This window comes from Triticum dicoccoides, chromosome 7B (assembly GCF_002162155.2).
Source record: "Triticum dicoccoides isolate Atlit2015 ecotype Zavitan chromosome 7B, WEW_v2.0, whole genome shotgun sequence".
In the NCBI taxonomy this organism is placed as follows: Eukaryota; Viridiplantae; Streptophyta; class Magnoliopsida; order Poales; family Poaceae; genus Triticum; species Triticum dicoccoides.
In genome coordinates this window covers 119,930,471-120,002,559 of record NC_041393.1, presented here as the reverse complement: position 1 = coordinate 120,002,559, position 72,089 = coordinate 119,930,471, and the positions used below count along the sequence as shown (strand labels likewise).

At 45.6% G+C, this 72,089-nt stretch overlaps 1 protein-coding gene across 2 annotated transcripts; it reads left to right on the top strand.

Annotated features, from left to right (window-relative positions):
- The first annotated feature begins 26,373 nt into the window (after positions 1 to 26,373).
- On the top strand, positions 26,374 to 42,606 carry LOC119337564 (probable glutathione S-transferase DHAR2, chloroplastic). Of its 2 annotated transcripts, none has more exons than XM_037609727.1 (7): positions 26,374 to 26,723; positions 27,915 to 28,005; positions 28,111 to 28,254; positions 29,343 to 29,460; positions 30,587 to 30,727; positions 31,417 to 31,537; positions 42,128 to 42,606. In XM_037609727.1, the coding sequence occupies exons 1-6, from the start codon at positions 26,513 to 26,515 to the stop codon at positions 31,501 to 31,503; spliced, it is 792 nt and encodes a 263-aa protein (XP_037465624.1). In that variant the 5' UTR covers positions 26,374 to 26,512; the 3' UTR covers positions 31,504 to 31,537; positions 42,128 to 42,606. The 2 variants fall into 2 exon arrangements, with proteins under 2 accessions (XP_037465624.1, XP_037465623.1); XM_037609726.1 differs by having other exon boundaries at positions 26,375 to 26,723; positions 31,417 to 31,517.
- Positions 42,607 to 72,089: the final 29,483 nt, after the last annotated feature.

Genomic DNA, 72,089 nt, shown 5'->3' with positions numbered 1-72,089 from the left:
CTCAATGAACTGGTATTAAAGGTCTCCTCCCGCCTAGTCATTTGAACCGGCACTAATGGACGCATTAGTGCCGGCTCATATGCAAACCGGTACTAATGTTTCTCATATTTGACCCTTTTTCTACTAGTGAAGTATCATCATTTAAACCATTTTAGTTAATTAATGAGTGATGAGATCAACAATAATATCCACTTCTAGATATTCAAGATGTCCATAACTGGGGACACAACTAACCATGATTAGTTTATACACTCTGTAGAGGTTGCATACTTTTCCCCACAAGACTCGACCGCATCCATGATCGAAAGATCGAGACATAGTGTTTCTAAAGCATTAACTCTCTACTCTGGGTAGACCGGTACACCTACTTTCCCCTGCATCTACTTGTCCACCTCTTCAAGAGCTCACGCAACTTACTCAACTATGCCAGAGCCCATAATGACTTGTGGCTGCACACGGAAGTTTCTAGGCATGAAATATCATATGATCCCTTTAAGCCTGGGTGGCGAACTAAGGAAAAATCACACGGATACTCCGAGATTTCCCAAATGAGCTAGCACTGGATTCTCTAGGTGCCCCAACCAATCCATCTAGATGTGTATTAAAGTTGCCACCTTAATGTTATCCAAGATTAATATCTTTTACAACTTCCATGTGTATCACGATCTAATCCCCGTCTACGAGCATGGCTAAGCAATAATTGAGCATAACATATATTCTCTAGGAGATCAAATGTATTAAGTTCCTACCTCAAGTACTACAACCAAACCACATGTTCTCAATCATACTCATGCAAATATTTGAGGGCAAAACTAATGCATAGTAAAAACTAGGTATAAAAGAGTAGGATCAAAGTGTAACTTGCCTTGTTGACGATCAGAAAACTCTAGAGATTCATAGTAACAAGCTTCGCACTCTAGAAAATCTAGCATAGACAAATAATAACATATATAAGCAATCAATCAAAATGAAACAAAGACAAAACGAGAAAAGATCTAAATAAAACTCGAAACAAGCAATAGCTAAACTAAACAAAAAAACAAAACCTAAAAGCATTGTTTTTATGTGAATTAGGTCTTAACAATAGGTATATGTGATTAGCTGCGATTTGCAAAATGAATCAACTCAAACGGAGCTACGAAACTCAAGATATAAACAAAACAAGATCGAATATTAATCTGAACTAAATTCAAATTTTAATTTGTCAAAAACATGTTCAAGTGGGTCAACTGGATAGAGGGGGTCGTTATGAAGAATTAGGCGTTGGTTTCATCTAATTTGGATAAACGAGCTAAAAGTTACACTAGTTTGAAAATCAGGGGCTAAATCGCGATAAAGGTATTTACGGATAGGTCCCTAGACGAAAATAAACAGAAAAAGAAAAATATATATGACGAACGTCCGCTAACAAAGATTAACGAACGAATTCATTCGTTAACAGATTCTAACGGGTGAACATTCATTAAATAAAAACTAAAATAAAAAACCGATCTAACCTAACTAACCAAAACTAAAAACCGAAAAGAAACCGGAGAAAAACCTGTCGGTTTTATCGGGCTTCGACGGCGGCGGATCGGGTCAACGGCGAGGTGGGGCGGCGGCTCCAGCGAGGCGGCCTGGCGACGGTGGGGTGGCAGCGGCGGCCGGGGGTGCTAGAGCGGGCGGCGGCGGCGCAGGTTGCGGCGGGGTTCGGCACGGCTTGGAACGAGGTGTGGAGAGCGGCGACGGCTTATGAAGGCGCTCGGGAAAAGGTCCGACTTGGAGAAGAGGTCGCGACGGCGGGGTGAGCATGGACTCGGAGAGGAGTCCGGCGGCGGCACGGGACAAGCGGAGGCGGCGGCGCGAGCTGGGCCTGGCCTGGCTTCGGCTGGGTCGGCCCAGTTGACTCCCTTTAAAAAAATAGTGCCGCGATGAAAATTCGTAATAAAATTAAAATAAAGGTCCTAAAATTCCAGAAACAATTTTCACCATCCCTACCTAATATTTGGGACAAAGTGAACATTTTTTGGACTAAATGCAATTTTTAAAAATGCATGTTTTTCTTTAATTCAACCGAATAAAACTAACAAATAAAATAATTTGACTTCCAAATTTCTTTTCCAATATTTCTTCTCTGTTTTGAAAAAGTCATTTATCTTCTCTCATTTATTTTTATTGTTTTGAAAATATTGAAAAGAAATTGTTGAAAATCAAATTGATCCATTTTTTTCAAATTTGAATAAATTAAAAAATGAAAATTTAAATGAAACCTCTAACTCTCTCCTTGGGTCCTTGAGTTGCTTAAGATTTCTTAGATCACAACCAAATGCAATAAAATATGAAATGTATAAGAATGATCTATGTATAACATTCAAATTGAAAATTGGGATGTTACATAAGCACGACAAACAAATAAAGATACAGGAAAGGACCAAGAAAATCATGAACAACATGCCACACCGGAATCCTACTTGGCGCATAACATGGTGTGTGGAGACCAAACATGCACTCTCGTGCACATTATTGGGCCGACATAGTACAAGGTTCTTTCCTTTTTGCAACCCCGGTTTTAGGGTGGTTCTAGAAGGTTCTAGACATGATTTTCCTTTTTACTTGTGTTTCCACTGCTGGTTTTACGAGTTTTCTTTCATTTCTTATGTTTATCTTTTCTTGTTCATTTTTTCTTATAATTTTCTTATTCTTGTGTGTTGTTGCTTTTCCTTTTTAAAATTATGTAGCCCCATCAACTGATTTACGCGCGGAACAAGTGCTCCACATGCCGAAGGGATTATAAGCATCAAATTGGACAGGAAACCTATTTAGTGATTCTTGCACCACTTATAGGCAAAATTGTAAATGATGCACACACCCAGCGTACGCAGGTTTCCTAAGTGGGCCAACTCATAGGGTACAATACGGTTTCTTTCTATGTTTTTTTCTGTGGGTTTTCCATTGGTTTTTGCTCTTTTTTGTTTTTGCGTATTTTTCATGTTTCCTATATTATTTTTTATTTACAATATATATTTTGACATTATCAGACTAATGATTTGTGAACTTCATCAAATCCGTGAACTTTTGTCAAATTTGTGATTATGTTTTTTAAATTTGTGAACTTTTTTCTAGATTTATTTTAAAAAAATCAAATTATGACTTTTTCCAAATTTTTGAATGTTTTCTAAATTCCTGGACATATATCTAAATGCATTAACTTTTTTCAAATTCTTGAACTTTTTTGAATTTGCAAACTTGTATCAAATCTTCGAACTTTTCTCCAATTCACTTTTTCAAATACATGAACTTTTTCAAATTTGGGAACCTTCCTCAAATTCATGAGCTTTTCCAAATTCAGAAACATGTTCCAATTTCCTGATTTTTTTTCAACTTTATGAACTTTTTCAAATCCGCGAACACTTTTTTCTATTTCGTGAACTTTTTTAAAAATCTGGATTTTTTTGAAAGTCTACAGTCAGCCGGTCAACCATTGACTAAGCGAACGAAGCAACAGGCGACGACCAAGCGATCATGCACGTTAGGCGTGTTAATGAGTCGTCGCATGCAGCGAGCGCGTGAGCACCAATTCGGTCCAAAGGTGCTTAAAGCCCTAAGTAGGAGGTCCCCGAATTGAAGAGGTGCCGCACAAGTGTTAAAACGTTGGCCTAGTGTCTGCTTTGTTCGTTGTCAGAGAGTAGTACTTCATTCATGATTTTTCTGTTTCATTTCGCATTCTTGGTTTATTCTGCCTTTCAGTTTCTTTAAATGCATATTTTAGTTTTCAAATCTTGTTACCACAAAGTTGTGAACATTTTATACATTGCATAAACAAATTTAATTTTTTGGAGCATTTTTAACAAACTATGGACTTTTTGAAAATAAAAGTAAAACAAAAAATCTACAAGGAAAAACAAATATTAAAAAGATTAAAATCCGCAGACAAAAAAACTGAACATATATTAAGAAAATTAAACTGAAACCTTCTAGAAGCTTCTCAAAACCGGAATCATTAGAATTAGAACCTTCCCAAACCGAAATCCTATTTACCTGAGACACTAATTCCCACTAAATTATTTATCGCACTAGGCAAGCATGCAACCTCATAATGCAACCCCACCTTAACATGCCACCATGCATGGGAAAATATTTTCCATCCAAATATTTTACTCATATTCAATAAATGTTTTACAACTATACATAATAAGATATAATAAGTCATATGTATGTTTAATTTTGGTCCCCATATTATCAAAACCAAAATGGTCATCAACCAATTACACCAGCAACGCGCGCGGTATCCTATAACCATGCAGGCAATGGTAACCCAACAGCTTGCCAGGGTAGCTAAATTGTGGGAAAGAACGGGGCGCTCTAGCCAAGACCATGAGCGCCTTGGGCTTACCAAAAATTGTGGGAAACAACAGCTTGCTCGCTAGCTAGGCTTGGGCTTACCAAAAAAAATCTAGATCTGGGCTGGACCTCTCCCTCCTCTCATTCGACCGCTTTCCCCGCTCGCTTAGTCTCCTGTACTCGTTCAAGCTAAACATAGAATGTTAACAGTAAAAAATTGTTTGCCAGATTTTACAAATGTTCATGAATTGGAAATATGTTCACTAATTATAAACAAAATCATGAATTTAAATAGTGTTTGTAAATTTTAAAGAATTTCACTAATTGTTAGAAAAAGTTCTCGAATATGAAAAACGATCACAAATTAAAATAGATAAGTTTCATAATAAAATAAAAAAGTTCCATACATTTATAACTTTTTCATGATTTTCCTTCAAAAACTAACAATGCAAACAATAGTAGTAAAAGATCTCATGAAAAGCACACCAGTAAAAAACCAAGAAAATCGACCCAATAAAACGAAGGAGAAGTTTCTCGAAACAAAAAGCACTCCCCTACACGGGCCAATCCATTGCTTATCAGGTGGGTGTGTGTGGACTGAATGAGATATTAGAACACAGAAAGAGAAAAATTAATAATGGTTCAGAAGTTTCCAGAAAGCTCATGGAACCGGGTGCGATTATACCTTGCTTCTAGCGAGGCAACCTACCAACTCGCTGAAGCACATTGCCGTCGCGCGATCATATGGCCCGGCCAGTGCACAGGAGGCCACAACCTTTTTTTTTGACGTTTCTCTGTTTTTTTTCTTACTTTTTTTTTACTTCTAAATATTATAAATAAATATATTAAACCAAACACTTTACATAAAAACATTTGCAAAAAAAATTGTTAACCAATCACTATAAAATGTGAAATGTACATAGAGAAAATATTTTGCGTATACAAAAAATATATAATGTATGTGAAAAAAATCGATCATGTATTTAGAAAATGTTAACCGAATCATTTTAAAAAGATCTAACCAAGCATTTAAAAAAAATGTTAAATGTGTATAAAAAGTGTTGAGCATGTATTAAAAAAGTTAAACTTGTTTGTGAAAAAAATGTTAATCTAGCATTTGGAAAATGTTAAACTGTAAATAAAAAGAGGTGACCACGTATTAAAAATGTTAAATTTGCTTTTAAATTATTTAATGAAGCATTTGAAAGAAATTAAAATGTTTATTGAATAAATGTTTACCATGTATTCAAAAAATGTTAATCTTATATTTGAAAAAGATTAATCAATTTTTTAAAAATATGTTAAATATGTGCAATGTTGACCATATATTGAATTAAACTTGTATTGGAATTTTTAAAACTAGGTTTTGGAAAAAGCTTAAATGGGTATACAAAAAATGTTGGACATGTATTAAAAAATAATACTCTAATATTTGAAAAATGTTAAATTTATATAGAAAAGTTGTTGACCATGTATTAATAAATGTTAATGTTGTATTTGAAAAATGGTAAACGTGTATTAGAAAAATGTATTAGTTTTGTACGTGTTTTCAAAAACTGTTCTTGTTTTGATTTTTTGGGGGCTTTTCAAATTATGAAGATTTTTAAAATACCGTTTGCGTTTATCAAGAAGTGTTCTCAGATTTAAGAAATGTACACTATAGTGAACTGGCTAGTTACAGTGCCCCGGTTCGCTGTAGCTGCCCCGGTACAGGGGAGCTGCTATGTGCTGCAGTAAGCGGTAGATTGTTGGGGAAGTGAACCGGCGGCCACCTGACTGGGCCGGCCCATTGGCGCACGAGTGAAGAGCTTGCATATGCAACGATCTCATTGGAGGGAATCGGCCTATGTTACTGCAGCAGATATTTCTAAAAAGAAAATTTGAGAACAAATTGTGAAATTTAAAATATTTTGTAAAGTGAAAAGATTTTTGAGAAAACGTGACTTTTTTAAACTCCAAACATTTTTTAAAACTGGACCTTTTAATGGAAAACAAAAAATATTTTTTACAAATAGAAACATTTCTATGAAACTTGAGCATGATTTCTATATGATGAACATTTTTAAACACATATTTTCTTTCAAAATTTTCAAATTGTGAATATTTTTTAAAAAAGACAAACATTTTTCAAAATAATATATTTCTTTTGGATTTTAATAATATTTAAATTCCATATTATTATTTTCAACAAGTTGTGCTTCATGGAAAAGCACAACTGTGCTTTGGTGTGAATCACATGCTTTTCGTTTTCGAAAAGCGAAAAACACAATTGTGCTTTGTCGAGAAGTACAATTGTCCTTTTCAAATGTGAAAATGGCAGTTGTGCTTCCACGAAAAAAAAAGCTTTGTTTATTGAAAAATGAAAGGGGAGCACAATTGTGCTTAAAGAAAAGGTGAAAAGCACAATTGTGCCTTTTCTTTTTTTTACGGTTCCTTTTTGTTTTTCCGGGTTTTCGGTTTGTTTTCTTCTGATTTGTTGTTGGTTTGGTTTCCCCTTTTTTCTTCTTCTGATTTTCGGCTTTTCGAAAGAAAAGAATTCATTCGAACTATTAACATGAGATCTAGATTCAAATAGCTCGACGCGATAAACGCAACGGCGAAAGCAACTCGTGATTTGGACACATGACAAGAGAAAACCGAATGAACGAACAAAACACAAAACTCCTAAATTACGGCAAGTATCACACATGCAATGAGTTAATTTTTTTAGGCAACCTCGCGAAACTTTTATTATACCATCATGATGTTTACAAGGACGAAAGAAAGATCTCCCGGATGGCCTAACTAGACATGGCGGCCCACAACGAGAGAAAGGGAATGTTTCGCTAGGTTGTGAGCTTCATAGTTTGAGCTCATAAATTCATAACCTGTATTACATGAAAGAAAAATTGACGAACGGTCTGAAATCTCTCTAAGAACCACGCCATAAGCAACTAAGTTACCCTGATGCAAATCATCAACAACTACCTTGCAATCTGAAGCAATGTGGATGCGTCGAGCATATAGATCATCAGCTAGGGAAAAAACTTCCCTTATAGCTAGAGCTTCTAGCGTTGGAGGGTTTGTTGTGTGTTTGAAAACCATCGCTGACGCCCTAAGAAAAGCGCCATTTTGGTCTCGACACACTGCTCCCACTGCACCATGCTCCCCCCTATTGGACACTGCCCCATCCACGTTGATCTTAACACTTCCTGGGGCTGGCGGCACCCAATATTGCCTACGTGGTGCCTTATGTGTTGCTTGCTTCTGACCTCTCTTGTTAACTATCTCCAGCTCTGACATGTACTTCTTAATAATGACATCAGTGGCATGTGAGACTGAAAAATGTCCTCGTGAATTGCCTTCCTCCTTGCTTCCCATATTGCCCATGCAGTTACCATAACTCGAATGAAATCTGGAGCATCTAGCATTTCATGCAACGCAAAGAGCCAGTCCTTTGTGTTGGGGAACGTTGCATAAAATAAAAAAATTCCTACGTTCACCAAGATCCATCTATGAGTTCATCTAGCAACGAGAGAGAGAGATGCATCTACATACCCTTGTAGATCGCGTGCGGAAGCGTTCAAGAGAACGGGGTTGAGGTAGTCGTTCTCGTCGTTATCCTATCACCGGAGATCCTAGCGCCGAACGGACGGCACCTCCGCGTTCAACACACGTACGGTCAGCGTGACGTCTCCTCCGTATTGATCCAGCAAGGGGGAAGGAGAGGTTGATGAAGATCCAGCAGCACGACGGCGTGGTGGTGGATGCAGCAGGGCTCCGGCAGGGCTTCGCCAAGCAACTACGAGAGGAGGATGAGGTGTAGCAGGGGGAGGGAGGCGCCAAGACTTAGGTGCGGCTGCCCTCCCTCCCCCTCCTTTATATAGGCCCCCTGGGGGGCGCCGGCCCTGGAGATCGAAATCTCCCAAGGGGGCGGCGGCCAGGGGGTGGAGTGCCCCCCAAGGCAAGTGGGGTGCGCCCCCCACCCTAGGGTTTTCAACCCTAGGCGCAGGGGGGGCCAGGGGGGGGGCGCACTAGCCCACTAGGGGCTGGTTCCCCTCCCACTTCAGCCCACGGGCCCCTTCGGGATAGGTGGCCCCACCCGATGGACCCCCGGGACCCTTCCGGTGGTCCCGGTACAATACCGGATGACCCCGAAACTTTCCTGATGGCCGAAACCACACTTCCTATATATAATTCTTTACCTCCGGACCATTCCGAAACTCCTCGTGACGTCCGGGATCTCATCCGGGACTCCAAACAACTTTCGGTTTGCTGCATACTCATATTCATACAACCCTAGCATCACCGAACCTTAAGTGTGTAGACCCTACGGGTTCGGGAGACATGCAGACATGACCGAGATGGCTCTCTGGTCAATAACCAACAGCGGGATCTGGATACCCATGTTGGCTCCCACATACTCCTCGATTATCTCATCGGATGAACCACGATGTCGAGGATTCAAGCAACCCCGTATACTATTCCCTTTGTCAGACGGTATGTTACTTGCCCGAGATTCGATCGTCGGTATCCTAATACCTCGTTCAATCTCGTTGCCGGCAAGTCACTTTACTCGTACCGTAATGCATGATCCCGTGACCAGACATTTGATCACCTTGAGCTCATTATGATGATGCACTACTGAGTGGGCCCAGTGATACCTCTCCGTTATATGGAGTGACAAATCCCAGTCTCGATCCGTGTCAACCCAACAGACACTTTCGGAGATACCTGTAGTGCACCTTTATAGTCACCTAGTTACGTTGTGACATTTGGTACACCCAAAGCACTCCTACGGTATCCGGGATTACACGATCTCATGGTGTAAGGAAGAGATCCTTGACATAGGAAAAGCTCTAGCAAAACGAACTACACGATCTTGTGCTATGCTTAGGATTGGGTCTTGTCCATCACATCATTCTCCTAATGATGTGATCCCATTATCAATGACATCCAATGTCCATAGTCAAGAAACCATGACTATCTGTTGATCAACGAGCTAGTCAACTAGAGGCTCACTAGGGACATGTTATGGTCTAAGTATTCACACGTGTATTACGATTTCCGGATAATACAATTATAGCATGAATAAAAGACAATTATCATGAACAAGGAAATATAATAATAATCCTTTTATTATTGCCTCTAGGGCATATTTCCAACAGTCTCCCACTTGCACTAGAGTCAATAATCTAGTTACATTGTGATGAATCGAACACCCATAGAGTTCTGGTGTTGATCATGTTTTGCTCGCGGAAGAGGTTTAGTCAACGGATCTGCGACATTCAGATCCGTATGTACTTTGCAAATTTCTATGTCTCCATCTTGAACATTTTCACGGATGGAGTTGAAACGACGCTTGATGTGCCTGGTCTTTTTGTGAAACCTGGGCTCCTTGGCAAGGGCAATAGCTCCAATGTTGTCACAGAAGAGAGTGATTGGCCCCGACACATTGGGTATGACTCCTAGGTCGGTGATGAACTCCTTCATCCATATTGCTTCATGTGCTGCCTCCAAGGCTGCCATGTACTCCGCTTCACATGTAGATCCCGCCACGACGCTCTACTTGCAACTGCACCAGCTTACTGCTCCACGATGCAACATGTACACGTATCCGGTTTGTGACTTAGAGTCATCCATATCTGTGTCGAAGCTAGCGTCGACGTAACCCTTTACGACGAGCTCTTCGTCACCTCCATAAATGAGAAACGTGTCCTTTGTCCTTTTTAGGTACTTCAGGATATTCTTGACCGCTGTCCAGTGTTCCTTGCCGGGATTACTTTGGTACCTTCCTACCAAACTTACGGCAAGGTTTACATCAGGTCTGGTACACAGCATGGCATACATAATAGATCCTATGGCCGAGGCATAGGGGATGACACTCATCTCTTCTTTATCTTTTGTCGTGGTCGGGCATTGAGCCGAGCTCAATCTCACACCTTGCAATACAGGCAAGAACCCTTTCTTGGACTGATCCATTTTGAACTTCTTCAAAATCTTATTAAGGTATGTGCTTTGTGAAAGACCTATGAGGCGTCTCGATCTATCCCTATAGATCTTGATGCCTAATATGTAAGCAGCTTCTCCAAGGTCGTTCATTGAAAAACACTTATTCAAGTAGGCCTTAATGCTGTCCAAAAATTCTATATCATTTCCCATCAAAAGTATGTCATCTACATATAATATGAGAAATGCTACAGAGCTCCCACTCACTTTCTTGTAAACGCAGGCTTCTCCATAAGTCTGCATAGACCCAAACACTTTGATCATCTCATTAAAGCGAATGTTCCAACTCCGAGATGCTTGCACCAGCCCATAAATGGATCGCTGGAGCTTGCACACCTTGTTAGCATTCTTAGGATCGACAAAACCTTCTGGCTGCATCATATACAGCTCTTCCTTAAGATAGTCGTTAAGGAATGCCGTTTTGACGTCCATCTGCCATATCTCATAATCATAGTATGCGGCAATTGCTAACATGATTCGGACGGACTTCAGCTTCGCTATGGGAGAGAAAGTCTCATCGTAGTCAATCCCTTGAACTTGCCGATAACCCTTAGCGACAAGTCGAGCTTTATAGATGGTGACATTACCATCCACGTCTGTCTTCTTCTTAAAGATCCATTTGTTTTCTATCGCTCGCCGATCATCGGGCAAGTCAGTCAAAGTCCATACTTTGTTTTCATACATGGATTCTATCTCGGACTGCATGGCTTCTAGCCATTTGTTGGAATCTGGACCCGCCATCGCTTCTTCATAGTTCGAAGGTTCACCGTTGTCTAACAACATGATTTACAGGACAGGGTTGCCATACCAATCTGGTGTGGAACGTGTCCTTGTGGACCTACGAAGTTCAGTAGCAACTTGATCCGAAGTACCTTGATCATCATCATTAATTTCCTCTCCAGTCGGTGTAGGCACCACAGGAACATTTTCCTGAGTTGCACTACTTTCTGGTTCAAGAGGTAGTACTTCATCGAGTTCTACTTTCCTCCCACTTACTCCTTTCGAGAGAAACTCTTTTTCCAGAAAGGATCCATTCTTGGCAACAAAGATCTTGCCTTCGGATCTAAGGTAGAAGGTATACCCAATGGTTTCCTTAGGGTATCCTATGAAGACGCATTTTTCCGACTTGGGTTCGAGCTTTTCAGGTTGAAGTTTCTTGACATAAGCATCACATCCCCAAACTTTCAGAAACGACAACTTAGGTTTCTTCCCAAACCATAATTCATACGGTGTCGTCTCAACGGATTTAGACGGAGCCCTATTTAAAGTGAATGTAGCTGTCTCCAGAGCATATCCCCAAAATGATAGCGGTAAATCGGTAAGAGACATCATAGATCGCACCATATCCAATAGAGTGCAATTACGATGTTCGGACACACCGTTACGCTGAGGTGTTCCAGGCGGCGTGAGTTGTGAAACGATTCCACATTTTCTTAAGTACGTACCAAATTCGTGACTTAAATATTCTCCTCCACGATCTGATCGTAAGAACTTTATTTTTCGATCACGTTGATTCTCTACTTCATTATGAAATTCCTTAAACTTTTCAAAGGTCTCAGACTTGTGTTTCATCAAGTGGACATACCCATATCTACTTAAGTCATCAGTGAGAGTGAGAACATAATGATATCCTCCGCGAGCCTCAATGCTCATTGGACCACACACATCAGTATGTATGATTTCCAATAAGTTGGTTGCTCGCTCCATTGTTCTGGAGAACGAAGTCTTGGTCATTTTGCCCATGAGGCATGGTTCACATGTGTCAAATGATTCATAATCGAGAGACTCTAAAAGTCCATCAGCATGGAGCTTCTTCATGCGCTTGACACCAATGTGACCAAGGCGGCAGTGCCACAAGTATGTGGGACTATTGTTATCAACTTTACATCTTTTGGTATTCACACTATGAATATGTGTAACATTATGTTTAAGATTCATTAAGAATAAACCATTGACCATCGGGGCATGACCATAAAACATATCTCTCATATAAATAGAACAACCATTATTCTCGGATTTAAATGAGTAGCCATCTCGTATTAAACGAGATCCAGATACAATGTTCATGCTCAAACTTGGCACTAAATAACAATTATTGAGGTTCATAACTAATCCCGTGGGTAAATGTAGAGGTAGCGTGCCGACGGCGATCACATCGACCTTGGAACCATTCCCGACGCGCATCGTCACCTCGTCCTTCGCCAGTCTCCGCTTATTCCGCAGCTCCTGTTGTGAGTTATAAATGTGAGCAACGACACCGGTATCAAATACCCAGGAGTTACTACGAGTACTGGTAAGGTACACATCAATTACATGTATATCACATATACCTTTAGTGTTGCCGGCCTTCTTGTCTGCTAAGTATTTGGGGCAGTTCCGCTTCCAGTGACCCTTCCCTTTGCAATAAAAGCACTCAGTCTCAGGCTTGGGTCCATTCTTTGACTTCTTTCCGGCAACTGGCTTACCGGGTGCGGCAACATCTTTGCCGTCCTTCTTGAAGTTCTTCTTACCCTTGCTTCTTGAACTTGGTGGTTTTATTGACCATCAACACTTGATGTTCTTTCTTGATTTCAACCTCTGCTGACTTTAGCATTGAGAATACTTCAGGAATGGTCTTCACCATCCCCTGCATATTGTAGTTCATCACAAAGCTCTTGTAGCTCGGTGGGAGCGACTGAAGGATTCTGTCAATGACCGCGTCGTCCGGGAGGTTAATGTCCAGCTGGGACAGGCGGTTGTGCAATCAAGACATTTTGAGTATGTGCTCACTGATAGAACTGTTTTCCTCCATCTTACAACTATAGAACTTGTCGGAGACTTCATATCTCTCGACCCGGGCATGAGCTTGAAAAACCATTTTCAGCTCCTCGAACATCTCATATGCTCTGTGTTGCTCAAAACGCTTTTGGAGTCCCGGTTCTAAGCTGTAAAGCATGCCGCACTGAACGAGGGAGTAATCATCAGCACGTGACTGCCAAGCATTCATAACGTCTTGGTTCTCTGGGATGGGCGCTTCACCTAGCGGTCCTTCTAGGACATATGCTTTCTTGGCTGCTATGAGGATGATCCTCAGGTTCCGGACCCAGTCCGAATAGTTGCTGCCATCATCTTTCAGCTTGGTTTTCTCTAGGAACGCGTTGAAGTTCATGTTGACATGATCGTTGGCCATTTGATCTACAAGACATATTTGGCAAAGATTTTAGACTAAGTTTATGATAATTAAGTTCATCTAATCAAATTATTTAATGAACTCCCACTCAGATTTGACATCCCTCTAGTCATCTAAGTGTTACACGATCCGAATCGACTAGGCCGTGTCCGATCATCATGTGAGACGGACTAGTCATCATCGGTGAACATCTCCATGTTGATCGTATCTTCCATACGACTCATGTTCGACCTTTTGGTCTCTTGTGTTCCGAGGCCATGTTTGTACATGCTAGGCTCGTCAAGTTAACCCTAAGTGTTTTGCATGTGTAAAACTGTCTTACACCCGTTGTATGTGAACATAAGGATCTATCACACCCGATCATCACGTGGTGCTTCGAAACGACGAACTTTAGCAACGACGCATAGTTAGGGGGAACACTTTCTTGAAATTATTATAAGGGATCATCTTATTTACTACCGCCGTTCTAAGTAAACAAGATGCATAAAACATAATAAACATCACATGCAGTTATATAAAGTAGTGACATGATATGGCCAATATCATATAGCTCCTTCGATCTCCATCTTCGTGAAGGAAATATGCCCTAGAGGCAATAATAAAGTTATTATTTATTTCCTTATAATCATGATAAATGTTTATTATTCATGCTAGAATTGTATTTACCGGAAACATAATACATGTGTGAATACATAGACAAACAGAGTGTCACTAGTATGCCTCTACTTGACTAGCTCGTTAATCAAAGATGGTTATGTTTCCTAACCATAAACAATGAGTTGTTATTTGATTAACGAGGTCACATCATTAGTAGAATGATCTGATTGACATGACCCATTCCATTAGCTTAGCACTCGATCGTTTAGTATGTTGCTATTGCTTTCTTCATGACTTATACATGTTCCTATGACTATGAGATTATGCAACTCCCGTTTACCGGAGGAACACTTTGGGTACTACCAAACGTCACAACGTAACTGGGTGATTATAAAGGAGTACTACAGGTGTCTCCAATGGTCGATGTTGGGTTGGCGTATTTCGAGATTAGGATTTGTCACTCCGATTGTCGGAGAGGTATCTCTGGGCCCTCTCGGTAATACACATCACATAAGCCTTGCAAGCATTACAACTAATATGTTAGTTGTGAGATGATGTATTACGGAACGAGTAAAGAGACTTGCCGCTAACGAGATTGAACTAGGTATTGGATACCGACGATCGAATCTCGGGCAAGTAACATACCGATGACAAAGGGAACAACGTATGTTGTTATGCGGTCTGACCGATAAAGATCTTCGTAGAATATGTAGGAGCCAATATGGGCATCCAGGTCCCGCTATTGGTTATTGACCAGACACGTGTCTCGGTCATGTCTACATTGTTCTCGAACCCGTAGGGTCCGCACGCTTAAGGTTACGATGACAGTTATATTATGAGTTTATGCATTTTGATGAATCGAAGGTTGTTCGGAGTCCCGGATGTGATCACGGACATGACGAGGAGCCTCGAAATGGTTGAGACGTAAAGATTGATATATTGGAAGCCTATATTTGGATATCGGAAGTGTTCCGGGTGAAATCGGGATTTTACCGGAATACCGGGAGGGTTACCGGAACCCCCCGGGAGCTATTTGGGCCATAGTGGGCCTTAGTGGAAAATAGAAGGGGCTGCCCTAGATGGGCTGCGCGCCCCCCCTTCCCCTAGTCCTATTAGGACTAGGAGAGGTGGCCGCCCCCCTCCTCCTCTTTTCCCCTCCGAGGAATCCTAGTTGGAGTAGGATTGGAGGGGGAATCCTACTCCCAGTGGGAGTAGGACTCTCCTGCGCCTCCCCCCTTGGCCGGCCAACCTCCCCTCCTCTCCTCCTTTATATACGGAGGCAGGGGCACCTCTAAACACACAAGTTGACACAAGTTGATCCACGTGATCGATTCCTTAGCCGTGTGCGGTGCCCCCTGCCACCATATTCCTCGATAATACTGTAGCGGAGTTTAGGCGAAGCCCTGCTGCTGTAGTTCATCAAGATCGTCACCACGCCGTCGTGCTGACGAAACTCTTCCCCGACACTTTGCTGGATCGGAGTCCGGGGATCGTCATCGGGCTGAACGTGTGCTCGAACTCGGAGGTGTCGTAGTTTCGGTGCTTGATCGGTTGGATCGTGAAGACGTACGACTACTTCCTCTACGTCGTGTCATCGCTTCCGCAGTCGGTCTGCGTTGGGTACGTAGACAACACTCTCCCCTCGTTGCTATGCATCACATGATCCTGTGTGCGCGTAGGAAATTTTTTGAAATTACTACGTTGCCCAACAGTGGTATCAGAGCCTAGGTTACTTATGTTGATGTTATATGCACGAGTAGAACACAAGTGAGTTGTGGATGATACAAGTCATACTGCCTACCAGCATGTCATATTTTGGTTCGGCGGTATTGTTGGACGAGACGACCCGGACCAACCTTACGCGTACGCTTACGCGAGACCGGTTCCCTCGACGTGCTTTGCATAGAGATGGCTTGTGGGCGACTGTCTCTCCAACTTTAGTTGAACCAAGTATGGCTACGCCCGGTCCTTGCGAAGGTTAAAACGGAGTCTATTTGATAAACTATCGTTGTGGTTTTGATGCGTAGGTGAGATTGGTTCTTACTTAAGCCCGTAGCAGCCACGTAAAACATGCAACAACAAAGTAGAGGACGTCTAACTTGTTTTTGCAGGGCATGTTGTGATGTGATATGGTCAAGGCATGATGCTGAATTTTATTGTATGAGATGATCATGTTTTGTAACCGAGTTATCGGCAACTGGCTGGAGCCATATGGTTGTCGCTTTATTGTATGCAATGCAATCGCGATGTAATGCTTTACTTTATTACTAAACGGTAGTGATAGTCGTGGAAGCATAAGATTGGCGAGACGACAACGATACTACGATGGAGATCAAGGTGTCGCGCCGGTGACGATGGTGATCATGACGGTGCTTCGGAGATGGAGATCACAAGCACAAGATGATGATGGCCATATCATATCACTTATATTGATTGCATGTGATGCTTATCCTTTTATGCATCTTATCTTGCTTTGATTGACGGTAGCATTATAAGATGATCTCTCACTAAATTATCAAGAAGTGTTCTCCCTGAGTATGCACCGTTGCCAAAGTTCGTCGTGCCCAGACACCACGTGATGATCGGGTGTGATAAGCTCTACGTCCATCTACAACGGGTACAAGCCAGTTTTGCACACGCAGAATACTCAGGTTAAACTTGACGAGCCTAGCATATGCAGATATGGCCTCGGAACACGGAGACCGAAAGGTCGAGCGTGAATCATATAGTAGATATGATCAACATAATGATGTTCACCGATGAAACTACTCCATCTCACGTGATGATCGGACATGGTTTAGTTGATTTGGATCACGTGATCACTTAGAGGATTAGAGGGATGTCTATCTAAGTGGGAGTTCTTAAGTAATATGATTAAATTGAACTTAAATTTATCATGAACTTAGTCCTGGTAGTATTTTGCAAATCATGTTGTAGATCAATAGCTCGCGTTGTTGCTTCCCTGTGTTTATTTTGATATGTTCCTAGAGAAAATTGTGTTGAAAAATGTTAGTAGCAATGTTGCGGATTTGATCTGTGATCTGAGGTTAAATCCTCATTGCTGCACAGAAGAATTATGTCCTTAATGCACCGCTAGGTGACGGACCTATTGCAGGAGCAAATGCAGACGTTATGAACGTTTGGCTAGCTCAATATGATGACTACTTGATAGTTTAAGTGCACCATGCTTAACGGCTTAGAATCGGGACTTCAAAGACGTTTTGAATGTCATGGACCATATGAGATGTTCCAGGAGTTGAAGCTAATATTTCAAACAAATACCCGAGTTGAGAGATATGAAGTCTCCAACAAGTTCTATAGCTAAAAGATGGAGGAGAATCGCTCAACTAGTGAGCATGTGCTCAGATTGTCTGAGTACTACAATCGCTTGAATCAAGTGGGAGTTAATCTTCCAGATAAGATAGTGATTGACAGAATTCTCTAGTCACCATCACCAAGTTAGTAGAACTTCGTGATGAACTATGACATGCAAGGGATAACGGAAACGATTCCCAAGCTCTTCGTAATGCGGAAATTGACGAAGGTAGAAATCGAGAAAAACATCAAGTGTTGATGGTAGACAAGATCACTAGTTTCAAGAAAAGGGGCAGAAGGAAGAAGGGGAACTTCAAGAAGAACAGCAAGCAAGTTGCTGCTCAAGTGAAGAAGCCCAAGTTTGATCCTAAGCCTGAGACTAAGTGTTTCTACTGCAAAGGGACTGGTCACTGGAAGCGGATCTACCCCAAGTGATTGGCGGATAAGAAGGATGGCAAAGTGAACATAAGTATATTTGATATACATGTTATTGATGTGTACTTTACTAGTGTTTATCGCAAACCCTCAGTATTTGATACTAGTTCAGTTGCTAAGATTAGTAACTCGAAACGGGAGTTGCAGAATAAACAGAGACTAGTTAAGGGTGAAGTGACGATGTGTGTTGGAAGTGGTTCCAAGATTGATATGATCATCGTCACACACTCCATATACTTTCGGGATTAGTGTTGAACCTAAATAAGTGTTATTTGGTGTTTGCGTTGAGCATGAATATGATTTGATCATGTTTATTGTAATACGATTATTCATTTAAATAAGAGAATAAATTGTTGTTCTGTTTACATGAATAGAACCTTATATGGTTACACACCCAATGAAAATAGTTTGTTGGATCTCGATCGTAGTGATACACATAATCATAATATTGAAACCAAAAGATGCAAAGTTAATAATGATAAGTGCAACTTGTTTGTAGCACTGCTGTTTAGGTCATATTGGTGTAAAGCGCATGAAGAAACTCCATACTGATGGAATTTTGGAATCACTTGATTATGAATCACTTGATGCTTGCGAACTGTGCCTTTTGGGCAAGATGACTAAAACTCCGTTCTCCGGAACAATGGAACGAGCTACTGACTTATTGGAAATAATACATACCGATGTATGCGATCCAATGAGTGCTGATGTTCGTGGCAAACATCGTTGTTTTCTGACCTTCACAAGATGATTTGAGCAGATATGGGTATATCTACTTGATGAAACATAAGTCTGAAATAGTTGAAAGGTTCAAAGAATTTCAGAGTGAAGTGGAAAAATCATCGTAACAAGAAAATAAAGTTTCTGCGATCTGACCGCGGAGACAAATATTTGAGTTACGAGTTTGGTCTTCAATTAAAACAATGTGGAATAGTTTCACAGCTCACGCCACCTGGAACACCACATCGTTATGGTGTGTCCGAACGTCGTAACCGCACTTTATTTGATATGGTGCGATCTATGATATCTCTTTACCACTATCGTTTTGGGGTTATGCATTAGAGACAGCTGCATTCACGTTTTAAAATAGGGCACCATCTAAATCCGTTGAGACGACACTGTATGAACTATGGTTTAGCAGTAAACCTAACCTGTTGTTTCTTAAAGTTTGGGGCTGCGATGCTTATGTGAAAAAGCTTCAACCTGATAAGCTCGAACCCAAATCGGAGAAATGTGTCTTCATAGGATACCCAAAGGAAACTGTTGGGTACACCTTCTATCACAGATCCGAAGGCAAAACATTCGTTGCTAAGAATGGATCATTTCTAGAGAAGGAGTTTCTCTCGAAAGAAGTGAGTGGGAGGAGAGTAGAACTTGATGAGGTAATTATACCTTCTCCCTTATTGGAAAGTAGTTCATCACAGAAATCAGTTCCAGTGATTCCTACACCAATAAGTGAGGAAGTTAATGATGATGATCATCAAACTTCAGATCAAGTTACTACCAAACCTCGTAGGTCTTCCAGAGTAAGATCCGCACCAGAATGGTATGGTAATCATGTTCTGGAAGTCATGTTACTAGACCATGATGAACCTACGAACTATGAGGAAGCAATGATGAGCCCAGATTCCGCGAAATGGTTTGAGGCCATGAAATCTGAGATATGATCCATGTATGAGAACAAAGTTTGGACTTTGGTTGACTTGCCCGATGATCAGCAAGCAATTGAGAATAAATGGATCTTCAAGAGGAAGACGGACGCTGATAGTAGTGTTACTATCTACAAAGCTAGAATTGTCGCAAAAAGGTTTTCGACAAGTTCAAGGTGTTGACTACGATGAGATTTTCTCACTCGTATCTATGCTTAAGTCTGTCCGAATCATGTTAGCAATTGCCGCATTTTATGAAATCTGGCAAATGGATAAACAAAACTGCATTCCTTAATGGATTTATTAAAGAAGAGTTGTATATGATGCAACCAGAAGGTTTTGTCAATCCTAAAGGTACTAACAAAATGTGCAAGCTCCAGCGATCCATCTATGGACTGGTGCAAGCCTCTCGGAGTTGGAATATACGCTTTGATGAGTTGATCAAAGCATATGGTTTTATACAGACTTTTGAGAAGCCTGTATTTACAATAAAGTGAGTGGGAGCACTACAGCCTTTCTGATTAGTATATGTGAGTGACATATTGTTGATCAGAAATGATGTAGAATTTTTCTGCAAAGCATAAAGGAGTGTTTTAAAGGAGTTCTTTAAAAGGAAAAGACCTCAGTAAAAGCTACTTACATATTAAGCATCAAGATCTATTGAGATAGATCAAGACGCTTGATAAGATTTTCAATGAGTACATACCTTGGCAAGATTTTGAAATAGTTCAAAATGGAACAGTCAAAGAAAGAGTTCTTGCCTGTGTTGCAAAGGTATGAAATTGAGTAAGACTCAAATCCCGACCACAGCAGAAAAAAAAAATGAAAAGTCATTCCCTGTGCCTCAGTCATAGGTTCTATAAAGTATGCTATGCTATGTACCAGACCTATTGTATACCTTACTCTGAATTTGGCAAGAGAGTACAATAGTGATCTAGGAGTAGATCACTGGACATTGGTCAAGAATATCCTTAGTAAGGACTAACGAGATGTTTCTCGATTATGGAGGTGATAAAAGAGTTTGTTGTAAAAGTTACACTAAGTCTCAACCTGGATACATATTGAAAGTGGGAGCAATTAGCTAGAGTAGCTCCGTGCAGAGCATTGTTGACATAAATATTTGCAAAATACTTACGGATCTGAATGTGACAGACCCGTTGACTAAGATTCTCTCACAAGCAAAACATGATCGCACCTTAGTACTCCTTGGGTGTTAATCACATAGCGATGTGAACTAGATGACTGAATCTAGTAAAACCCTTTGGGTGTTGATCACATATCGATGTGAACTATGGGTGTTAATCACATGGTGATGTGAACTATTGCTGTTAAATCACATGGCGATGTGAACTAGATTATTGACTCTAGTGCAAGTGGGAGACTGAAGGAAATATGCCCTAGAGGCAATAATAAAGTTATTATTTATTTCCTTATAATCATGATAAATGTTTATTATTCATGCTAGAATTGTATTTACCGGAAACATAATCATGTGTGAATACATAGACAAACAGAGTGTCACTAGTATGCCTCTACTTGACTAGCTCGTTAATCAAAGATGGTTATGTTTCCTAACCATAAACAATGAGTTGTTATTTGATTAACGAGGTCACATCATTAGTAGAATGATCTGATTGACATGACCCATTCCATTAGCTTAGCACCCGATCGTTTAGTATGTTGCTATTGCTTTCTTCATGACTTATACATGTTCCTATGACTATGAGATTATGCAACTCCCGTTTACCGGAGGAACACTTTGGGTACTACCAAACGTCACAACGTAACTGGGTGATTATAAAGGAGTACTACAGGTGTCTCCAATGGTCGATGTTGGGTTGGCGTATTTCGAGATTAGGATTTGTCACTCCGATTGTCAGAGAGGTATCTCTGGGCCCTCTCGGTAATACACATCACATAAGCCTTGCAAGCATTACAACTAATATGTTAGTTGTGAGATGATGTATTACGGAACGAGTAAAGAGACTTGCCGGTAACGAGATTGAACTAGGTATTGGATACCGACGATCGAATCTCGGGCAAGTAACATACCGATGACAAAGGGAACAACGTATGTTGTTATGCGGTCTGACCGATAAAGATCTTCGTAGAATATGTAGGAGCCAATATGGGCATCCAGGTCCCGCTATTGGTTATTAACCAGACACGTGTCTCGGTCATGTCTACATTGTTCTCAAACCCGTAGGGTCCGCACGCTTAAGGTTACGATGACAGTTATATTATGAGTTTATGCATTTTGATGAACCGAAGGTTGTTCGGAGTCCCGGATGTGATCACGGACATGACGAGGAGTCTCGAAATGGTCGAGACGTAAAGATTGATATATTGGAAGCCTATATTTGGATATCGGAAGTGTTCCGGGTGAAATCGGGATTTTACCGGAATACCGGGAGGGTTACCGGAACCCCCCGGGAGCTATTTGGGCCATAGTGGGCCTTAGTGGAAAAGAGAAGGGGCTGCCCTAGATGGGCTGCGCGCCCCCCCTTCCCCTAGTCCTATTAGGACTAGGAGAGGTGGCCGTCCCCCTCCTCCTCTTTTCCCCTCCGAGGAATCCTAGTTGGACTAGGATTGGAGGGGGAATCCTACTCCCAGTGGGAGTAGGACTCTCCTGCGCCTCCCCCCCTTGGCCGGCCAACCTCCCCTCCTCTCCTCCTTTATATACGGAGGCAGGGGCACCTCTAAACACACAAGTTGACACAAGTTGATCCACGTGATCGATTCCTTAGCCGTGTGCGGTGCCCCCTGCCACCATATTCCTCGATAATACTGTAGCGGAGTTTAGGCGAAGCCCTGCTGCTGTAGTTCATCAAGATCGTCACCACGCCGTCGTGCTGACGAAACTCTTCCCCGACACTTTGCTGGATCGGAGTCCGGGGATCGTCATCGGGCTGAACGTGTGCTCGAACTCGGAGGTGCCGTAGTTTCGGTGCTTGATCGGTTGGATCGTGAAGACGTACGACTACTTCCTCTACGTCGTGTCATCGCTTCCGCAGTCGGTCTGCGTTGGGTACGTAGACAACACTCTCCCCTCGTTGCTATGCATCACATGATCCTGTGTGCGCGTAGGAAATTTTTTGAAATTACTACGTTGCCCAACACTTCGGGGCTCCATGATCATCTTCGTCACCGGCATGACACCATGATCTCCATCATCATGATCTCCATCATCGTGCCTCCATGAAGTTGCTCGCCAACTATTACTTCTACTACTATAGCTAACGGTTTAGCAATAAAGTAAAGTAATTACATGGCGTTAAATCATTGACACGCAGGTCATACAATAATTAAGACAACTCCTATGGCTCCTGCCGGTTGTCATACTCATCGACATGCAAGTCGTGATTCCTATTACAAGAACATGATCTCATACATCACAATATGTCATTCATCATTCATCACAACTTCTGGCCATATCACATCACATGACAATTGCTGCAAAAACAAGTTAGACGTCCTCTAATTGTTGTTGCATCTTTTACGTGGCTGCAATTGGGTTCTAGCAAGAACGTTTTCTTACCTATGAATAACCACAACGTGATTTTGTCAACTTCTATTTACCCTTCATAAGACCCTTTTCATCGAATCCGCTCCAACTAAAGTAGGAGAGACAGACACCCGCTAGCCACCTTATGCAACTAGTGCATGTCAGTCGGTGGAACCTGTCTCACGTAAGCGTACGTGTAAGGTCGGTCCGGGCCGCTTCATCCCACAATACCACCGAAGCAAGAAAAGACTAGTAGTGGCAAGCAAGTTGACAAGATCTACGCCCACAACAGATTTGTGTTCTACTCGTGCAATAGAGAACTACGCATACACCTAGCTCATGATGCCACTGTTGGGGAACGTTGCATAAAATAAAAAATTTCCTACGTTCACCAAGATCCATCTATGAGTTCATCTAGCAACGAGAGAGAGAGAGAGAGATGCATCTACACACCCTTGTAGATCGCTTGCGGAAGCGTTCAAGAGAACGGGGTTGAGGTAGTCGTTCTCGCCGTGATCCTATCACCGGAGATCCTAGCGCCGAACGGACGGCACCTCCGCGTTAAACACACGTGCGGTCAACATGACGTCTCCTCCGTCTTGATCCAGCAAGGGGGAAGGAGAGGTTGATGAAGATCTAGCAGCACGACGGCGTGGTGGTGGATGCAGCAGGGCTACGGCAGGGCTTCGCCAAGCAACTACGGGAGGAGGATGAGGTGTAGCAGGGGGAGGGAGGCGCCAAGACTTAGGTGCGGCTGCCCTCCCTCCCCCCTCCTTTATATAGGCCCCCTGGGGGGGCGCCGGCCCTGGAGATGGGAATCTCCCAAGGGGGCGGCGGCCAGGGGGGTGGAGTGCCCCCCAAGGCAAGTGGGGTGCGCCCCCACCCTAGGGTTTTCAACCCTAGGCGCAGGGGGGCCCGGGGGGGGGGGCGCACCAGCCAACTAGGGGTTGGTTCCCCTCCCACTTCAGCCCACGGGGCCCTCCGGGGTAGGTGGCCCCAACCGGTGGACCCCCGGGACCTTTCCGGTGGTCCCGGTACAATACCGGATGACCCCGAAACTTTCCCGATGGCCGAAACCACACTTCCTATATATAATTCTTTACCTCCGGACCATTCCGAAACTCCTCGTGACATCCAGGATCTCATCCGGGACTCCGAACAACTTTCGGTTTGCTGCATACTCATATTCATACAACCCTAGCGTCACCGAACCTTAAGTGTGTAGACCCTACGGGTTCGGGAGACATGCAAACATGACCGAGATGGCTCTCTGGTCAATAACCAACAGCAGGATCTGGATACCCATGTTGGCTCCCACATACTCCTCGATGATCTCATCGGATGAACCACGATGTCGAGGATTCAAGCAACCCCGTATACTATTCCCTTTGTCAGACGGTATGTTACTTGCCCGAGATTCGATCGTCGGTATCCCAATACCTCGTTCAATCTCGTTGCCGGCAAGTCACTTTACTCGTACCGTAATGCATGATCCCGTGACTAGACACTTGATCACCTTGAGCTCATTATGATGATGCACTACCGAGTGGGCCCAGTGATACCTCTCCGTTATACGGAGTGACAAATCCCAGTCTCGATCCGTGTCAACCCAACAGACACTTTCGGAGATACCTGTAGTGCACCTTTATAGTCACCCAGTTACGTTGTGACGTTTGGTACACCCAAAGCACTCCTACAGTATCCGGGAGTTACACGATCTCATGGTCTAAGGAAGAGATACTTGACATAGGAAAAGCTCTAGCAAAACGAACTACACGATCTTGTGCTATGCTTAGGATTGGGTCTTGTCCATCACATCATTCTCCTAATGATGTGATCCCGTTATCAATGACATCCAATGTCCATAGTCAGGAAACCATGACTATCTGTTGATCAACGAGCTAGTCAACTAGAGGCTCACTAGGGACATGTTATGGTCTAAGTATTCACACATATATTACGATTTCCGGATAATACAATTATAGCATGAATAAAAGACAATTATCATGAACAAGGAAATATAATAATAATCCTTTTATTATTGCCTCTAGGGCATATTTCCAACACTTTGCACTTTTTTGTTGTTGTGTAATAATCTTCTCGACCAACTCCTTGGGCGCAAGAGAAGGTGAGTGCAAAGAGTATCCTTAACATGTGATTTCGGAAACCAAGAAGGCAAGAAGGCTTAGTGTGTGTTTGGTTCAGGTCATCAAGTGGAATATAATGGGTCCGTCCCGTTCCCAGGGATGATTCTCGCATTTGGTTGGGTCGAAGAACCGGAACCAAGTCATTCCCTTGAATGGCATATCCGCCCCAGATGCGGAACCCGCTGGTACCTCCAAATCGGAGGAACCACACGGAACACCTCGCGTCTTCCCTTCTCCCCTGACTCTGCCCTCTCTCCCTCGACCAAACCATGCCCCAGCCTCAACCCTTCGCTCATTTCTCACCGCCGGCACATTCCTGTCCCTCGTGTCTCCCCGTCGAAAGGACGACTTGGTCGCTGCGGCCGGATCCTGGGGTTTGACCGGGAAGAGGTGGAGCAGCGGCGGGCGTCCGATCTGACAGGCAGAGCCACGCGGCGGTGGCCGATCCGACAAGCGGAGCAGCGGTGGCGGCGGCCGATCTCGGAGGCAGAGCAACGCCCGCGACTCCCACTACCTCCTACTCCACGCGGCCTCCCGGCACCGCCTCCACATGGGCACCATCGTCCATCAGCTCTGCTCGGCTTTCCCTGCCGCCGCCGTCCCTGGGCTACGTGCTACAGATGGGCAATCAACGACAAGCAGTCACAACAATCAGCGATAGTAAGGACCATTTTACTTGCTAGCTTCTCGTAATCACAGCAAGCTCTAATGGGAAGAGAATTATGTTCTGCCCCTTGCTAGCTTCCTTTTCCTAATCACGGCAAGCACAATTTTGAGTAAATGACTTGTATTCTGACAGATCTTTTGACCTTATATGGGTTGATGCCTTGTATTTGACATGAATATAGATGGATGCCTTATATTTTGGTAGACTTTTAACATGTAGATGAGTGAATAAATAGTATTTTCCTTGGCAATTATTTATTATGTGTCAAAAATATGAAGACTAGTGACAATTGTGCATATATATGTGAGAAAAAACATCATTATTTTTATGCAAAAGGTGAGATGAACCAAAATGCATTCCATTCCATATCTCCAACCAAACATTAAAATGAAACCGTTCCATTTCACCTATTTGTCCAAACCAAACATAGAAACGGAACCAACCCATTCTATAGTGAAATGGAACCATGACATTACATTCTACTTCATTCCACAAGCAAACACACCTGGTGACTCAAAAAAACTTAAATGGACCCAAGAAGGCCTAATGGGCTCCAAATGCTTCACGCCTCACGCGGAAAACCCGCGACGAGAAGCCTCTGAGACGGAGACGCACCGGAATCAAGGAAGCGCACGCGTCCGCCGAGATAAGCCGTCCTTCCGCCTCCACCTCTCCTCCCACAGCTCGCCGCCGCCTGACACCGGGGACCAGCCTCTAGTCATGGCTGTCCTGCTCCGCACCACCACCTGCGCCACCGCCGCGACCGCCGGCTCCTCCTCGACCCTCCTCGCCACAACCTTCCGCCGCGGCCGCCGCCTCCTCCCAGCCCGCGCTTCGCCGCCGCGCCGCGCCTTCACTGCCCGCGCCTCGGCCGAGCCTCTGGAGGTTTGCGCCAAGGCCTCCATCACCGTCCCCGACCGCCTCGGCGACTGTGAGCTCTTTCTATCTGTGTGCCCGCTCGCGCGATTTGTTTCTGTCATATGCATTGGAACTGCAAGGGACTGGACGTACTAGTAATGTAGGATTGTGTATGGCATCTCCGGTTTGGGCAGAAGTATACTCAGCTGTGCAAAAGAAGTGGGGAAAACTGCAATTAGGAGTATCGGAAATTTGATGGTTTGAAGCTTAGTGGCACAGTCGTTAGCATGTTGGTTCCCATGTCCATGTGATGGAACGCATGGAGCAAAGTAGATATCAGACTCAGCGAAGTGGTTGTACTCTAGTTGTTACAGCGCATAGTTTGGGCTGAACCAGATTTGACAAACGGCATTCGGGTTTGTGTGATTCTTTGAGTTACCATCTGTGTGTTTTTGGGTGTCAAGTACTTGTCCATAAGATCTATATATGTAAACATAATTGGTTAACCCAATGCACTATGGAAGATTGATTCGTTTTTTCTTGGTAATTCTTCATCTTCACGAGTTGTCTTGAATTTTTCAAGAATGTTGATGATGACTCTGGTACTATATTGCTAGTTTGTCAGGCTAAGAATCTTGTTGTGTCCTTTCAGTTTCTTTCTCAGTGGAACCGCCACCCTTTCATATTAGGTATTTGCCGGACTACAAAATATGCTAACACTCCTATGATTTGTTTTTTGGGTTTACCAAAAGTTACCGGGGTCTGGCTGCATACTAATAAGTTACAGATATTTAAGAGTCGATTATGCAGAGTAATTGTAGCACCTTTTTTCAAGTAATTCGTCAGCCTATGTCATTTGAAATGATCGGATTTCATAATGGACTAGAGACCAAGCAAACTCTGTTACATCACTACATAAATGCTTTATTGTGGGTGGGTGTAATAACTACACATTTCACTTGATTAGAGTAATAAGACATACCACACTATTTTTTTTGTCAGTAATCATTTAAAAAAATAAAAGTATTCATCCTGCAAGTCAGTGATGGCCATCTATATTGGCGCCTGAATTTTTACAAAAGAACAACAACATGTGGGCAGTAGTGTATTCCTAGAATCCAAGAGCATGAACTACCATCTTCTGTGATATTAGGAAGTGCAATGCCCCCAACTGATAAATTTGACTGCATTGCATATTTTATCACTTTAATAATCTATTGTTTAAATATCTTTATTCTGTGTTAAATTTACATGTTGCTCGCAGGTCCTTTCACGCAGAGAGTTTTGTTGACGATAGAGGAGAAAAACCTTCCTTATGAATTAAAACTAGTTGATCTTGCTAACAAACCAGATTGGTATGCATCTGGATGAGAAAACTAACCTCTTGAATTTCATATTATTAGTGTCTATTACCTTTGTTGATAGTTCCATTGCCATCATCTCTTTTGGCACTTCACCAGGTTGTTTACAATTAACCCAGAAGGTAAGGTGCCTATTGTAAAGCTCGAGGACAAATGGGTTGCTGATTCTGATGTTATAACACAAGTGTTAGAAGAAAAGTATCCTCAACCATCCTTGGCAACTCCACCAGAAAAGGCTTCAATGTAAGTCGTATTTCCGGTGCCTTTATCAATAGTATTACATGAAATTAGTAATTGTAACATGCACATCTCTTACATGATTATATCTCTATGCTGTCCACAGTTATAGCTTATGGCCCTTTTTTGTTACTTTGGTTCTGGATTTTTTTTACTATAAGGCGTTTGTGTTAGTGTAACGCCCTGAGCAAACCCACTGGTTCACCCACCGATTCCTGGCCCTTGCGACTGGGATCTAGACTGGCCCCACATAGCAACAACAGTCTTTCCTGTCCTCACTCGTGCGCACCTGGGATCAACTTCCTGGTTGGTCGCCCATCCTCAAATTGCTACAAGCCGAGCAAGCTTAACTTTGAGGTTCCTTTCGGTTGGGCTCCCGGAGAAGGTGCACCTTGTTGATATGAGTAGTCTATCATTCCTATTAAGCCGAGATGTCACATACACCCCCCTCAAAGGAACCGATGTCCCCATCGGCCCAACAGGAATGTTCCCTCTTGGCACACGTGACACGTCTGTGCACGCCATTGTCAGCATCCACATGTGCCCCATCACTGTTCAAGATATCTTCCGATATTCCGATAAATCGGCCGATTTATCACTTACCGGTGTCTGACCGATAAGATAAACGGGCCGATAAATCAGCCGATATGGCGATAAATCGGCTGATATGTCGATAAACTGACCGATTTACCCCTTATCATGGGTCGACCGATAAGTTCCCGATAAGCGATATCCCCAACATTGGCCCCATGTATGCATCACTGACCTGCACACACCCATGTAACCGCGAGGGACGGCTCTGATACCAATTGTAACGCCCTATACCCACCGGTTCACACACCAGTTCCTGGCCGTTGCGCCTGGGATCTATACTAGCCCCACATACAAACACTAGCCTGGGATCAACTTCCCGGTCGGTCACACCATCCTCAAATTGCTCCAAGCCGAGCGTGCTTAACTTTGAGGTTCCTTTCTCATGGGCTCCTGGAAAAGAACGCGCACCTTGTTGATATGAGTAGTCTATCATTCCTATTAAGCCAGGATTTCATAGTTGGTACTGCCATCCTAACAATTTTGCACTTTTTTTTTTGCAGAGGGTCAAAAATATTCTCCACATTCATTGGCTTTCTCAAGAGTAAAGATACCAATGATGGAACAGAACAGACACTACTTAGTGAGCTGACTTCATTCGATAGTTATCTAAAAGACAATGTAAGTGTGCTTAGTGGTAATATCAATGTCTCAGGAGATAGTCTAACCAGTATTGGTTTGATGAGAATAGCTACTTCTGCAATGTTGTAGCCCTATCTGCTTTCCATATTTGTACAGTGATTTAAATAAAATGTGGAGTGTCAAAATCTTATCCATCTGTATGCCTTACATGCCATCGGTTTTGCAAACAAAAAAACAAATGCAAAATAAGTACTTCCTACAATAGTTGGGAAAAAGGATGGAAAATCAAAACGGGCTCAGGCTCATGCTCCCGAGTGAACACTAAAATCGAAAAAGAAGTAACAAAAGAGAAAATCCAATTTTTTACAATGAACATGGCTTGTCTTCTAACTGCATGCATTTTTTTGAATAAAAGACATTTGTGGTTGTCTGGGCAAAATAAAATAAAAATCAGAAGCATATGATTTCAGATTTTTTTTACTATTTTTTCCTATTTGCTGTTAATACTGAGCATATGAGCCCGAGCAAACGTCTCCCCTGGAAAGCTGTATATTATTGCATTTATAGGAATGAATAGGGGAACTGTGAACTCACATTAAATTTGTACTTAGGTCTATATATCATATGTGTAATACACATGAATGTGAATTAAACTTATTGAGCTAATTGAACAAAAAATCAAGGAATAAGCTTGGTTCTTTCTCTCGCTTTGATATCTGCTTGCATAAAAGTCTTTCGGTTTGTAGCCGAATCATGTAAAATGGGAGTACACATGGTTCTAGGTCAACAGTGCGAGCGTGTATGAGTACTTCATGTTAGGCATTTTTGTTACCACTAGCAGGTTTGTGACTCTAATGTGCCCATTACTAGATTCTTTTTGCTTTCTTGTTAAAGGTATCCCTCAGGCCTTATTTCCGTATATACCTAAGGTTATTTCTACTGTTTCTCCTCGTACTAGAAATTATTGCCAGTGTGCACATTCATGAAGGCATACTCGAGTTTGATATTCATAGTTCTTCAGATACCTATGCTGACCTATTGCAGTAACGATATATAGTCATGGTAGTAGTTTTTGTAATCATTAGTTTTGTTGTTGATATTTACTTGCCTTTGCCTGTATAGATTAAAATTGCTAGATATTGATCTTGGATGCTGTTTAATGTAGGGTCCATTTATCAATGGTGGAACAATTTCTGCCGCTGATCTCTCTCTTGCTCCGAAATTATATCACATGGAGATTGCTCTTGGTCACTATAAGAATTGGTCTGTCCCAGATGCACTTGCACATGTGAAAACATACATGGAGGTATGTTTTTTCTTCTTGTACAAGAATTTACATTTGTTCTTTTGGTAGTTGGTGCTTAATGATATGAATGAGTGGAGTTTCATGCCATCTTTCACCTAGTGTAACAATCAAAGGTACATGTGTCTAGGGTAGTTAACTAGTTATCAAAGGTGTAACCGGCTTTGGTATGTTTTTAATCTTGTACAAGAAATTCACATTTGCTTTTTTGGTTGAATGGATTTTCATGCTGTTTTTCACCTAGTGCAACTATCAAGGGTGCAACAGGCTTGTCTTTCTATCTGTTGCATAAGCAGAAAATACTAGTTCTTGAGTATTTTTATGGCATATCTGCTCTGCCCTTCACTATTTAGTACAAATCATGACTAAGCAGACGGAAACTGAATGTCTGAATGTTATTTAGATCATTCCGGCATTTATATGAACGACTGACCATGCTTAATTATGAGTTTATATAATACATGTGGCCTACTTCTTTAGAAGTCACGATGGCCTATTTTTATGCTGACTACATGGTGCAAGTTTCCCTTAGAGAAACCGGAATATTATTGTATTAATATTTTTAACACAGATTATTATTGTATTATGCCAGCTATCTGACTGTTCATATGCTATGTTTTTGGGCATACTATTCAGGAGTGTGGATCTTGATCACCCTATCTTTGCTGTAACATTTGAATTTTTTGTTGCAGACTATTTTCTCAATGGATTCATTTGTCAATACTCGGGGCCTGCCAGAGGATGTCATTGCTGGATGGCGCTCAAAAGTCATTGGTTAAGTCACGATAGTAAAGTAAGACATCCAGATAAGCTGTATGTGCACTCCTTTTAGAAGCAATAAGAAACTACCCTTCGCTGTTACCTGGCGTTTGTTTGAATGATGGTGATTATGATAGGATACATGGTTAATGAACTGGCAATACTACTCATATGTAAAAATAATATGTGAACTTAGTGCATTTTTGTCGGAGGTGACAGTACTAATACGAGATTTAGTGGAAGAAAGTGCCTCACTTAAATTAAGCCGAGAGATCACAAGCTGTAGTGCTATGTTTTCAAGGCATCCAGGCGCTGGGGGGGCGCCTCAACGCCTAGGCGCTCAAAGCGCGAGGCGAGGCGGCGCCTTAGACAATTTTTATTAGGTGCTAGGGGGGCTAATATGGCAGCCATGAGTAGACATATAACTGATTCATACCTTGAATTTCCTGGTTTTTGAGCCCACATAGCATCCATTCCTCCCATTTTGTTTCCCATTTCTTCCTTCCACAACAGAAATCTGCATAAAGATGAACATATATCATATATGGTTAAAACTAGACTTAATTAATAGACCACCATTGGTAAAAAAACAGAGTAAATGACAGAACAAGTGCAAAACAAGATGACAAACATGAGTGCATTACATATTACTCCCTCCATCCGGAAATACTCGTCGGAGGAATGGATGTATCTAGATGTATTTTAGTTCTATATACATTCATTTTTATGCATTTCTTCGACAAGTATTTCCGGACGGAGGGAGTACATAAACTAGGTCCACAACACAAAATAAATTAGGTTCACAAGTTCACATAAATTCGGTTCCAAACACATGATCATAAGCAAGGCTGGCCACAGTCAATTCTCAATAGCCATCATCGAACTCATCCATGGTAGCATTTGTGTTGTCTTCGCCATCTTGGTCAGCACTAGTTGGATCTTCATCATCATCGGTCACATCAACATCATCTTGAAGAAAGTCTGAATCATCATCCTCTCCATTGGGGATACTTGATTGTTGTTCTTGGTCATCCTCTTCGTCATCTTCATGAAGAAATGTTGGTGACGGAGCAGCCCTTTTGCGCTGCCTTTGGTACTGGACATTAACATTTGAGGCCCCCCTTGCCATGGTGCTAGCTCTAGGAAAGTTGCGACCTTGCAGCGACGAACTTGCACCAACAGCCTCATCAACAAGCTCCCATGAAATGTCATCGGGACACCCTCGAGCACCTTGGGGTGGAGGTATTGTTGGGTCAACCCACTCATTGCCCCAATCAAAATCCTCAATGACTAGAGGGTCATAGCTATTGTCACCCATCTTCTGACGCCTCTTTTGAAACCTATCCAAGTTCTTCTGGTTGTATGAAACAAAGACATTGTCATTCAAGATCCGGTGTTGTAACCGGTTCCTTTTCTTGGTATGGATCTACAAATAGCAAATAGAGTGAATAAATAACTTGTTGAGATTACTTGCTGAAACTAAATTGCTCTTGCTGAAATAAAGACAAAGAAGTTACTCACAAATTCAAATGTGCTCCAATTCCTCTCACAACCGGATGATGAAGCACAAAGACTAACAATACGCTTTGCAAACCTTTGTAGCTCAACTGCCCGACCACCATATGAACGCCACCAATCAACTAAAATGGTAAAATAAACACACAAATGCATTAGGAGTTTGTACTTTGTACCGAAAATAACATGTTGAAATTAACTTGCTTGTTGCTGAAATTAACTCTAGTTCACTTACAAGGGTTTCTTTTGACCATGTTATCGATGGCCATCACATTAGCAAAGGGTCCTCGCTTGTCCTCATAGAGAACGGCTTGTGCATCAATCTTGTTGCGAGTATTGACATCAAGTACCGTTCGTGCAAGGACATCATTAAAACAACTTCTTAGCTCCCCAATTAGGGCATCATCACCACTCTCGACAATAGAGAAGTATTTTCCAGGGTTCAAAAACAAAGCAGCCCCATACAATGGATCATCCATTTGATTCTCCCAACGCTTGTCAACAATGTCCATGATCTTCTTGAGCAAAGCTTGCTTGTTTTGGTGGGGAAAACCTTGATTGATCTTCTCCTTTGCAAACCTCATTAGTGCTGTCATTTCTGGCATGGCAGGAATCTCATCACCTTCTGCTAGCCTAAGCACTCAAAGTAGTGGACCTGAAGCTCTAAGGCAGTCCTCAATTACATGCCACCAATCCGCTGAAAGCACAATGCCTTGCACATTCAAACCGGCTGCAGTTTTGGCCAATTTGTTTCCAACCCATGCTTGACATGTAAATAGACTCCTTAATGCTTGCTTGTGCTTGACCAAACTCTTAAGAGCAAGAATGGATGTGGCAAAGCGAGTGGCTGCGGGTCTGACAAGATTCAGCCCACCTGTTGCCTTCCTCATTAGGCTAAGAATTCTGCCATGCCTATAGATGAAAGTGGTGACTCGTCGAAAGGGAGAACAGAAATGAGTGGTTGATGTGAAAAGCAAACTGTAGTTACAAAAGATAGGTATGTAAGCTACAAAACAGATCGCCTTGGCCTTGAGAACACTACAGTTTGCTTTTCACATCAACTACAGTTTGGTGACTCGTCGAAAGGGAGAACAGAAATGAGTGGTGCCATGCTAAGAATTCTAGCCCTTGGTACAAGATGGATCACCTCAAAAAAAAAAACTTAAGCCATGCCTACGAAAGGGAGAACTCTTTGTCAAATGAGTGATGAACTAAGGTGGAAGGATAAGGTGGGAGTATTTTTAGTCTAATTTGTTCTATGCTCCTGATCGACAATGGGCTTGGTGCTCTTCTTTAGTGGGTTTCTTTGCTTGTTGGATCCCCTTTGACTTCATCATCTGGCCTTTTTTTGTGTGCTTTTGTGTTCTTCCTCTTGTATCCTGGCTAATGCATTTTGCAGATTGGTTGTTCCCTGGTCAGCGTCGATTTTCTCCCAACAACAGGTTGCCTTTACTGAGACTATAATCCAGAATGGAATTTTGCTTTGCGACTTCCCATCAGACTGCTAAGTCAAATACGATAATGACCATCTTGAACCTGTTAATGAGAAAAATGGGTATGCTTCCCCTGGCCTTGACAGCTTCAAAACAAACACTAGGGACAATCAATAGTAATTGCTGAAACACACCTCTTCTAGTTAACAAGCACAAAAAACAAGGGGCAAAATGGTCTTTTTAGCAAAATGGTCATTACATAGTCAACTACTCCCTCCGATCCATATTAATTGTCGCTGGTTGATGCGAGTAATTGAATTGGTAAATCCATAACCGCAACAAATTTTTAGTGGCATGTCTAGAGGGTGGAATTCCAATGCCGTATCCAGAACTAGACACAAAAAATTTGTGGCAAAACAAGAATTTTCTAGAAAAACTGTGAGCAAATTTCGTAGTAATACTGAACTTAGTGATGTACTCCCTCCGTTGGGAAATACTTGTCATCAAAATGAATAAAAGGGGATGTATCTAGATGTATTTTAGTTCTAGATACACCCTTTTTTGTCCATTTTGATGACAAGTATTTTCGGACGGAGGGAGTATAAAAGAACATTAGAGCATGATTAAATGTGCATCAGAACTATTCTTAATGAAGAGTTAATTCCACCATTTTAGTTACTTTCATGTCTAATTCCACAATCGATGTATTTATTTGTGCCTTGCATGGCAATTTTAGGTGATTCTAGACTGAGTTTGCTTGTCACTTCACTTGAACTGAGTATTCTAGTAGTATCTGGTGCGATGATGCTGTGGTAGGTAGTTCTAGGGTGGATTAGAGTATAGGGGATGGTCCTGAGAGGTAGCCTGCTTACGTATGTCGCCCATGTAGGTGATCAATTGTGAGGTCAAGAGGGCAACACAGTTCAGATAGAATCATCGTGGCTACCAATTATAGCTGGGGCTTGCCTCTAACAAACCAGCCAAGGAAAAAAAATTGACGGAATTTCTGAAATTTCATGAAATTTTGATCGTTTCAACAGTGAGTGAAATATTTATGTTTCGTTTAAAATGTTTCGTTATTTTAAAATTGTTCTTATAAAGAACGGTGGATTTTTTTTTGTACATAACCCCTTGCATAACCCAGTGGCAGGTTCTGCTCTCATCCCACAGGTCTGTGGTTTTCGGAACCCATGAGTCCACATTTTTAAATTCTATTTCAATTTATGCGACTACAGGAAAATTTGTCCAAAAATTTGAGGCTATTGAGAATCGATCCTGGGTCTCTATAAGTCCATGTTAGGAACAGCGGGATATATCAGCTTTTTTCTGATAGAGCAAATTTAAACATAAATTTTGTTGATTTGGTCAAAACAAATTTGGATATTTATGTAATTCCGGATTTTTTGATGGTTTCGAGGGTTAGCAAAATTTTCTTGCTGTCGAAATTTTAAACCTTGAAACCAGTCTACCACTTAGCCCTAACTTGATTCCAAAAGCTATTTGCGGGATCTTGAAAATATGAAGGAGACCTTACCACGTTGGAATGGAACTTTAGGCCACATGCCACAAAGTCTAGCTCAGCTTCTTGGAATGGGTTAGGCATAGCACACGCCCACGTCTGTCGCCTCTTGTGTGCGGTGACCGTGTACCCCGCGACTATACCTGGCCAAACCTCGGGCTGGGCCGGGCTTCGGGCTGGGCCTAGCCAAGCCCGACACAAAAAACCCAGGCCCGGGCCCGGCCCGGCCCGGCCATCGGGCCTGTGTTTCTGGGCCCGAGCCCGGCCCAAACACCTAAAAGCCCGTCGGGCTTCGGGCCGGCCCGACCCGACCTTCAGTAAACTGCAAAAATGACAGGCCTGGGCTCGGCCCGGCCCGGCCTTCGGGCTCAAAAACTAGGCTCGAGCCCGGCCCGGGGGTAGCGTCGGGCCGGGCCGGGCTGGGCTTTTTCGGGCCGGGTCGGGCCGGGCTTCGCATGGCCAGGACTACCCGCGACTATACACGCTGCTCCCTCGGCCACGTGCGCCTGGTTTGTGCTGACTAGATTTCTTCCCTTGTATCTCTATCATGTACGTGTATCTACACACGCCCTATTCAACTGATACAAGGTACAAAGTGTTTCCATTGTTCTTGGGATCAGAGCTCTTCGTAGCCGCTCCCTTGGTGACATCGTTGAAGCGATGACTAACATTCTCACCCGTATGCCTACTTCTCTACATGGTACTCTCTCAGGGTGGTTACGGAGGCCCAACACTACAGTCATCGCCAGCAGCAATCATGCTACACTTCCTGCCGTGCCGAGGGTGCCATCGATGCACCACATCATCATCATGCACTACATCAACTTCAAGCTTGATCTGGTGGTGGGCAACTACTCCAAGTGCCGAATGGAGGGATGATGAGATCACCATTGTTATGTGGATCTACGCCACGATCACCGATGAGCTCTATGACGTTGTGTGGTCGACGGGCTAACACTGCCTACACCTCGTGGACTCGGCTAAGCACCTTCCATGACAACCAGCCGAGTTGCGCCATTCACACCAGTGCGCATTTTTGCGCCAATGTCCAAGGTGACATGGCGATTGCCGCCTATTGCTGCAAGCTCAAAAGCCTCATTGATGTCGGCAAGCCCGTCTCCAATAGATAGCTCACGCTTCAGATGTTTTGTGGTCTCAACCACCACTTCTAGATCATGGCCACTCTCTTGCCATGCAGGTCCACCTCCTGTCCACCTCGGCGCGATTTTACTCCTTGAAGAGTAGCCTTCACTGAGCGTGAGTGCACCGAGGGCTAGTTGGTGCTTGTCACCGGCAATCAACATTGGATGGGGGGTACTTCACATCACGGGGACAACTCTCCCGCCACAGGTGAGTGCGCCATAGATTCCACCCGGTATCGTGGCATTCTTGACTCCCGCCTTGGCACCTAACAGCTGGCCTTCCGATTGTCTCACCTACCATGCAGTCTCTTTAGGCATGGGACCAATACTCTATGCTGAGTGTCACCGGCAATGGAACTTCGACATGACCAGTTCACGGAAACCAGTCTTCTTCCCACTTCGCGAGTAATGCGGATAACCTCTCCAGGTTCTTTATCTCTTGAGTGCATTCTCCTCATTACATCGTCCTATGTAACCACACTAAGATGCCCATCTTAGCTACTAGTCTGGCTTTCCTCACCTCTCGACCTTTTTTTTCGTGATGTTCTTGTTTCACCTTTGATCGTTAAGAACCTAATACTTGTTCCTCGTTTCAGTCGAGATAACTTATGCACTATTGAATTTGACACCCTCGGTTTCTCTATGAAGGACTGAGCCACCAAGAAAATGCTGATAAGACCCAATGGGGACGGTGATTTGTACCCATTCTTCCTGAGGAATCACGCGACCCATGTTGCTCTATTTGTCACCAGCGTCAGAAATTTATGGCATCACTGCCTTGGCCACCCAAACTATTGAACTTTTAAGTGGCCTACCGCATGAATTGAAAAATTGGTTGGACTGGGTAGCCAAGGTGGTAGTGCCATGAATCATTAACGCTGGTGACAGAGAGCGTCATGGGTGGCGTTATTCCTCGGCAAGATCGGGTACAACCAACTGCTGCTATCTCATCAGCATTCTCCTGGTGGATAGGTCCTTCATAGAGAAACCGAGAGGATCAAATTCAACGTTGCATAAGTTATAATGAGTGAAACAATGAATAGAAATTAGGTTCTCAAAAGAGAAACGGGGACATTTTGAAGAGAAAATGGCCGAGAGACGAGGAAAGCCAAATCGGTAGCTACGATGGGTATCTTAGTACAATTACCTATGATCATTTAATGAGGAGAATCTATTAAAGAGGAAGAGAACTTGGAGAGCTTAGCCATACTACCTATGACGTGGGAGGAAGCGTCGGTGTCCATGAACCAGTCTGTGCCGGAGTTTGCAACGCGGTGTCATTGAGGGCGACACTCAACATGGAGTATTGGTCCCATGCTTGCGGAGACTGCTAGGCGAGACGATGGGGTATGTCTGGTGTTGGGCGTGGGCTGAGAATGCCTGCGACATTGGGTGGTACCCATGGTGCCCGCACTTGCTATGGGAGAGTTGTCCCCCGTGGTGCAAAGTACCTCATCCAGATACTGATGCTTGTTGTATGTGTCCGGTGTTGTGCTAGCCACCTCTGCAGCCACCTTCGAACGGCGGCTGACACTTGTTGGCATGATCAGTGTTTGAAGAAGATCCATTGCCAAAGGCACGCTCACTCTCGGCCAGGGCAACCACTTAGAGAAGGACCGGGATCGTGGCTGGACAAACGTAGGGAATGGGACCTACATGGGCAAACTAGTGGCCATGATCTAGAAGCGGCGGCGGAGACCGCAAATCATATGGAGCGTGAGCGATCTGTTGGAGACGGGGTAGCGACGTCAGGCTCTTGGGCTTGAGGTAGTAAGCGGCGGTCCTCAGGTCGCCTTGGATGGCGGCGTAGAACTTCAAACCGATGTTAATGGCACAACCTAGCTGGTTGTCGCAGAAGAAGGTCTAGAGCCAAGTCCACAAGGTGTAGGCGGTGTTGATCGTCAACTGCACGAAGTCGTAAAGCTCGTCGGTGATCGTGGCATACATCTGCAGAGCGATATTGATGTCGTTCTTCCTTCGTTCGTCTCTCTCGGGAAGGGGTTCGAAGGCCTCCTCCACATGATTCTGTATGTTGAGGGCTCATTCGATTTGCAGGATTTTTGGGGGATTCCCACAGGATTTTGACTCTCGTTTTTTTTTCATATATATGTTATTCGTTTCATAGGAATGGAGATACTAGATTCCTTAGGATTGTGTCCATATTGGCTTAATTCTTGAGGATTATTAGCTTGGGTGAGACCTCATGGAAAATTCCGATGGATTGGAGTGGGGAGGGCATCCCAATCCTTTACTCTTCACATTCCTTTGATTTGAAAATCCTGTAAAGCGAATGAGCCCTGAACTCGCAGAGGACTAAATCATCCTCTGGCCCGGATCCATCAGCCTTGTGCCAGACTGCGCCTGCTGGTTCCCCGGTGGCGGCCACGCATCTGTGACACACGGTCCATACCTAGGCCTTGACGAGGTGCTTGAACCTTTGCTAGTGACAACTATTCGCCTTTGTTGATTTGGCTTCGCCCCTCAGTGCCCAGGTCTGCGTCCATCTGCTGCCCACCGGTTCTGTTGGACCTGGGGTGTGGAGGTGGTTGGAGTGTGTGAGGAGGCCAAAGAAATCTACCCGGCGGCCGCCAGTTGACTACGGTGACGCCCGCAGGCGCTGCATCCCGCTGCATCCCACCCTGGTGGCATGTCAGGCCTCCTCATCCGCCTCTTTGCGGTGTGTGTGGGGATGAGGAGAAATCCCTTGCCAGTTCGCCCGACACGACAGTGGCGGCGCATCCACGCCGTGTCCCACGTAGGTGGTGCTGTCTTCATCTTCTTCCCATACGCCGGTGAATTTCTGTGCATTCTCCGCGATCTCCCTCCAATTTTCTCCACCAAGCCGCCGTTGGGTGACCATTGTTGTCGTTGCTCTCGTTGTTGTCTGTGCTCTTCATTCTGCTGCTAATGCTACCCTGTATGGGCTTATGTCATATCCTGTGCTGCACCACAACAACCACCTAGATTCATTGGATCTTTAGGCAGTTGATCTTTGCCCTATGTTGTACTTGTATCGATGCACTTGGTGTTTGTTGTGTTTCTTACCTCGGCAAGATGTATTGCCCCTTAGGCTGTTAAGGTTTTCGACCCAGTTTTCCTTATAAATTGGATCATTCCTTTTCTCAAATGAGATCATATTCAGGCGGGGATTCAGGGAGCTGTGCGTGCAGCTGTGGCAGACACGGTCATCACGCATAAGAGGCGGCAGACGTGGGCGTGGGCTGCACCTGGCCCGTTCCAGGAAGCCGAGCTGATCTTTGGGGCGTGCGACCTGACGTGCCATTCCAACAGATACTGAATGTGTACCTTTTACTGTCAGTACATCATCTTTTTCTCTACCTGCTGCATTTGATTATCCACATGGAAGTTCTGATTCTGTATATCACCCCTACCCGTAGGAAGCAATAAAGAATTGTTAGTGAAGACTTCTGGTTTCTTCCTACCTCCATAACAAGTATCACATCTCAGGAAAATGATCACAATTGCAGTCTGAATAACATATTCCTCTGCTGTAAAATACATCCTCTGTTCCTAAATGTAAGACGTCTTACATTTATGAACGGAGGTAGTAGGTATTACTGCTTTGAAGACAATTGGTTTGGCGATGGAGGCATGGAAACAAGGTTCTGAACCGATGATCTGTACAATCTCAAAACCACTGCCTTGCCTGTAACCATCTCCAGATGGTTTTGGTATTTTCAGAAAGCTTATGACATTTGCATCCTGAATGATCAGCAGATTTCATGTTCCGTTGAAATAACAGACAAACAACCAATTTCTGATTGGTTTCATAAAACTGGATGCGAGTGGGGCTCAAAAGTAAAACTGTAGAATGACAACTGCTGAATCAATCGTTCAGCTATTATTGTTCCAAGATGATTGGTTATAATAGAAGGGGAAGTTAGCACATATTGTTAAGAGTTATTTTCCTCTACTTGAGTGTTAAAGAGTTTGTACTGGATTAGGCTCAGTTTGCGGTTGCTGAACTGTGCTTATTTATAATCCGATATTGGAAATTAGCCACAAAAATAGGCTCAAGCAGGTCAAACAAACACTAAAATTGGCTTGGGTGGACAAACATGATTATGATAATCAACTGCATTGCCAAATGCAGCTTTACTCTTTGGTAAGTCTGGAATGTGTAGGCAGGAAGCTATGTGAAATTGTTTGTCAAAGTCCAGAAGCCAGTAGACCTCCATACCTTTTTTTTTAAACATTGGGAGGAGTTCTATCTAAAAGGGCAATAGAAGACAATAATGTTACAATATTTAGCTACTTTGATAACAATGCATAACAGTATTACGAGTAAATTTTGCAGGCCTTTAGGTTTGATGACAAGCTGTCCCAAAACTATTGATTTTTGGGTTACCTGGATCTCCACTTTGACTGTAGACCTGGGCCCATGTACTGTACTTGCAAAATCTGATATGTTTCATGTTGATAATTGATGCATCACGTAACTGGTGATTTGGCTTGCCGTGAAACTGTTTGAGGATTTTGTGAGTATGACGTGATCTGGGTGGAGACTTCGGTGCACAGCACACTAATCTGTAATTTGTGATACAGTTGATCAGTAAATCTATAGTTCTATAAAACATAATATTTATAGAAGTTTGTTGGAATTTACTCTGAACAATGGTGCAGCCAGACTACATGATCCTTAGCTTCTTTGATTTACAGATGCACTACTTACTTGCTGTTAAAGTGATTAGGTGCTGGTTAAAACATGCAAGTATATATTGATAGCATTTGATCTATATTCAGTAAATGTCTGCAGCTCAATTGCTGATATTTTTTCTGCACCTGCCGCCACAGCACAATCTTCTGTGTCTTCCTCAACCGATCTGACCAGTTGATACCCCATTTTAGCTGGTAGTGTATGTTTGTTAGGGGAGTGCGAATCTTCCATTCAAACTATTTGCATTTAAGATATGTGCTTTCACTCTTTAGCTCTTTGCTTAAAATCAGCACGCTGTTCTAAATTGCTTGTACTTAACGACTTATCATGTGGTGCTACATTTCTTTCTTGTTATAGGAGAGATGAGTCTATCGAGTGATAAAGGGTGAGGAGGTTTCCAAGTTATGTGTATGAGCTGCAGATATTTACTGAAGAATTTCAGTGTAAAGCTTTGAAGGTAATTTTGTCAGATCTTTTTTCTTTTGCTCTCAGTATCAAATGGAAAGTGTCAATATAAACGTTATGGAATTATAATTTGTCATGGAACCTCGTTTTGTTAAATGTATAAATAGAGAGACATGGCTGTCTCCATTGTTGCATTGTTTATTTAAAACCTTACTCGCCAAAATATATAAGCTGTGATACGGACCAAGCTTTTGGGAAGTTGATGAAAGATCAACAGATTAGCTGGTCCATTTCGTTGTAAAATGTAAATTGTAAATAGTAAGTATTCTTCCATGTGATTTGAGTTCGTTGCAGAATCAGTGATTATATGAACCAATCATGTAATAATTTATCCATCGTTATCCTAAGCTAGGTCCCACAACTGTGAGATACCTCCTGCCGGGTTCAAGTTATTAACTTCCAAGTATATCTATCCAAGCTTTGGTTTTGATGAACTATCATTCTGGCTTGAAGCTGAGAGGCCACTTTTCGTTGCTGTTCTTTTTCCCCATGTGTCCTGTGACACTTTGACGCTAAACCCACTGATTGATAAGGAAGTTGCACTAAGCACTAATGCTTAACTTGGAAATCCGATTCAAATCGCTCTTAATTATCTTGTGCCTGTGGTAGGTAACGTGTCTTATAATAAGCCAGTCTGAAAGTGCATCAGCACAAGTTCATGCTGCCATGGTTGTCAAATCTCTGTGATCTGATTTTCCTTTTCCTTTTCTAAAAGGGAGATATTTAACTTCTCTTATGCCTTACATTTACACTGAACTGACATCAAAGGGACCAGTTATGGATTACATGTAAGCACTTTCATTTTCTTTCAACTCCAACCTTCAAATCTCCCGACAAAAGGACTACTCATAGTAGGTAAGATAAAATCTCGAGAAGATTGGTCAGTTTGTTCTTTCTCGTAGGCCTGAATAAGTCATCAGCTGTCACAATTCTGCACAGGGTAGTGGCAGCCATCATTGAGATAGTGTCCGCTAGCCGTTTTGCAGTCCTGAGAGACATGAAGCATAACTTGGGGGGTCAGTTTCAACCACACTGGGATGCTTCTTTCGTTGGATCCCATGATTTAGTATCAATATATTTGTTGAATACACACAACACTTCACTTTAGCCTTGCTAGTTTTATTTCATGTGACATTATTAAGTCATATATGTTTTGTTCAAGGATGTTAGTGGATATGTCCCCATTGTCGAGAACACCGGCACTCACTGTCACACTTAACTGTGTTTCAAAAATTGTTCCAACTGTCTCCGCATTATTTTGTCTTCTCATGACTGTATCTTGCTACTAACTATTCTATGTATGGTACTGGGTTGTTACACACACACATAGGTTATTGCAAGCATTGCAGTGTTATATGCTTGAAGAGTTGCTCGGATACTGTGTTTTTCTAGCGTTTTAAACTTAGGAGGGTAGATTTGTATGGTTGAGGAACCGAATGGAATGGAATGTCATGGTTCCATTTAAAGTGAAATGTTTTGGTTCTGTCCTTGTTTGGTTGGAATAAAAATAAATATAGAATGGAATGGTTCTGTTCTTAAGTTTGGTTGAAGATCTAATACGAGTAATTTGATTCAGCTCACTTCTTCCATAGGAATGGTGAGATTACCTCCCATATGTATATGATGTATGAATCAAACATTTATAGGGCAACCTAAAATTAGAATTTTCAGCAGCATTTCCTTTGTATTTGTAACAAAAATAATAGCAAATATACAATCACAAAGGAACTTTGCACACATGTACTGTATGTAGCCATATGCAACAGAATACATTCATAACAGAGTACAAAGAAAGGAACAACACAGAATCCAACCTTTCAAAACTGGTATCGATGGAGAAGAAACATATCCAATGGACAGAACAAGGGCAAGCATTCCACCATTAATGGACATCACAGAGGGGCACCGCATCACATGTATTATACAATAGTGCCTAATTCGAGCTTAATTTCTCAGAGGGTGCTTGGATACGTTTTAGAGGGTGCTTGGATCCAAGGGACTTATTTTAGTATGACTAAAAATAGTCTCTTTTAAGAGGCTAAAGTTCCAAGCATCCCTGACTAAAGAGGGGCTAAAACTAGTCTTGAGACTAATTTTTTTAGTAAAATGTGGATTAGTCCCTCTCTCTCCTCATTTAACTCCTCTTCTTCAGCACAGGCGAGTTATGGATTGAAGGTTTGGAGGATAATAAATGCTCATTAACTTGATTCTAGTCTCTTTAGTATTTGGATCCAAGCATGGGTGAGGCTAACAAGTTTTAGTCCCACTACTTTTAGTCATGGGACTAAAACTTGCTAGCCTCACGCATGCTTGGATCCAAATACTAAAGAGACTAAAATTAAGTTAATGAGCATTTATTATCCTTCAAATCCTTCAATTTAGAACTCGTCTGCGTTAAAGAAGAGGAGTTAAATGAGGAGAGAGGACTAATCCACATTTTAGTAGGGGTACCCCTGACTAAAGTTTTTTAGTCTCAAGACTAGTTTTAGCCCCTCTTTAGTCAGGGGTGCTTGGAACTTTAGCCTTTTAAACAGAGTATTTTTAATCAGACTAAAATAAGTCCCTTGGATCCAAGCACCCTCTCAGAGTGCATGAAAACCGAAGATTGTGGAACTTAGCATCATTTAAATCAGGATAGCATAGTTGCTGATAATATTCTGCATCATCTCAATACTGGGATGACCAAGGCGATCAAGCCAAGTTTGGAATGCTGAAAAATTATTATACACAACATGTGCTACGGGTTTAATGTATGTGTAGTACAATCCTCGTGATAAAGAGAGAACTTTATCTTACATATTTGGTAAAGAGGGGACACTATTCTTATGGTATATCCCTAGTTTTTTGTCTAGTACCGGAAGGATGGCACACCCCGATCCAACAATTATTGTATCATGTAGAGCGATTGTGAAAAAATCTCCCCATTTTCCTTGGCGGGAGTTGGAGATATTTTATCCTTGCTCTTAAGCAGGTCGGTTGCGTCCCATGAATTGTTGATACATACTTGTGGGGTAGACACCTTTAGTTGGCATACCTATGGCATCCATATTTTCGAAAAAGATTAGTTTTATGAAAACTTAGGTTTTACAGTGCCCTTTTCCACCGTATGATGCATGCGACTTGAGCTTCATACTTCCGTTTACCCTTGAAGCTCTTTGTATGGCGACTAAAAGAACCATCGAACTTGTTATTCTGAAAACTTGCAATGATTCCTTACAAGGAGATCATCATGTTGTCCGCCTGTAGTAGTAGAGGATTGAGATCAGAATAAACCTTGTAATCTCTTGCACGATATAGGTGCTGTAAAACCCCATCAGCGGGAAGTTATAGACAGTCTTTGTTTTCTCCATATTTGTAGCATCTTCTTTCACAAAAACACAAATTGTAGCAACTTTTGTGAACTTGTTAATTGAAATCTCAAACAGATTTGAAATGATGTGTCCATTAGCTACTAGGATTTTTTTTGCGAACACGCAAAAGGCTTGTGTGTCGATGTATTAGAAAGGAGGGGAAAAGCAGTGCAAGTGATTTTGTTACAATGTTAGACATCACCACGAAGAGGCGCTAGTGGCACTGCACCGGCGGGCTACCGTGCATAGCGCCCAATCCCAACCGACACCCTAACAAGCTAAAGGCCCTATCTCCAAATGTGCGTCAGCCCATACGCCCCGGAGCAAAGTTTGACCTCCAATGCGATCCTACGACAAAGGTCCCTGCCGATGACTGTTGCTCGATCAAAAACGCGGTTGTTGCGCTATTTCCATACCATCCATACGGCGAGCAGCACCAGCGAGTCGAATCCTTTTCGTGCCACACAAGGCAACCGCGCTTGGGTGTCTGGCTACTATAGGAATGACTTCTATCATCTGCTTTGTAGGACACAATTCTAAAAAAAGTTTTCCATTGAGTCCAACCTCATACTCTCTCCATTCGAACGAATAAATTGTGCACGCATTTCAAAATTTAACTTTGACTATCAATTTGACAAACTAAATGTGGATTATGCGTCACAAAGATTATATCTTGGATTGGTACGAAAGAAGTTTTCAATGGTATGATTTTTAAGTCGCGTAGCTTATATATTATTGGTCTAATTCACAGTTAAAGTAGAATTTTGGAATGCATGCACACTTTATTCATTGGAACGCAAGCTGTAAGAAAGATATTGTACTTTCAAGAGAAAAGATTGAAATAAACCTTGAATTCGTAGAGCGAGTATGAATCTAACACGGAACTCCCAATCCATGAAATTGGCACCATAACCTTGGACTGGGATACGGTTGGAATTGACTGCGATCAGTAAGTTTATGGTGCCAATTTCAAGGATTGGTTAAATTCAGACTGCTTCCATGAATTCAAGGTTTTCTTTCCCCATAATTTTCCTTTTTAATGTGGTATGCTGAAACACTATTTTCATGTTTTTAGAATTTTAAAACGAGACCATCCAGAACTAGCCTTTGAAGACATATTTTTATAGAAGAAACTCTAAGCACCACGACTCGAACCCGGGTGGGCTAGATAGCCCCGTGCTGTCAACAGGGTAACACCCTGTTTTCATGTTTTTAGAATCCCGCGAATCAAAGATGGCGATCACCCTTTACATTCTCCTTTCTACTTGGAGTTCATTTATCTGGCCAGCTAATACAATGAGAATAATAAACTAGGGTCCCTATCCAATAAGAATGCAAAGAGAAGGTGCTGAAGCCTCGAGTCCTAGCACCAGTAAGGCCTCCCGCCCTTGGACCGTTTGCCCCTCGTCGTCCACTGCGCTGCCGGCCGAGAGCCGGGCAACGACTGCTCTCGGCTGGTGGCTGCCTCTCGACTCGATCGCCGCGCGGGCGCGTGTAAACGTCCCCACCGGGGCCGTCCCGAGCTAGCTAGGTCGCCTGGCGCCCATGCGTGCGCCCCGTCACGTACGTCGACGGCATGCACAGCGGCGCATCCATCGGCATCGGCTGTGGCCTGCTTCACGGACGCTTCCCTCTCGTCCGTGGTGGCGCCGCTGTTCCGTGAAAGACATATAGCAAGATGTTAGCATCGTACGTACTGATGGAAGAAATGGATAAAAGAGACGTGGGGACGCAATGCGTGCAGTGATAGTGCATGATATCGCCGAATCGGGCCCGCCGCCCTGCCCACAAGCTGGCCGGCAGCGTCGTTTCCGCGCCACCGCGACGTTGTCGCCGTGAGCCTGTCGGGCTCCCGGCGGCCCGTACCGCCCTGTCGTCCGGGAAGAAACCGCCACCGGCCCCCTCGATCCGGCCGCGCGCAATGGACGCCCACCCCGTACGACCCCGCGCGATCACAGCCGGGAGGAGATCACATCACATCATCAACCAGCTAGCGCGCGTCTAGAGCCCCCGTCGGCGTCACGGAGATCGCCGGCGCGAGACGCCGAGCGCGTCGTGACGGCGCATCGCGTCAGGCCACTGCCGCGCAACATGGCGACCGGTCGATCCCCGTGGCTTTCCGCGCCGCCGACGGCCGGCCAGTGGGTACGTGGAACCAACACCAACCAGCCAAGAGAAGCTTCTCCGATCGAGATGCCGCGGTGCAGTGCGTGCATCTGTGCATGCATGCATGGGCGCTAGTCGCTACAACCCGCCTATATGTAGAGGAGACAGCGACTCGGGTGGCGCGACCGGCTAGCCGAACTGATCACTAGCGATAGCTCGTGCTCGTTTCTTTGTGCCGAGCAGGTATCTGGGCAAGATGGGCGATCGGGCGCGTACTTGCTTGCCTTCTAGCGCCGGTGTCAGATGCCAGCGCGTGTCCATGCCTGGTCGCTCCGTCCCGGCCCATGCATGGCCGGGAAGCCGCCATGCGCAGACAGACCGCCTGTGTTCTCACTGCAGCTGCTTGGCGGCTACAGTGTCGTGGCGCTGGCAGGATGGAAGCTGACAAGAGAAAACTGGCAGTTGCTCGACATGTAAGCGTGCGCGCATTGCCCCGGGACGTTATCAGTGAGCGATCATGGACGACGGATGCCCAGTTGCATGATGCATGTGATATTTTAACTAAGTCTATCTCTTGAGATCGTGTGCGGAGTCACCGCCAGGCCCCTCTCGGTGCACGGTGCCTAGAGCAAATGCTTGTGCGTGAGAGGACGGAAATATTACATAGGGTTTTCTAATCATCTATGGTCCTCTTAGTTACCCTCCTATATCAGTCTTTTGGCCTATGTAATGTGGCTTAGCATCAGTACATGGTGGGGCATTGGGATTTGGGAGCGGCCTCCATGAATGAATACTCGCTTCCATAAATATTGGCTTTCTATGTTTAGTATTTTAAGATATGCCTAATAATGCTCCTGGAAGACTTGAATTCAGAGGGCTTGAATGTAGGTTTGTTGGTGTGACTAATAAGTCTCCTAACAAGCTATGCCTAATAAGTCTCCAAACAAGCATGATAACACCACAATTCACCACCATAAAGTAGATGTGTTATTGTTGCCATAGATATCCAGTGTTCATAGTACATAGCTTTTGATATTCTATGCATCATTACATCCAACACATAATCCATTTGACATCTCAATTATAACCACTCGGGTGGTAATTATATCCTAGTGTTTCTCCTACCGACAACCCAAACTACCAAAGTTACAAACGGCAAACCAAGGAAACGAGGACGCACCATTCCTCAGCCCTAGCTACCACCCAGGGTCTCCTCCAAGTCGTCGCCTCTGTACTTCTCTTCCTCCCTGTTCAGCGGCCTCGTCGGTTGCCAGAGGAGTGGGGACCCACTCGACATAGGCTTAGTGTCGGTCTATAGGAGACTACTGTTGCCATATGTCGTTTTTTCTTCTTTTTGTGAGACTTTCGATGTTTGACCGTGTACTTCTTAGTTATGTAGAGGCCGGGTGTTACTCGTCATGATTTGTACCCACTTCATGCTACATTTTGAGATAATAAATGTGCCCTTATCGAAAAATTTCATTAATCTTAATTCTGGTTACCTTAGGTTAATTATGTTCCCTGGTGGTATCGGCGAGGTGCGGCGACACTGCCGCATTGGAATAAGGTCTTTTAGGTCTATCCCTTCTTCGACAACATATGATCATGTGCTGACGAAGGGCATGTGGGGATAGGTGTTGCCAGATCTATTGGCTCTCTTTGATCTTAGCAATTGATGTATCAATCAGGGGAAGTAGTTGCCTGGCTTTTGGTGCGGCGACTGGACATCTTCCTTTGGTTCATTCCATTGCAAACTTCGATTTCTCCGACACTCTTGATTGATGGTGAAGGATTGCAAACAAGCGCTGCTTTGGGTGAATCCTCAGCTGACGTTCCTTCAGTTGTTACTGGATCCCATTGCCCGGCGTGTGACTACCGTGGTCTTCAAAGCCTAGGATGACAAAAACATTTGTATGTGTCCCTTTTCCTTACCATCTGTTTAGTGCAAGTTCCAAATTCCAGCGGACACTGAACAATCGAACGAAGAAGACAACCATGAATGCTTTAATTGCATATATAATACTGACTACCTTTTGCTCAAGGAATGTCAGATATGAGATTCTCAAAGAAAAAAGAGAGACCCAAACCATGCCACGGAACTCACACACCCGTGGGCACGTAAAAATGCAATGCCGGCCTTCCTATAATGTCGACGGCGGGAAATCAAAGCCTTGCATATCCAAGGCCGAAAGTCCAGGTGAGTGGACAAACCAACGGCCATGGCACACCCGGCAGAACAGCATCTCCCTAGGTGCCAGGAGCCAGGCTAGCCGTCGTAGCGTCAAATCTCTCCAAACGGCATGAAAAGCCGACATGTGACAAGGTTTCAGAGATTTTTACGGTACGACATGGACGGGTCGGTACCTGGAGGGAATCCCAGGGGAATAATCGCTTCGATCGACGGCCGGCCATGCCATGCCGGCCGGGTAGCTTTTTTTCTACCGTACGTGCATGGCCATGGCATGCATGCTTTGCCCGGTGCCGGTGGCCTGGCCACACACGAGAGAATAAAGCGCGGGTGTGATCCGATTCGCATCGCGTGTGTATATTCTCGTGTTCTGGGCAAAGTGGGGGGAGATTCAGTGAGTCCGCCAGGTGCTCGATTGCCGCTAGCTGGTGGTCCGCACGACTTCGTGGAAGAGATGCGGTGGTAGTGGTGGGAAAGTGGAACCCCTTTGCCAAGTGGTAGAAAGCGCAGATCCTGCACGTAGCGTCGTCGCCATTGGTTTGATTGATACAATTGGCTCGTTGCGTCCAACTTGTTCATGCTCTCGAGAAAGGCCTTGAAAACATAGGTGCATTCATAGGATGATAGGAGGGAAGAAGGGGCCGCCTAAATCCAGAATCAGTCTTGTTTGCTCCGGACCGTCAGATCGGAAGCCATTGGTTGCAGCATTTCTTCCACCTCCAGCACGACTTCTCCACAGTAAAAAGCAATTGAAACTTTCTGGGTTCAATTATTACCAAATGTTGTACGTGCTTGCAAAATTGGGTGGCGAAATAACATCCGATGGGCACCATGCAAACGAAAAAAAATAATTCTGCTCAACAGTGCAAAACAAATTGAGCATCAATATTGCTATTTTTGTACGGAGTGTTAGACTGTATATATACGAGGACTCTTGTATACACCTGTATTTGTAACGTACCCTTTGGTACTCTTATATAATGAGATAGCCACACCCCGTTTAGGGTGTCGAGCCAGTTTCCCAAACTCTATGTTTTACATGGTATCAGTTTACGTTATGATGTCTTCCGCTGCACCCGCCGCCGCCGCCGCTGCCGCGCCGACCTTGGCTCCCGCGGCCGCCGCCGCGCCGGCCCTCGCTCCGATGTCGCCCTTCCTCGCCTTTCGGCCTCTCGCGGCGACCTATGGTGCGCCACCGCCGCCAGGATCCTCCAACGCGTCGGGCGCCTCGGACGAACAGATCATCTCGGCCGAGATCGCCGCGCCGCTGGCATATGGCGCTCCTTCTCCGCCGAACCCCGGTGCTGACTTCCCCTCGTATGGCGCTCCTGCACGCCCCTATGGTGTGACGCCGCTGCCGTCGTCTTCGCGGCCACCGCCGGCTTACGCTGTGCCGCCGCCGTCGCAACCCTACACGGCGCCATCGCATCAACTCTACACGGCGCCGCAGCATCACCATTACCCGGCGCCACATCACCATATGGCACCCCTATCGCGCCCAGCCACGGCGCTCTGGCCGCTGTTCCTCCTGGCTCGTACTCGTCGCCCGACGCCGGTCCCTTGACCTATGGCCCCTACTCGGCGATTGTTCCTCATGCAGAGGCGGCTCCCTCGATGGACCCCTATGCATCAATGATGCAGGCGTACACTGCTCAAGACACGACACCTCCGCCGTTTTATTTCTCGCACATGCTGCCGGTGAAGCTCGCGCCGGACAACTACCTGTCATGGCGCGCTCAGGTCGTGCCGCTACTGCGCAGCCGCTACTGCGCAGCCGCTACTTGGAGGGCTATATCGACGGATCCATCCCATGCCCGCCCCTCAACATCCGGCGTACCATACGTGGGTGGCGCAGGATCATGCCATCCTCTCCGCCATCCAGTCTTCCCTCACGCCGAGTGTTTCGTCGATGGTCATCTTCGCCGCTACATCCAGGGAGGCGTGGGTGGCACTCCACACTAGCTTCGCCTCCCAGTCTCAGGCGCGTGCGCATTCTATACGCACCGAGCTGGGTGAGACCAAGCTTGGTGATCTCAGCATCACTGAGTACTTCAACAAGATGACGAGCCTCGCCGACACATTGGCCTTGGTTGGTCAGCCGCTTCAGGACGAGGACTTCACCACTTTTGTGCTTAACGGGCTCGATGATGACTATGATAATCTCATTGAGAATGTCCATGGTCGTGAGGATCCGCTCCCACGTCGCGAGCTCTATGCGCACCTCCTTGGCCGTGAGCAGCGCATCAAGGCGCGCCGTGTCTCCCCCATCTTCGCCTTCGCCAACACTGCTACTCGTGGCAAACCTCAGAAGCCGTCACCATCAGGTGGCAAATCGGCGCCTTCCTCACAGCAGCCCTCACGGGGCAACACGCCGACCATAACTGGCGGGAGTCGCCCGGTTGCTTGCTGTTCTAGCTGTGGCGCTCCTCAGGCCTGTCAGCTATGTGGCATTGATCGTCACCTCGCCTCTCGCTGCCATCAACGCTACAAGCAAGACTTCCTTGACCTGGGTAACAATGGCAAAGGGAATGATAAGCAGGCTGGAGCCGCTGTGACGGGCCATGAGCAAGGACGCGCTCCATCCTACTCTATTGATCCTACATGGTACATGGACACGGGAGCTACAAACCACCTCACCAACGACATGAGAAAACTCTCCACTCAAGAGCCGTATCGCGGACATGATCAGGTGCACACCGCCAATGGAGCAGGTATGCGCATCTCCCATGTTGGTCAGGCATCACTTCTTACACACAATTCCCGAAAACTGCATCTTTCTAATGTTCTTCGTATTCCCACTGCTTCGCGTAGTTTGTTGTCGGTTCCACAACTTACTCGTGATAATAATGTCCTTGCTGAGTTTCACCATTTTCGTTTCTTTATCAAGGATCGGGACACGAGGGCCGTTCTGCTTAGCGGTCGTCTTCACCGTGGCTTGTATGCACTTGATGCACCGACCGCACCTCCTATGCAGTTTTCTCCTCAGGCATTCAACGGCGTTCGTGTGTCATCTACACATTGGTATGTGCGCCTTGGTCATCCTGTTGCTCCTATAGTTCGTCATGTGTTACATCATCATGAACTACCAGTTGTGTCAAATAAAACTGCTGAAACTATTTGTGATGCCTGTCAGCAGGGCAAGAGTCATCAACTTCCGTTTTTAGAGTCTAGTCGTGTTGTGAAACATCCTCTTGAGCTTGTGTTTTCTGATGTATGGGGTCATGCCCAAACGTCTGTCAGTGGCCACAATTATTATGTCAGTTTCATTGATGCTTATAGTCGGTTTACTTGGCTTTATCTTATTAAAAAAAGTCTGATATGTTTGATGTTTTTATACAGTTTCAAGCATATGTTGAGCGTCTCCTTAGCCAGAAAATTATTCATGTTCAAACCGATTGGGGGGGGGGGGTGAATATCACAACCTCAACTTGTTTTTTAACAAGCTTGGGATCACACATCGTGTGTCTTGTCCTCATACACATCAGCAGGATGGGACCGCTGAACGTAAGCATCGTCATCTTGTAGAAACTAGCATTACTTTATTATCTCATGCCTCCGTTCCTTTTAGGTTCTGGAGTGATGCTTTCTCCACTGCCTGTTTTTTGATCAATAGGCTGCCCTCACGACTACTGAATATGAAAACTCCGCTTGAACTCTTGCTCAATGAAATCCCAGACTACACCTTTCTCAAAGTCTTCGGATGTGCATGTTGGCCTCATTTGCGTCCGTATAATAAACATAAGCTAGAGTTTCGGTCGAAAAAGTGTGTTTTCCTTGAGTATAGTTCCCTTCACAAAGGGTACAAATGCCTACATGTTCCCACCAATCGCGTCTACATTTCTCGTGACGTTATATTTGATGAGAATGTGTTCCCCTTTCATGCACTTCCGAACAACTCTGTCACTCCTATGCCGGACGTTTTTTCTACCACACCTTCGCCTGGTCAATTTGTGGATGTTGCAAATGCTCCTGTGTTGCTTCCTAACCATGCTGCAGGTGCTGGACGTGGTGCTCGTCTTGAACTCCTTGATGATGAAGCTACTGCCATCACTCACGATGGGCACGTCGATCCTGTGCATGGCTCATGCATGGCGGGTTGTGCCCGCCAGCCCGACGCACCCGCGCCCGCTCCACTTGTTTTGGCTGCACCTGCAGCTGCCCCGCGAGCGGCCTCGGCCGGCTCACCCGGCTCGCCTAGCCCGGTGGCTGCTTCGCCTGGGCCTGCTGGCGGGTTCCACCCGCGGGCGTCGCCTTCGCCCGGCCCAGCGGCAGGCGGCCCAGCGGCTACTTCAGCTGCGTCGAGCAGCCCCGTCTCGCCCCCCGGCTCCTCGTGAGCGGGCCTCGTCGCCGGATGGACTAGGCAGCCCTGCCTCGATCACGTCGCCTGCCTCTGAGCCAGACGACTCTGGCTCATCCAGCTCGGGGTCAGGGTTGGCCTCGCCTTCGTCTCCCGTGGCAAGCCCAGAGTTGCCGGTGATGCCTGCTGCGGTTGTTCTTCGTCCACACACACGCAGCCGGTCTGGTGTTTTTCATCCAAAGGAACATACAGATGGGACTGCTGCGTGGCTTGCCGCTTGCATGGCTCATGCTGTTGTGGATTCGATGGCCGAGCCACATCACTTTCAGGCCGCGTTGGGTATTCCTCACTGGCGTGCTGCGATGGAGCAGGAATTTCAGGCTTTGCTGAAAAATGGCACTTGGCAACTTATTCCTCCGGTCTCTGGCATCAACATCATTGATTCCAAATGGATGTTTAAAGTAAAACAATATGCGGACGGTTCTATTGAACGCTACAAGGCGCGACTGGTTGCCAAGGGCTTCAAGCAGAGGTGTGGTCTTGATTATGAAGACACATTTAGTCCAGTTATCAAGCCTACCACCATTCGTATGCTGCCGTCTCTTGCCGTTACTTGCGGCTGGTTTCTTCGTCAGCTTGATGTGCAGAATGCCTTCCTACATGAAGTTCTGGAGGAAGAGGTTTGTATGCGCCAGCCGTCGGGTTTTGTGGATCCTGCACGTCCTCATCATCTCTGTCGCCTTGTTAATGCGCTATATGGTCTTAAGCAGGCTCCCCGTGCGTGGCATGCTCGTCTTGGCTCTATTCTTCGGGCGCTAGGGTTTCTTCCCTCCACAGCTGACACGTCCTTGTTTCTTCTTCAGCGTCCTGAGGTTACGATGTATCTGCTGCTTTATGTTGATGATATCATCCTCATCAGTTCCTCTGATGCTGCTGCTGATCGTCCTATGGCTGCCTTGAGTGGTGATTTTGCTGTCAAGGACTTAGGTGCTCTACACTTTTTCCTTGGTCGGGAGGTTTCGCGGTCTTCTGCTGGGTTGACTCTTACCCAGAAGAAGTACTCTCTGGACTTGTTGCGTCGTGCTGGCATGCTGAAGTGTAAACCTGCGATCACTCTGATGTCTGCTACTGATCGGTTGTCTGCTCTTGATGGAGATCTTCTTCCATCGGATGATGCTACTGAGTATCGCAGTCTCGTTGGTGGTCTGCAGTATCTTACTATCACCAGACCTGATGTTTCCTATGCAGTCAACCGTGTCTGTCAGTACCTCCATGCACCTAGGACGTCTCATTTGTCAGCTGTGAAGTGTATCCTCCGTTATATCTGCCTCACTGCTTCCTATGGTTTGCTTCTCCAGCCTGCACCGTCTTGTGAGATCTCAGCATTTTCAGATGCAGATTGGACTGGCAGTCCTGATGACAGGCGATCCACGGGGGATATGCAGTATTTCTTGGCTGTAACTTGATCGCCTGGAATGCTCGCAAGCAAGCCACGGTGTCTCACAACAGTACTGAAGCTGAGTACAAAGTAGTTGCTGATGCGACTGCTGAGATCATATGGGTTCAGTCCTTGTTGAGAGAATTGAGAGACTCTCCTGCTCATCCTCCAGTGCTTTGGTGTGACAATATTGGTGCTACTTATCTGTCGTCAAATCCGGTGTTCCATGCTCGGACGAAACACATTGAGGTAGACTATCACTTTGTTCGGGAACGTGTTGCACAGAAGCTCCTCAGTATCAAGTTCATCTCGTCAAAGGATCAACTTGCTGGCATATTTACGAAGCCTCTTCCACAACCGCAATTTGTAGGCTGTAGGCGCAATCTTAACTTGCTTTGTACCTTAGGCCATAGTTAAGATTGAGGGAGGGTGTTAGACTGTATATATACGAGGACTCTTGTATACACTTGTATTTGTAACGTACCCTTTGGTACTCTTATATAATGAGATAGCCACACCCCGTTTAGGGTGTCGAGCCAGTTTCCCAAACCCTATGTTTTACGCGGAGCTCACCGAATGTCATTTGGCCACTAATTTTTTTTACCGAAATAGACTTTCGCCCCGCTTTATAGATAAAGCAAACCGCCAACAACAAGGTCTAGTGCAACAATAGGACACAACACACACCACCCAACACGACACAGGAGTACGCACAAAGTATTAAGGTTCTGTTGAGGGCACAACTCAACAAGCCCAAAAAAAAAGAACAAAAGGCAGCATACATGACACACCCATGAGAGGGGCGACTAATCAGGCTTGGGCGACGACGACGGGAGAGGCGGTGATAGGCGAAGTGCGACGGAGCGTAGGCCGGTGGTGATGGAGTTGATGCAGGCATGCTCCGGTCGGCACTAAACGGCTTCCAGAGCTGCAGGAAACCACAAAGTTTGTACAATGTTCAATCACCAACTTGTTAAGGATCGTCCATGCTAGAACCCCGATCCCAAGCCACCTAATGTGACGGAAGCCCACGGGCGTGGTTTGGAGTTCTGCGAACAGGTCTAGGAAGTTCGTGTGGCACCATGTGCCGCCGCAGACTTCTCTAAAACAGTTTTAAAGGAATTGTGCCGTAACACAGGTGAAGAATATATGGTTGGAGTCTTCCGGGGTGTCACATAGAGGGCACCGACCATCATCGGGGCCACTAAATTTTGCAAGCACCTACAAATTCTGTTCATAATCTAAGCCAGTTTTTCTTCTTCAGATTTACTGTTCGTTGTGGGTATAATGTGTTCGAGTGTAGAACAACCACTCTCGTTGGATTAGCGAGTCTTCCGCGGCTTCATGGGAGGATCTTCACTTTAGCATCCATTGCCATTTGTACCCTCTGAACTGACGAGAAGCGGCGTTAGTTATTAGGCGACTAAAACGTGCACTATTAGGAATCCTATTAGGGACGCCACTAGGCACTTCCCTCTCGGCTCACTGGTTTGGTTAGAATCTGCTTGGCGATGAGCCGCCCAACCCTCCGAAGACATGGGCAACTGGACACTTCTCACTTCACCATCGGCCCTGTCGAGTGTCGACCTATCCTCTAGTACTAGCAGTCTAGCTACAACACGAAACAGATGGTGGTGCACTGCAGGATGCATGATGGCGATGCATTCCGACCCAAGCTAGTCTCTATAACCGCGGTCCTGTCCTACAGGCTACAGATAAACCAGCGATGTATCAGCAGCCACACGGAAGTGTCGGGCTCGTGTCCGTCTCGCCCTGTTGATCAAAGTTGCTCTCATGCTGTCGAGGTACGACGAGCGAGCGACAAGTACGTGCACGTACTACGCAGTGGAGTACACGTACGCCGGCGTAGTTTTAGTCCACAGCCGCCATCGATGGATTCGCCGACCGACTCGACCGGAAAGAAAAAAGGCCCGTCCGTTCTAGCATGAGAACCCTGGCACCGTACGCGCAGTGGCGTGGCAGGCAGCGGTGGCGCGACGCGGCACACGCGCGCCAGGTCGGGCCCCGGCCCGGCCTGTGCGCCGCCTTTGGAACCATCCGGGGCCGCGCAACCGCACGCCTCCCTCCTGCCGGGCAGGGACACCCTGGCAGGCAGAGCACCACCGCGGCGGGCAAAGCGAGGGGGCAAAAGCCGGTGCCAAGTGAAAGACCCAAGGCCGTGCAGTGCATTGCACCCCAAACGTAGTACGTGTAGTGCGTCGCGCGATCGCGAGGCGGGAAACGGGGACCGCGCGTGGGCGAAAGAAGAAAGAGCCAGAGCGACCTCCGGGCTCCCGCTCGCTGCCGCTCTGGGTCTTGGGGCGGCCTCCCCGTGGCCGTCATGATGGACGGGCGTGGGCGAGCGAGCGCGCCCATCTCGGCGTGTCCCTCCGCGCGGGCGCACCATCATGCCCGGCCCTCGCCTTTCCCTCCCTCCCTCGCATTGCACCGCGATCGCGATGCATGCCGCGCGCTGGCTGCGAAGTCCAAAGCAGCCAGCCGGGTTTGTTTGATCCGCACCGTACCGCACCGGGCTGGCAAAGCTAGCTGGCTGGCTACCCGTTGATCTTCTGCAAGCAAGCAACGTCACGTTACACGATCCGCCAACTTGATGCTGGAATTTTTGTCTATTTTGGTCTTAGTCTAATAGCAGTTTCAGAAATTCCTAATAAATACTAAAGGCCCACGCAGCCCATTCGTGCAAGGCAAGAGATGAAATTAAAGTTTAATCCCACATTGCTAGTTTAAAGGGAGTTGGACCTCTTTATAAGGGAGGCTCCTTCCCCACTTGTATGAGCATGAGAACAAGAGAGACATCCACGCGCGCTCCTCTGCTGCCCGCGCCGCGCCGCGAATTGCGGGAATGAGCCGAGCCGATGTAAATTTTTGCCACGCACTACGGGTATACGAAAGGTCACGCGAAAGCTGAAACGTTCCTCCTCTTGCCACAAGTTCCTTAGCACTGCGCTGCTGCTACGTTCTTCCTCATCCCGGCTTGCCGCGTGCACCGCGGGTTGGGACAGTAGGCCTCCGAAATCGCACCTCTTTGAGTCCTGTACGGGAGAAGGGTGATAAGATTTTTGGGAAGCGCTCTGCGCGACTACTGACTTCTTCGTCACCGACGCCCCGGACTCCGACGACTACTTCCCCGACGACGACTACTTCCCCGACGTCGACAACCTCCTCAACGACATGGAGGACACCGACCCCAAGTCTAGTGCCTCTCTCCGGCTGCTGTCCAGTACGTGTTCTTATCTTTCCTGTTAGAAGTCCTGCAACAGTTCCTTCTTCTAGTGTTTGCTCTACACATGTTAGGCTCTACTTCATATATGCATCTTGATCTACTGTCTGCTCTAGAGATGATCGGTTCTAGCTCATATATGCAGATATTATTTACCTTCTCTTTTTCAAATAGCATGGCTTGTTTTATCACTGCTATAGTAGTCATGCTTTATCTAGTATTTCTGTTAGTAAAATCATTCGGTAAATTGCTCAGATTTCCAACAATCCAAAAACCTTATTATAGGCAATTTACCTTGAATGGTTTTGCTGCTTCCATGAGACCTCCTTTGTTTGAGCGTATCCACTATAAGAGGTGGCGCGTGAGAGCAGTCTTATGGTTTCAAACCATGAGTTGCTATGACGCCACTCTTGGCAAACCTGAAGGAGAGCAAGATGCCCAACAGGCACAAGCTTTTCAGAAAATGGATACCTTGTTTAAGGCTGCTCTCTTGAGTGTTCTTGGTAAGAACATAGTTGATGCTTATGCGTCAATTGACAATGGAAAAGATATGTGGGACGCACTCGAGGCCAAGTTTGGGGTCTCGGATGCCGGCACTGAGCTGTACATCATGGAGCAATTCTATGATTACATGATGACTGAAGAGCGCTCCGTGGTTGAGCAGGCTCATGAGATACATCCATTTGCTAGAGAACTTGAGCACTTCAATTGTATCCTACCGGACAAGTTTGTTGCGGGGGGTATCATCACTAAGCTTCTTCCTTCGTGGAGGAACTTTGCTACCTTACTGAAGCATAAGAGACAGGAGTTTTCCGTCCCGGGTCTCATTGGTACTCTTGATGTGGAAGAAAAGGTGAGAGCAAAGGACACACGTGCTCGAGGTATTGAGGGAGGATCTAGTGCCAATCTGGTAGAGAAGAAAAACTTCCAGTCCCACAAGTTCAAGAACAAGGGCAAGCTTGATGGTAAAGCAAAGTTTGATGGGAAGAACAAGGCTGTACAACACACGAACTTCAAGAAGAAGAGTGACAAGAAGAAAGGTGCTTGTCATGTGTGTGGAGATCCTGATCATTGGGCTCCTAGTTGTCCTAATCGCTATGACAAGCGTCATCCTGGGAAAGGCGGCAAGACCGCTAATGTTGTCATCAAAGACATTGACATGAAGGATGCTGGGTATGGTATATTTTCCACTATTCTTTCAGTATGTCATTCTCCTGATTGGTTGATTGACACGGGTGCTAATGTGCATGTATGCGGTGATATTTCCATGTTTTCATCTTATCAGACCGCAGGGACTTCAACCGTGCTAATGGGCAACAGTTCAAGTGCTTCTGTTTGTGGTGTTGGCACGGTCTATCTGAAGTTTACTTCGGGGAAGATCGTGCGGCTGAAGAACGTGCATTATGTCCCCTCCGTCAATAAAAATCTTGTTAGCGGATCTCTTTTGTGTAGAGATGGCTACAAGCTTGTCTTTGAGTCAAATAAATTTGTAATATCCAAGTATGGAACCTTTGTTGGTAAAGGCTATGAGTTAGGAGGCTTGTTTCGTTTATCCTTATCAGATGTTTGCAATAAAGTTGTTAATCATACTTGCAACAATAGTGAATCAAATATGTGGCATTCACATCTTTGTCATGTTAACTTTGGTTGCATGTCGCGACTAGCAAAGTTGAACTTAATCCCTAGTTTCACCACTGTCAAGGGATCTAAGTGTCAAGTGTGTGTGCAAGCTAAACAACCTCGTAAGTCTCACGTGACCGCGGAGACGAGAAATCTTGCACCACTAGAACTTATACATTCAGATCTATGTGAAATGAATGGTGTTTTGACAAAAAGGTGGAAAGAAATATTTCATGACGTTATTGACGACTCCATTAGATACTGCCGTGTGTATCTTCTGAAATCTAAGGATGAGGCTTTGAACTTTTTCAAGATCTATAAAGCTGAAGTGGAAAACCAACTTGATCGGAAAATCAAGAGGCTTAGGTCCGACCGTGGTGGAGAGTATTTTTCCAATGAATTTGATGCTTTTTGTGCGGAACATGGTATAATCCATGAGAGGACGCCTCCCTACTCACTTCAGTCAAATGGGGTGGCCGAAAAAAAGAACCGTACTTTAACTGATTTGGTTAACGCCATGTTAGACACATCGGGTCTCTCCAAGGCATGGTGAGGGGAGGCGATATTGACAACATGTCATGTCCTAAATCGAGTTCCCACAAAGAACAAAGAGATAACTCCATTCGAGGAATGGGAGAAGAAAAGGTTAAAACTCTCTTATCTGCGAACATGGGGTTGCTTGGCGAAAGTCAATGTTCCAATTCCAAAGAAGCGGAAGCTTGGACCAAAGACTGTGGATTGTGTTTTCCCGGAATATGCTTTTCATAGCATTGGCTATAGATTATTGGTTGTAAAAATCTGAGGTATCTGACATGCATGTCGGTACGATCATGGAGTCGAATGATGCGACTTTCTTTGAAGATATCTTTCCCATGAAGGATATGGCTACCTCATCTAATCAGGAGATGCCTAGTTCATCGAATCAGGAACCAGTTACAATTACCGAACTTGCCATCTCGATGGAACACTTTGAAAGTCCTGTGGAGGAAAACAATGAAGTTCCTACTAGGAGCAAGAGACAGAGGACTGCAAAGTCCTTTGGTGATGATTTTCTTGTGTATCTCATAGATGACACTCCCAGTTCTATTTCGGAGGCCTATGCATCGGAAGATGCTGACTACTGGAAGGAAGCGGTTCGTAGCGAGATGGATTCCATCTTGGCGAATGAAACTTGGGAGATAACGGATCGTCCTTATGGGTGCAAACCTATAGGATGCAAATGGGTATTCAAAAAGAAGCTTAGGCCTGATGGTACTATTGAAAAGTACAAGGCTCGGCTCGTGGCAAAGGGTTATACCCAAAAGGGAGGTGAAGACTTCTTTGATACTTACTTACCTGTGGCTCGATTGACCACTATTCGAGTTCTACTTTCACTAGCTGCCTCACATGGTCTTCTCGTTCATCAAATAGATGTTAAGACTGCTTTCCTAAATGGAGAGTTGGATGAGGAAATTTATATGGAACAACCAGATGGGTTTGTAATAGATGGTCAGGAAGGGAAAGTGTGCAAGTTGCTAAAGTCTTTGTATGGACTCAAGCAAGCACCCAAACAGTGGCATGAGAAGTTCGAAAGAACTTTAACAGCTGCAGGCTTTGTTGTGAACGAAGCTGACAAATGTGTGTACTATCGCCATGGTAGGGGCGAGGGAGTTATGCTTTACTTGTATGTTGATGACATACTAATTTTTGGAACAAATCTGAATGTTATTAAGGAGGTCAAGGGTTTCCTATCTCACTGTTTTGAGATGAAGGATTTAGGAGTGGCTGATGTCATTCTGAACATCAAGTTGTTGAGAGATGATGATGGTGGGATTACATTGCTTCAATCTCACTAAGTGGAAATGATCTTGAGTCGCTTTGGCTATAGTGACTGCAAGCCCTCTCCAACACCATATGATGCTAGCGTGCTGCTTCGAAAGAATCGAAGAATTGCTAGAGATCAATTGAAGTATTCTCAGATTATTGGCTCGCTTATGTACTTAGCCAGTGCTACAAGACCTGACATCTCTTTTGCTGTTAGCAAACTGAGTCGGTTTGTTTCAAAACCAGGAGATGTGCATTGGAAAGTTCTAGAGAGAGTTTTGCGTTATTTGAAAGGCACTGCGAATTATGGAATTTACTACACTGGGCACCCAAAGGTGCTTGAAGGGTATAGTGACTCAAACTGGATCTCAGATGCTGATGAGATAAAGGCCACGAGCGGATATGTATTCACTCATGAAGGTGGCACTGTTCCTTGGAAGTCTTGCAAGCAGACCATCTTAACGAGGTCAACAATGGAAGCAGAACTCACAGGACTAGATACAACTACGGTCGAAGCAGATTGGCTTCGCCGGCTCTTGAATGACTTGCCGGTAGTTGAGAAGCCTGTACCGGGTATCCTTATGAACTGTGACAATCAAACTGTGATCACTAAAGTGAGCAGCTCAAAGGATAACATGAAGTCATCAAGACACGTTTAGAGAAGATTAAAGTCTGTCAGAAAAATGAAAAACTCTGGAGTTATTGCATTGGATTATATCCAAACGTCTAAAAATTTGGCAGATCCTTTTACTAAGGGTCTATCACGTAATGTGATAGATAATGCATCGAGGGAGATGGGTATGAGACCCACAATATGAGTTGTTCACAGTGGTAACCTATTCTTTGTGATCGGAGATCCCGTGAATTAGATGTGGAAGACAAGATGTTGGTCAACTGGGAGGAGAGTATCCTTACTATTAAAAAATACCACTCCATGAAGATGCAATACTCTCCTAATCTGCATGGCAGGTTGATGTATATCTTAATGTGTTCTAAGTGGCTCTTTGAAGCAGAGATGTTGTCCTGCAGAACATTTTTTGAAGAACGCACCTATATGAGTCTAATTGTTAAACGTCGCAATCTATGAGAGTAGGGTTCTCTCTAGTAAACTCATGAAAGGCCTCGGAGTATGACGCATAAGCTCCACTCGCAGGGAAGACCCACGGTAGCCACGTATCGGTCAAGGCTTTATGTGAAGCTAGATTCGCAGAAAACTTGCAGTTCAAGGCCCAGTCCACTGTTCAAGTTGCTTAGTAGTGTAGCATAGAGTTCTAGGTGGAAGTTCAACTTAACAGTCTCCACTGCAGTACCGGTATATAAAACAGTGTTTTGGAACCAAAGGCAAATTTTGTGTGCCTCTGTGATCTGGTGGGGGATTGCTTATTTGTTTTTCTATTTTGGGCCTAGCACAATAGCAGTTTCAGAAATTCCTAATAAATCCTAGAGGCCCACGCAGCCCATTCGTGCAAGGCAAGAGGTGGAACTAAAGTTTAGTCCCACATTGCTAGTTTAGAGGGAGTTGGACATCTTTATAAGGGAGGCTCCTTCCCCACTTGTATGAGCATGAGAACAAGATGGACATCCACGCGTGCTCCTTCTCTGCCGCCCGCCTCGCCACGCCACGCCACGACGCGCCGCGGGTTGCGGGAATGAGCCGAGCCGATGTAAATTTTTGCCACGCACTACGGGTATACGAAAGGTCACACGAAAGCTGAAACGTTTTGCTGTAGTGGAGATTGAATACGAACGGCGCACCTCTTCGCCTACTACCTGTTCGTTTCGTCTCCCTCGTTCTCTTCAGCTCCCAGCGCAGCCTCTCGCCTCCTTCTTTTGCGCCTATAAAAGGGAGGTCGCTCCTCTCAGAGAGACGCACCAGAATCTCTTCCCCCTCTCGCCACAAGTTCCTTAGCACTGCGCTGCTGCTACGTTCTTCCTCATCCCGGCTTGTGGCGTGCACCGCGGGTCGGGACAGTAGGCCTCTGAAACCGCACCTCTTTGAGTCCTGTACGGGAGAAGGGTTGTCGGTGTCAAAACCGGCGGATCTTGGGTAGGGGGTCCCGAACTGTGCGTCTAGGCGGGTGGTAATAGGAGACGAGGGACACGATGTTTTACCCAGGTTCGGGCCCTCTTCATGGAGGTAAAACCCTACGTCCTGCTTGATTAATATTGATAATGTGTGTTACAAGAGTAGATCTACCACGAGATCAAGGAGGCTAAACCCTAGAAGCTAGCCTATGGTATGATTGTTGTTCGTCCTATGGACTAAAGCCATCCAGTTTATATAGACATCGGAGAGGGCTAGGGTTACACAGAGTCGGTTACAATGGTAGGAAATCTACATATCCGTATCGCCAAGCTTGTCTTCCACGCTAAGGAAAGTCCCATCCGGACATGGGACGGAGTCTTCAATCTTGTATCTTCATAGTCTTGGAGTCCGGCCGATGATGATAGTTCGGCTATCCGGACACCCCCTAGTCCAGGACTCCCTCAGTAGCCTCTAAACCAGGCTTCAATGATGACGAGTCCGGCGCATATTGTCTTCGGCATTGCAAGGCGGGTTCCTCCTTCGAATAATTTATAGAAGATTGTGAACACTAGGATAGTGTTCGGCTCTGCAAAATAATTTCCACATACCACCGTAGAGAGAATAATATTTACACAAGTTCAATCTACTGACGTATTTCGTGGCGTGACGTCACACCACTACCAAGCCTTTACTCGAATTGTTTTTATTGTACCACCTCCGTGCGTTTAGTGAAGCGGTTTCCTCGACACGTCTTGTCGAAGCAGAGATCGTGTTCCCCTTATTCCGGGATTCTCATTAATACGGACGTGGGTAACCCAACCGTGCCCGTTGCCACGCCCCCTCCATCGAAGGCGGGTTCCAAACGGTCACGGGGACGACTCTTGGTATTCTTCCTCTTTATAATGAGACTAAGGCCAGTTCTTTTTCTTCAATCCTCAATCGAATCCGCCCCTCGCCCTCGGTTCCAACACCCAGGGCTCTAGATTCGGGTACCTTCGACCTTCGACAATGTCCGGCTCCGACCTACGAGGCCCGTGGATGCCCTCTTCCGTCACGGAAGAAGACGTGATAAAGCTGAGAGACGCCAGGTACTTGACCTACGAGATTTCGCATAGGTTGCCTGCCTGAGGGCAAGTTATTCCTACTCCCGAGCCCGGCAAGAGCGTTTTGTTCGTGTCTCACCTCCGTCGGGGTTTAGGCTTCCCGATGGATCCCTTCGTGAGGGGGCTCATGTTTTACTATGGGCTGGAATTCCATGACTTGGCTCCGGAGTCCATCCTCCACATCTCATCATTCATTGTCCTTTGTGAAGCCTTCCTCCGCACTACCCCTCACTTCGGCTTGTGGCTCAAAACCTTCAACGTGGAGCCGAAGATGATTGAGGGGCGTCAGACAGAGTGTGGCGGGGCGGTCATAAGCAAGAGGGCCGATGCTCCATGGCCCGAGGGCTCTTTTCAGGAGGAGCTCGGCTCGTGGCAACAGGAGTGGTTCTATATCACCGCTCCAAGAGGCAGCAGGCAGAAGCCGCCGCCCATTTTCCGCTCGGGCCCTCCACAACGGCTGACGTCATGGGTCAACAAGGGGCTTAACTGGGGGCCGTCCAAAGACGTACCCCTGTTGCAGGACCGGATTCGAGACCTCCAAGAAAGGGAGATTAATCTGGTGGTGGTGGCATAGGTTATGCTGATCCGGCGCCTTCTGCCCTGCAAACGTCGCCCCCTCCGCCTGTGGGAATTTAATCCGGAGGGGCCACGAGCTCTCCAACACTTCATGGGTTTGACACCCGCGGAGATGTACAAACTGTTCTTCGGATCGCAAGAGATGCGTCCGGACTTGCCCGAGGACGCCGGCCTAAGCTGCAATCGCCCGGATACTCAAGTAAGTAGCCCTATGTCCGAACATATTGTCCATTTATTTATCACGGTTTTGCCTTTTAACCAGCTATCCCTTGGACAGGAGTGGATAGCGCAAGCAAAACTGATACGGTGTCCGGCCCCCCTCCCTGAGACCACGCCGGATCCCGTGTTAGTCAAAATGTTGGAGTTTGCGCCTTCGGAGGAGGGCGAAGGGGGGCACAGGGAAACTACCACCTCCGCCAAGGAGGCTTTCAGTAAGGGGGGAATCGAGAGTCCCTCCTTCCAGGGGGAGAAGAGGACTGCTTCCGAAGACCCGGAGGCCAAGGCCTCAAAGCGGGGAAAGAAATCTGCACCGGAAGGTCCTGTGCCGGGAAGGGCCCCGGCCACACAGTCTCCCCATAGGAATCAGCCCTCCAGCGAGCCGTAAGTAAAAAGGGGGAATTTTGTAATAGGGAACGCCCCTATATTATTTCCAAAGGTAACCGAAGTTTTCACCTTGTAGTTCGGATCTCAGCCCATCTCAGCAGAGCTCAACTTCGGGGGACCTTCGTCCGGAGATGATGGAAAGCGAGACGCCTCCATCTGCCGCCCCGTCGGGCGGGGCGGACAACCCTGAGGTGTCATCACGGAGGGTCTCCCCGAGTCCGGCGGGGCCGGAGAGTCCGGCACCCATTGGAGTACGCCCGATGGAGCTGCAGGATTTGCTCAAGAGGGCATCTGTCTCGGAAGATCACCGCACATTAATGAGTACGGTGATTGAAAGGATGTCATCCGCCGAGAGCGGGTTGTATGAGGCCGTCGGAAGCTTGCTGACGGGGTTTGAGGTACGCAAAAAATGACATACCTTTTGACAGTTTTGCACATGAAGTGCGCCCTGTATAGATAGTAGCCCCTGAGACTTGGTATGCTGTCGAAAGTGATAGCGTGCCAAGGATCATAATCTCAGTTATAGAATGTCGCCTTTCCTATGCAGATGGCGGAACGTTCGGTGGCCAGCCGGACTGATGGAGTTGCCGAACTGAAGAGGCAACTCGATGTTGCGGATGCGGACATCGCGCTGGTCAATAAACGACTTAACGAGTCGCAAGGTAGGTGGTTGCTCCGCGGTTGCCTAGTAAGGGGGCTGGTGCCCGTTCCTTACAATTTGTATGCTTGATGCAGATGGCGCCGCTGCTGTGGAAGATCTTCGAGCAGAGCTTGCTCGAGCCAAGGAGCAAGCCAGGATAAGTAATGCGGCTGCCTTGAAGGCAGCATAAGAGCTAAAAGCCGAAAAGGCTGCTCACTGCCGAAGCAGGGAAGAGTTGGCCGGAATGGCCTTGAAATTAAAAGATGCTACCGACCGTTGTGAGGTTCTTGAAGGAGAACGCCGAGTGGAGCAAGAGGGCCTGAAGAAGGCCGGCGCCGAAGTCAAGGATGCCCGGAGTGAGATGCGGGCTATGAAGGAGGAACTGCGTCAAGCCGGAGACATTGCGGCTGGAAAGCCCTTTCTTCTGCGTAGGAAGTTCACGGATCCGAAGTATGCTCAGCTGGGCCAGTTGTGTGGTGCGGAGGATCCTTATCTGGATTTGGCGGCGAGTGCGGCGGACGCAGTCGTGCACTTGCGAAGCCAGAAGGATCACGAAATGGAAGAGCTTTACTAGTCTCAATTCCATAGTCCGGAGCGTCCACTTCCGTTGCTTGATCGGCTGGCTGAGTGGGCTGAGCTGAATAGATTGTCCGGACTTGCCATGACGGATGTGGTCACTCATCTGTGGCCGGAAAGGCCCAAGTCGAAGAGTTATTTTGGCTTGTTGTAGCAATTCCTTGGGGCGGTGCCACATATCAAGGCGATGAAGCGGTCGGCATGCATAGAAGGTGCACGGATGGCTCTCGCCCGTGTGAAGACATACTAGGCGGACATGGATGCCACCGCTGTTGCATCCCGGGGTTCGGACAAGAGCCGATTATCCGCCGAGCACTATTTTGAGGAAGTCCTGCAGGGCGCTCGTTTAATAGAGTCGTAGTGCCCGAAAGATGTCATGTTCAAATGACGTGTATGATTTGTGAGATCATGTTTATAATGCAATAGCTTTTTATACTTGTGCTTTCAAGTATTGAACTATCTCCTGTGCGGCCGTATATGTATGAATAACCTGAAAGTTGCAGTCTTTGGCTTCAGCCCCCACGCACATGGTGCGGGGGTGTTTGCAAAAAAGAAAAGCGCTTTTTCACACTTATTCCAACGTCTTGGTCCGTTGAAGGAGGTGATAGCATAGCAAACTAGGCAACCGGACTATAATGCTTTATCACTTTCACTTAGCCATAGGAGCTCGATGGTGGGGCTACTATATAGCCCCTAGAGGCACCGCGCTCTCCGAACTTGGGGCGCGTATGTGCCTGACCGGGAAGCGGTCCTTCGTCAAAACGGAGGAATTCTAAACATTCCAATAGTCGCTCGAGTGGTTGACCAGTCTCTCGCTATATCATGACAGTCAGTTTTCGGCTTTCTCTACTGAGGTGCTCGCCCGGCCGAACCGGGGCAGAATCGCAGTAGTTCTCCTGGTGCCGCATTAGCCGATGGAGCGGAACGTAAGGTAGCAAAACACAAGAGCCGGGCAAACCCAACATTTGACCAAAGACATGATTCGGAGCTGATGCATATAAGGCCTAACTCGAGACGCCGAACACTCCCTGAGGTGTTTGGTCTTTATGATACCGGGCAGAACAATGCCCTAAGCCCCTAGTGTCCAGGTACAGGCGGGAACTTCTGACGCGGCCGATGCCAAAACGCCAGCCTCCTCCTCGGTTATGTTAGAAAACCGGGGGATGTGTATCAACAAGAGACAGTAAGAAAGGTTTACGCAGGGTCTTAATCTGAAAAGAATCCTTGCAACGGGTCCGTGCTGCACGTCTGCGCCTGTGTCTCCGTTGTGCTGTATCCTGGATGGGTGTAGCACGTGCTTCATCTGTAAAAGAGAAGGACTTAGTTTGGAAGAAATATCGTGCAAAGGTTGTATTTAAAATAAAGTATAATTTGGAAGATGAATAAAGTTGAGCTTTATTGGCTCTCATCGTTTATACGCGCAGCCCCTTGTAAAGGGGTATGCGGCTGGGAAGCCCCTTGTTTATTTACGCCGGACTCGCCTAACCGTGTCTGAGGTCTGAACGACCTGTTTTTAGGGGCTTTGACCTGCAAGGTCGGATTAGTGTGTGGCTGTCAAGGCGGCCTCACGTTCTCCGTGGTCGAGGAACACTCGGAGTCACTCTTTAATGAGATTATGCCGCGTGGACCGGGCATTAAGCATAAGAGACGCGTAATGTGTTATTGTGTTAAAGCGGGCGAAAGCTTCGCGTCCCAGTAGTGCTTGAGGGCCACTGTGAAATGGGGCGGTATGGAGAGTGAGCTTTTCGCGACGGAGGTTGTCGGATGAACCGGACACAACCTCTAGTGGTACAGGGCTTGTTCAATTGGCTTAAAGGCCTGGCGTCACTCCTTTGAAGGAAGTGCCGCTATGGCGAATTTTGGTAGGGTCTATCCCCATTCTGCGGATGGTGTCCTGGTATGGAAGGTGCCGCACTGTGTTTTTGTGTTATCACATGAAGTGAATTCACTGTTTTGACTTCTAGTGGGAAAGTCTTCTGTTTTCCGGCGTTCTACTTGTGGGGTTCGTCGTCGTCTTCGCTTGGTGTGTCGAGCCCCTTGCGTTCGGTGTTAAGTCGGCCGGACTATTTGAAGACCCAACAATCTCTGTGGGTATGGTTTGCAGGCTTCCCGGAGGTACTATGTATTTGACATAGCCTATCCAGAATTTTGTTTAGATTGGATAGCTCATCACTGTTGTCCTTTAGGGGCAGTGTTTTGTTATTCGGCCGAGAGCTTTTGAATCCGGCGTTGACCACCATGCTATTTGGGCCATTTTCCTTATTCCGGCGCTGATCTTTTCTGCGTCGTGATTTTCCATTTCCATCCCTGACTTCGGATGTACTCGGGTCGCTGGTGCTACATCTAGCCAGCCAGCTGTCCTCCCCTGCGCAAAAGCGGGTCATGAGGCTTGTTAGTGCGGCCATTATTCTTGGTTTTTCCTGGCTGAGGTGTCTGGCGAGCCATTCGTCTCGGACATTGTGCTTAAAGGCTGCTAAGGCTTCGGCATCCGGACAGTCGACTATTTGGTTCTTTTTGGTGAGGAACCTGTTCCAGAACTTGCGTGCTGACTCTCCGGGCTGTTGAGTTATGTGACTTAAATCGTCTGCATCCGGAGGGCAGACATAGGTCCCTTGAAAATTTGCTCGAAACGCATCCTCGAGCTCTTCCCAACTTCCAATGGTATTTTCTAGGAGGCTTTTGAGCCAATGCCGAGCTGGCCCTTTGAGCTTGAGGGGTAGGTATTTTATGGCGTGGAGATCGTCTCCTCTAGCCATATGTATGTGTAGGATATAGTCCTCAATCCAGACTCTGGGGTCTGTTGTTCCGTCATATGCTTCTATGTTTACGGGTTTGAATCCCGCTGAAAATTCATGATCCAGTACCTCGTCGGTGAAACATAGTGGGTGTGCAGCGCCCCTGTATTTAGGTGTGCCGTTGTCTTCAGACGCTCGGCGGGTTGTGTTGCTTCCTGGAGTCTTCTTTTTTGGCCCATAGATAGACCTGACCGGGTCATCCTTTTTCTGAGGATCTTTATGCTGATCGTGTGCCGGCTTGTGTGCGGAGCCCCTTGCTGCTCTTAGCCTGTCATCTGGTCGTCTATCCGGCCAGGCGGTCTCTTTCTTTTTTTGACTGCGGGGGCTCGAAGGCCTCCTCGTGGAATTCGGGCAGCAACTTGCGCTTCGGGTAACTCTTTGCCTGGCGAATAGCGTTATATTTATCTGCGGTATCGAGTACTTTGCTCCATCTCATTCTGAGTGCGTCCTCTGCTGTTTTGAGCTTCCGCTTTTGCTTCTTCAAGCTTCTTGCAGTAGCGACGAGCCTTTTATGAAGGTTCATATGCTCTGGTGATGTGTTCGGCGTGAGGTCGTCTAGTCTCTTGTTTTCGCCGGGCATGGGTTGCTTGTCCAGTTCACCGTGTTCGAATGATTGCTTGGTTGCATGTTCGCTGTCCACTGCTTCGCCCTGCTCTAGGGCCGGGTCTGTATGGGTGCCGTATTTATCGAGGCGGGACTTTGGGCGGCGCTTGCGTCGCCGTTTTGGTTGTTTGCTGGTGGAGTTGTCCTTCGCCCTGTCCCGTTGTTCCTCATTATCGCTTCCTTTTGGTGTATCCACCATGTATACGTCGTGAGTTGGGGTGGCTTTCCAGTGCCTGATAGGCGCTGGTTCTTGGTCGTCTCCGGCATCGTCGTCCATACCGTCGATGTCTTCGGAGTCGAAGTCTAGCATGTCAGTTAGATCGTCAGTGGCTACTAAGTGGGTGGTGGGTGGGCGTTGAATTTCTTCGTCGTCCGCATCCCAACCGTCCTGACCGCAGTCCGGCCAGGGCTCTCCTGATAACGAGAGACACTTTAGCGAACTCAAGATGTCGCTAAAAGGTGAGTGTTGAAAGATGTCCGCTGCGGTGAACTCCATGGCCGGCGCCCAATCGGATTCGATTGGAGGGGGCGCGGGAGGTTCGGAGTCCGGCAAGGAGTCCGGCACCTCGGAGTCACGAGCTTCATGAGGGACAAGGTCAGTGTTCGGCTCTATTGCCGTAGAGGTTGCAGCCCCCGAGGCGGTGTCTAGCCATCCGTCCTCGATCTGCGCAGCCGGCTCCGAATTGAATATCGGAGCGGGCTCGAGTGCGGCCTCCAGGATATTGTCCGGCTGCAGAGCTAAATCATGCCCGTCGTGACAGTGCGGCGCGCTTGGCCGTGGCTCGAATCCATCGAAGATCAAGTCCCCGTGGATGCCAGCCGTGAAGTTCAAACTTCCAAATCTGACCTGACGGCCAAGGGCGTAACTTTCGATCTGCTCCAGATGGCC

Coding starts and splice junctions, on each gene's coding strand:
- LOC119337564 (XM_037609727.1), top strand. CDS start 26,513: ATGGCTGTCCTGCTCCGCACCACCACCTGCGCCACCGCCGCGACCGCC. Junction 28,255..29,342: donor CCACCAGAAAAGGCTTCAAT/GTAAGTCGTATT, acceptor TTTTTTTTGCAG/AGGGTCAAAAATATTCTCCA. Junction 29,461..30,586: donor ATAGTTATCTAAAAGACAAT/GTAAGTGTGCTT, acceptor TGTTTAATGTAG/GGTCCATTTATCAATGGTGG.